Here is a 72,089-nt window from a genome sequence, read left to right on the forward strand (position 1 = left end):
TAGTTTCAGCGCCTAGAACCACCGATTACCTCCTCCTCGCCACGGCAGCCTTCCGATCACCATTTAATCGGGCGAGTGAACGGCCAGGCGGACGCGTTTTTGAACAGGGGTTTTTTTCTAGCCCTTGTTCCAAGTTGTTGCAAATTAATTTATTCATCTAGTACTAGATGAAAATCATGGTAAATCTGTACTTAAATATCATTTTTGCATGTACTGTGTAGTCTAATGCACAATTGGTTCTGACTTCTGACTATTAAATCTTACAGTATTAAATTTACACGAATGTTAGACTATTAAGCTACGTAGGCATATTGCAATGATAAGGTGACAAACGAGTTTAACACAATGAGTTTGGTTTTGAAGTAAGTCATTTTGCACTAAATAGATCGTGTATTAAATGGTCTCTGAATTTATTGGGTCGGCTCGCACATCGGCACATGTGGTGGTGAACTTACCATTCTTGTCTCTGCATTTAATAGGATTAGTAGATCTTGATCAGCGTAATTGTGCAGATATTTGTTTTCAATTTTATATACTTAAATATTTATTTTAGATCATTAGTGGTATACAGTTTTAACTAGGGTTGTTTAATCCGGATATCGGTTCGGTTTAGGTTCGGTTTTTTCGGTTTTCGGTATTTCGGTTAGTAAAATATAACTACCATTCTAAATCCATATTTACTTCGGTTCGGTTCGGTTTATATACCGTCGGTTTTCGGTTTATTCGGTTTTATACCAAAAAACATAATTATTTAGTTTAAGATCATATAAAATGAATTTTAGAGTCATATTGTCAACACATTCATTTATTAAAAATATATTACATGTTCAAATACATGAACAAAAAAGTAAAAATGCTTCTACCATCAAATAAAATAATCAAATCTATAATTTAAATCAGAGCCTGAAATTTTGAAAATAAAAATATGAAACAAAACAGAAACATGAAAGAAAAGTTTTTCCACTCTTCCATATTTAGTGTTCATTAAAGTCATGCTTTTTCGATTGAACACGAAACTCTGTTTGTTTATAGATAAGAAAAAAGTTATGAAAATTTTCCATTAATTATTTTCGATCAAATTTATAATCTTCATATTAATTTAGTGAATACTAAAATAAAGCAAAAAGATTAAAAAAAACTTAAAAATAAGATGTCTGAATTACGATGTATTGTTATTTAATTATAGTTCAATTGTTTTACAAATTGTTCTTTATTACTATAACATTATGGTAATAGTTATTAACACAAATTTAACTTATATAACAAATATATATTCATGTATCGTTATAAAATAGATACATATTTACATGTTTCTACTTTTAGTCGGTTTTGTTCGGTTTATTCGGTTTAATCGGTTATATACCAAACCATATCCAAATCCTACGGTTTTATAAAATTATATCCATTCGGTTTATATGGTATATGCCAAAACCAAACCATATTGTCTATTTCGGTTCGGTTCGGTTCGGTACGGTTCAGTTTTACCATATTCAACAGCCCTAGTTTTAACGTTAATCATATATTTAAATGTTTATATAACCATTTAAAATACAATAATTTTATATTTACATGTTGTAATTAATCAATTGTTTAAAATTGTTACATATATTTGTCGCTTTTTATTATATATTTATCTTTTTGTATTTACATTTAGTTATTGAAAAAATTAATATATGCATGAAACAACATATTTAATTTGAAAATTATTTTGTATTAAGTTTATTCTCAATTCTGACCCGTTGAATTTCCTTTTAGCGATGTTTTTTTTTTTACATTTATTAAATTTAAATGTACAATTTATAAAAAATATAAATATTTTTTAAAAAATTGTGCTCTTTATATTAATTAAAGTTTTATTAATATATTAATTTATTTTTATTAATGTATTTATTTATATAATTATTTTTAATTCAGTTGTTTATATCATTTTTTATATTAATATAAAAACGTTAAATATATTATTTTTATTAATATATTCTAAAATGTTGACTTAAAATTATGTATATATAAATATATTTTTTAATTAAATTTTTATTTTAATTCATTTTTAATGTATTTATTTGATTCATTTGATTAATCAAGGGTTAGTTTTGAGATTATAAAAAAATTATACAGTACTAAAAAGATAATAACTTAATGATGGTATTATACCAAAAAGACAACCATGTTGAATTTTTGTTCCGTTTTGGTAATCTTTCATTTCTTTTATCAGATTTATATAAAATTAGTTTAGAGGTTAATTTATTTTATCAGTTTAGTTTTTTTTTTGTTTTACAAATAACAGATATATATATAACATTTTTAATTTAACTCAGATCTTTGAGCTGAAAATACGTAGATTGTCCATCAGAAAATACAATACCTTTTCCCAAATGAGTCATAGCTTTTACAAAACCTATAAGTAATACCATTAACCCCAGTTACAAAAAAAAAAAAAAAAAAAAAAAAAAAATACCATTAACCCAAGACTCAGTTGGGGAGGTTCATTGTAACACCTTATGTGACGGCTCTTTTCACTTTTCTCTCGTTCTATTGATACAAAGTTATATGTTCTTTTCAAAACGATTATAACAAATTGGATTATATTTAATTTCGAAATTAAAAAGTGAGACTGGCACATGGTAGATTAAAAACAGAAGCTATAATAGTCGAAGCATGATTGAAAAACAACTTGTAGTTCAATAAACTTGTAGTATAATTTATCTTTTTCAAATGTATAATACAGTAGATTTTGTAGAAGATATCAAAAATCAACATTATGATCTTGACGTCAACATATAAATCCATAAAAGATTCGTGAATATTTTCATCATTTTTTCTTTGTTTTTCGTCAAATTTAAGTCATATGTTCGTTGTGTTCATCATCGTTCATTGCAAGAATTTTAACTAAATTTCATTACAAGTTTTAAACTAAAGATTTATATACAATAAATTAATAATAAAAGTAATCGATGTTAAATTTTAAGTTTCGAATCATTTATCAATTTAACAGAACCGTAAAAAATTAAGGAAAATTCTCCTAAATAACTATTTTTTTTTAATTTTTTGCCAGCAAAATTATATTTAAAAAATAAAATGATCAAAATAATTTTTTTTTATTTTGAAAATTTTATATTTATTTTTCAATTTAAAAAATTCGAAACTACGTTATCAAAACTCTACCCATAAACTAACCTTGAGTATAAATTAGTTAATCTATGATATAAATGTATATTTACTTTTCAATAAAATATTTTTTGACCATTTTTTTTGGTTATCCTAGAAAATTTCTCGTAAGGTATATTGTTTTGTGTTTTGAATTTGTGTGCATGATGTCTATAATAAAACGCAACATTTGTTAAACTTAGATAATATAGTTGAAAAATTCTAATAATTGAGTTAAGCAAAACAAAAAAAAAGTTGAAAAGAAGAGAGCTTTTCAATCGGCGGAAAAGCGATAAAAAAGGTAAAATACGAAAAAGGTGAAACTTTTTGTGGCGATTCCTTTTGCAGGGATTGCGTGTGAAAAACAGATATTTCGTTTTAAAAGGTAAAATCCATAAAAAGGAATAAAAAGAACTTTCTCCTTTTCACTCACACGTTTTCTCTTGCGCGTCAGTTACACTGCCTTTACCCGCATCAGCAAGCACGAAAGCACGTATGTGTGAGGTCGTACACGCGCTACTTTTAAACGCGTGAATAATTTGGTCTCATCTCTCTGACTAGATTCAACTTCTTATTGCGTCATCAAAACTTTATTAGTTGGTACCTTTCTTTTTAATTTTGTCCACACTCATCTGAAAGTAACAACTATTTTTTTGCTATAATGTTTAATTTTTTTTGTCAACTGCTATAATGTTTAATTAGTTACATCAAATATCAATTCTAATATTTTCCATAAAAAGTTAGTTCTTAACCGTATAGCAAATTACAAACATAAAAAAGGAACTCGCAGACACAAATATAAAAAAATATTATAAACTCTTCATTAAAATTTTGATTCCCTATCTTATTTGGTAAAAGAAGCTTTTTTCATTAAAATTTTGTAAAGATGACACTGAAAAATTTGGTACTCTACTTTTTAGCACCTAGTTTGGTTTCTTTTTCTCTGTCAAAAGACTCAAAAACAAATATTTTAGCCTTACAAATTACGAATATAGTTGGATGTTTATTCTAGTCTAAAAAAGGAAGAAACTTATATCAATATTCAAACCAAGTTAATGACTTTGAGGCCTTTTGTCCCACTATAGCTGCAGACACAAAAGGGCATCATCGTAATTCAGATGATGTTACTTACAACATTTGGCGTCCAATAAATTCAAATCGATAGACATTGAAAAGCTCTGCGAAGTTCTTGTGAAGCAGATGATCCGATCTTTCCTTTTTCTTCACCAATTTTCTTCTTTCACACAAAAGCAGACACACTGCAAATCCACAGTAACTCAAGAAGAGATAGACGTAGACAGAACTAAAAAAAGCTTCCATTTTCACCTTTCTGTTGATCGCTTTTATTTTTCTGTAAAAAGCCATCTTTTGTGTTGATACTTTCTGCATTATTTTCTTCCAGTTTTATATCTCTGTCGGTCCAAGAAACTCTATATGCAAAGGTTTCTTCTAAAATAAAAGAAAAACACAGCAAAGAAGACTTTCTTGTTCTTGTTGTGTGTTTGTTGAGATGAGAGCAGATTTGATTACAATACAGCAAACGCTGACGCCGGAAGCAGCGACTGTTCTCAACCAGTCCATCGCCGAGGCGACACGTCGCAACCATGGCCACACGACGCCTCTCCACGTGGCGGCCACGCTCTTATCATCTTCCTCTGGCTTTCTCCGACAAGCCTGCATCAAATCCCACCCGAACTCCTCTCACCCGCTCCAGTGCCGAGCTCTCGAGCTCTGTTTCAGCGTCGCCCTCGAACGCCTCCCCACTACGACCACCACCACTTCCTCTCCGTCGCAACCGCAGGAGCCGCCGCTGCTTTCAAACGCTTTGACCGCGGCTTTAAAACGCGCTCAGGCTCATCAGCGTCGTGGTTGCCCGGAGCAGCAGCAGCAACCGCTTTTGGCAGTTAAAGTCGAGCTCGAGCAGCTCGTCATCTCGATTCTTGATGACCCGAGTGTGAGCCGGGTCATGCGTGAGGCTAGCTTCTCTAGCCCCGCCGTTAAATCCGCGATCGAACAGTCGCGTTTTGGTAATTCGAGAACCGTTAATCAATCTGCAATTGGATTCGGTTATCGACCCGTACCGGTTCCGGTTAACCGGAATCCTTACCTTAATCCCCGGTTTCAACAAAACGAACACTCCGGTCAGCGGAGCATAGACGAAGAAGCTAAACGGGTCGTGGAGATAATGACCCGGACCCGGAAGAGAAACCCGGTTCTCGTCGGCGATTCGGAGCCTCGAGTTATCGTGAAAGAGATTCTCGGGAAGATCGAGAACGGCGACGGACCGCTTCGCAACTTCCAGGTGATCCGGTTAGAGGAGGAGTTAGCTTCTTCTTCGACGAGGTTTGGTGAAATCTCCGGTTTAGTGGAGACCCGGTTAGGAAACTCGGAGTTAACCGGCGGTGTTGTTCTCGATCTCGGCGATTTGAAGTGGTTAGCGGCGAATGGTGGCGGAGGAGGAGCTGTGGTGGAGATGAGGAAGCTTTTGGAGAGATACAAAGGAAGGTTGTGTTTCATTGGTACAGCCACGTGTGAGACTTATCTTCGTTGTCAAGTTTATTACCCTTCGATGGAGAATGATTGCGATCTTCAAGCGATTCCCATCGCCGCTAAATCGCCTCTTCCGACCATGTTCCAAAGGTTTTGTCTTTTTTTTTTTTCAATTGAGTTTCTCGGTTCATAATTGGACAAAAGTTTCATTTTTTTTTTGCTCAGGTTTGGGAGCAGTAACATAATCTCAACTGAATCGATATCTCCGACAAGAAGCCTTCAGATTCCGACAGGAAAAATGAACTGCTGTTATCAGTGTTTACAGAGTTACGAAAACGACGTCGTGAAATTGGAAAAATCCTTAACCGAACATAACCGGTCCGTCTTGCCACAGTGGCTGCAGAACGCTAAAGCCGATGACGTAGGTGACAAGAAACTTGTAAGTTTTATTTTATTGGTGAATTGCTTCTAACCTAAGTCAGAAACAAAAATGTGAAAATTGAATTTTTTTTTTGTCAGTGGGAAATGCTCTGCAGTATTTCTTTTGCTTAAATATTTCTAAATTCGTTAGGAAAAATCTAATTCATTCTAATAATATATATTTTTTATTCGAATAAATTTTACATTCATCCAATTTTTTTTTTTGAATTTTTCTTACATATATTATTTTTCTTGTAGACGAAAGATCAAGAGATTGTGGAGTTGAAGAAGAAATGGAACGACTTGTGTTTGCGCTTGCACCCGAAACCAAACTCAAGATCAGACAAAACTCCACCAGGGAGTCCGGTCGGTACAGATTTGGTTCTCGGACGGTCCAACAGAGTTGTATCCTCACCAGACAAGAAGACACGAGATTCGTTCGATATAGATTTATTCAAGAAGCTACTAAAGGGGTTAGCTAAAAGCGTTTGGTGGCAGCACGACGCTGCCTCTTCAGTAGCATCAGCCATTACAGAACGCAAACACGGAAACGGGAAACCAAAGGGAGATATCTGGTTGATGTTCACAGGTCCAGACAAAACCGGGAAGACCAAAATGGCATCGGCCATAGCAGATCTTGTCTCGGGAAGCCGACCGATAACTATCAGCCTCGGCTCTGGCTCCAGTACGGATGATGGTTCAAGCCTCCGTGGTAAAACGGCGTTGGATAGATTAGCGGAAACGGTTAGGAGAAACCCGTTTGCGGTTATTGTAATGGAAGATATTGATGAAGCTGATGTGTTGCTACGCAACAACGTGAAGCTAGCGATGGAACGTGGGAGGATATGTGATTCGTATGGGCGAGAGGTTAGTCTTGGTAACGTTATTATCATCCTTACCGCAAACTCATCGCTAGGTTTAGCTGAAAACGCTGCACCCATCGACGAAGCGAGACTAGAGAGTCTTGTGAGCAAGGGATGGAAGCTGAGGCTGTCTGTTTCGAAAACCCGAAAACGAAAACCAAACTGGCTTTGTAGTGACCAGGCAAAGCAGAGGAAGGAGATATGTTTCGATTTGAACGAAGAAGCGGCTGAGTTTGATTCGTCAAGTGATGTAACGGTGGAGCATGATCAAGATGATGATAGTAGCTTTGTCCACAAGCTAGTGGCTTTAGCTGACGACGCTATAGTCTTTAGACCTGTTGATTTCGGTTTGATCAAGAGCATGACCGCAGAGTCTTTGAAGAAACGTTTCTCTAATATATTAACTGTGGAGATTGAAGACGATGCTTTGGAGAGAATAGCCGGTGCGGTTTGGCTCAGCAAGATTAGCTTAGAGGAATGGCTTGATGAAGCAATGGGTTCGAGCTTGAATAGTGTTAAGTCTCGAGTGTCTTCTGTGGAAGATTCTGTGATTATGATTGAGCTTGAAGATGATGTGAATGGTCGAGTGTCCGGAGGTTATCTTCCGAGTAGTGTAAGAACGTTGGTCGTTTGAGTTTTTGTTATTGTCCCGATGAGGGTAGATTCGTAATCATGAGAATTGGTAAGGGGGAAAGATGTAAATACAATTATCTCCAAACCGTCCTTGGCGGGGAGGGAAAAAGTTCGGTAACATATTAAACAGTAAAAAAGAGGTTATGAAATGTTTATATTATCTAAAATCAACGGCTGATAATAATTCAGATGCTTTATATGATCTTCTGTAAAATCGACATATCTACACAAAAAAGCAAATAAAGATATTAGTTAAATAAGTATAGATCTTATAGGAGACATAGTGGATATTTATTTATTTATTCAAGGTTAAATTTGATTATTCTTTCGTATGTTTCTTCTTGGAGTTTAGTGGAATATATTAGTATAGTCTCTTAGCAGATCGAATTTTATAAAATTATACTGTATGTTGTATATACAGAGGACATTGATTTCAGTAGAAAGTTGTAGTTTTAAAATATTAGGTGGGTTCGGCTAGTATGTGGTTTGTCTTTATTTCACCTTTTTAGAATGAAAGCAGCAAATCCAACCACTCTCATGGACCAAATATATTTATTAAAAACTTAATAACTCATATTCTTTTATGCATTTATAATAACTATTTTACTGGAATCTTATCTATCTAAAAATAAGCTTTTGAGCTAAAACAAAGTAGTGATAAATGAGAGTTTTTTTTTGTTTGAGAACTGTTTTAGTGATAAATGATATTAATACTAGGAAGATTGATAGTGTTTCTTACTTGATACTAAACTCAAATAACATGTTCAAAAGTTTTTCCAGTGAATGCTATATTGACAACAAGATTCGTACTTTGCATGTTTCATAGTGCATAGGGTTTAAATTAACATTTCGAGTAACATCTTGACTTTGAGTTTATATTTCATTGGAATCTAACCCGTCTCTGAGTTCCACTTGTGGTCAATACGCGATTTAGAGACTTGTGAACTTCAAAACAAAGTTGAACACTACCAAACCAGCTTTGACGAAAACGTGTTCAAAAACTCAAAATGTATAGCGGTTGGTCGGACCACGCGTAGTGATCGGTCCTTTTGTGCTCTTGAGGTCAGAATTTGATTTTATCATTTATGACCATTTATTCAAAAGCTTCAACCGACAAACCGGTCAACCACCGATCATAAATTTAAACCTAACCAACGTACGATAACAATTAAACGACTAAGACACTTGGTCTAGTGATCTAAACTACATGATATTATTGCTTATTATGTTCAATTTAGACGGCTAGATTGAATTTAAAATTACGTACATCAGGCATATCCACAATCTTATTATATGCAATCAAGAACTTTTAAAAGCCTACCTAATTTTTTATAGCTATCATGAAAGGAGTAGTTACAATCTCTTTCATATAAGTTGATTCTTGTGTACAAAACTTTTTATAACTAAATCTACCGCTTAACAACAATGTGCATGCCAAGTGAGTTCACATGGTCAATATGCCTATATTTATATTTTATTGGATTTCTCCATAAAATTTTCACACCATTTTCAAATTATTAATTGTAGTAACAGTACATCTAATGAAAATGGATCTTCTGTCGAGATTGCATATATATCCGTTAATCGCAATGATACTTTAGTGGTTTAAAACTCTTATAGACCACTTACTTATAAGTTCACAAATTATAAGTTCACAAAAAGATGTTATTTTCTGAATTACTCCAAAAAACTTTTTTTGCTGTAATATTCATGAATTATTTTTGGCTTTTACAAGTCAAATAACTCCGGTTCCCTGGCAGACACTTGAAGACAAAGCTTTCAAAAGTGTTTTTTCCTTAGTCTTTTTAGACATTATAATATAGTGGTAATATTTAGGAGTGGAAGATAAGGCTGAAGTATTGTGGTACTTAGTGTATACATGATTAAAAGCATATCCGATACCTTTACAATATTAGAAAAATATGGATTTGGTTGAAATAAAGCAGGTCGTAACCTAATTATTAACAACAAATAGTTAAGCGGATATACTTTAGTATTAATTTCAAAGAAAAGGAGTTTCAGCCAAAGAGAAGCACTAGAACAAGTAGAAGACAAACCAAAACATGCCTTTATATCATCCTATTATTTAGATATAATAAAACAGACCTTATTGTTCTCTACCTTTTTGGTGGATTTGCATCATCGTTAAACATATCATCAGCTAAAAGTAAGAATAAGGCATGAGACACTCTGGTATTGAAAACTCTTAAATATTAAACTAAATTCAGTTTATCTCACACAAAAGATTCATCATGCACCATGCCAATACTTGATATTGAAGTGACAAAAAGAAACTCATTATAACAGCAATGTTATAGTGTAATTGAAAAATCTTCAAGTGGAAAATAAAATAATGAGCAAATGCTGCAACTTTACTCAAAGACCTGTTTCATGTTTGATATATTTATGTTCTTTTTCTTTATTTATTTTAATTATATCCATGTAAAGGACGTGAAGATAATGATTTACGAATATAAGTATGTATTATAAGTATTATAACAAAAAGGGATCACAAATCTCCACCTTACATGATTGAAACCTAATGTTGAATTTGAGCTTTTTGGAAAGGGGACATGAACTTAACTTTTGTAGTGAGCAACTACACGTTTAGGTACAACTGCCATGGCATTGGCATCTCTTGACATATGCATGCAATGTATATATATTGTGTATGTCATATTTAACAATTAACAACCATATTGACTTGCAGAATATATAACTATTCAGTTGCTGACTAATTAAGAGAATAGAATAACTATTCAGCTAAAATGCATTTTCTCCATTTCGCAAAGGAATGTTTAAGGCCATATATATAACCATTTTTACGTCTATTATCATTAAAGCTAATGCATATAATTAATTGTATATGCACAAGATCACTAATTTATACTGTTTTATTTGGGACTCGAAATTTCTAGAAAGATGCCTTACAAGTAATATATTTAAAAGACCCTTTTAATCGTCTGCTCAGAATCCATCATTACCTGGAGCCGGTCCTGTTGCCATAATGAAAAGAAAAGCCAATATGTATGCAATGTAATCTGTAATGTAGACTATGATTTGTGTTATACCTATAGATCGATTATGTCAATATCTAGACCGTTCTTTATATTTCTTATAAGAATTTTGCGTCAATAGCAATATGCAAAACATGTTAAGAAAACAACCGTTTTCGTACCATTCATTTTGTTTCTAAACGCTGAAAGAACCACGACATAACAATATGCTACTCTTTTAGGAAAATAAATAGAATATGCAACTCTTCTATGCGTAGAAATTCTAAGACGTCAACTTTGAAATGAAACTGTTAGTTCTGAAAACTACATGCAACATAGATATGACAATCATATATTAAAACACATCTGGCTAACATGCTCCAGAAAATAACTGTTTTTTCTTGCCAAACGGTTTCTAGACACAACAGTAACTAGTACTGGTCTTGAGATTTTAGAGGTATAGATATTTGCTATAAATTTCAATAATTTTTCTTTTAACAATTTGAAAGTCTATATTTATGTATATCACATAGGCTTAACATTTTAGAACCGGTCCTTACACTAACTACAACATAACAATATATAGCTTCACTTGCCCTTCACGAATAGGATTTAAACACCATTTTTGTTCTTTGTTGGGGAACTGAACTGCGCTACGCTATTCAATATGATCCTGTACATATCCAATCTTAACAAAAATTCCGAATAACCAAACTAGCCAATTTTTGTTCTATTTTAACCAATTTAAACTGAATCCGAAAACATCGGTTAAGTTTGGTAGAAATTTCTGAAACCAAACTAACAGAAAACGTAACAAGAACTGTCTTGTACCAAGGGAGTTTAGAAGACTTGGACTTGTTGTTGTTGTTGTCAGTGTATCTACTAATTCTGTTTCCAGACAAGAGATTATCAGGAGGTTTGAGCGAGACTTTATATGATTTGGAGATTTGATCATTCACTGGCCATATGGCTTCTTTGCTTTCTTTCCTATCTGAATAAAACCTGCAGAGATAGGGACTTTTTTTCTAAGCAGCACTAGTTTAAATCTACAATCACAACTTTTGATAGCGCTAGGAACTTATGATATGAAGCTAGTAAATCACAACTTTACTTACGTCATAATGCTCAAATCTCGAGTGTATGTATAATAAAACATCAAGATGACAGAAGCAACATGTGTTACAATGACAATGGAGTGAGAACCTCAAGTGAATTTATCAGTATTTCAATTAAGTTTCATGTGTTATCCAACTGAATCTGATCAGAGGAAAGATGGAAAACTTTGCTTGCTAGTGAGCTAAAACGATTCTCTATACAAATCAGCGAGTAAGAACATTGCTAACACTTCAATTCCCAATCTGCAACTTGACACTATTGAGTTCAACATTCAAGTATTTTGAAACTATCTTGAATGTTCCAAAAAAAAAGTCAGCTAAAAAAGATAAGATAACCAATTCATCACTCTATATTGGGTCAGGATCAAACACTGAAGGAAGGAACAAGCTTCAATTGTGAGCTCTATAATAAAAAGACTGTATATGATTTACTGATGAAGAAGAAACCAATTGAGAGCGAAGAAGAAAACAGAGAACTTATATAAATTTGACCCCTTCCATTAAAATATTTACACACAATCATAAGAAAAAGAAGAAACAGACTTTCAATCTGTCAATGTATCTTCAGTTATCTACACTGTTGTTTCCCACTAAATAAATCCGAAAAATACAATTTGGAACCGACCTTTCAACACATGGGATCAAGCTTCCAAACACCGCTCATGGCCATCATCAATCAACTAGCGTCTACTCCAGTTCATTCTAAATTTCTCATCACATCCTGCAGCAAGTGAAAAATCCCAAACTCTCAACAAACAAGTATGAAGTGCTTATTAACCTTCAAGTAAAGATAAAAAAAAACTAAAGACTTACGAGTAGGAACAATGGGAGTAAGGTCGATTTTAATCTTCAGAGCAGCGATGGTAGCAAGAACATCTTCGTTTCCAGTTGCCATAAAGACTCTCAGAACTCTCTCATTCAACTTCCCAGCTTTCAATGTCCTCTTTAACATTCCAAGAAGAATCAATTAGAAACACTAACTAATCATTAATTTATGAACAGATACAAAAGACATCAAACAAGTAATCTGAGCCTAAGCACAGTACTATCAACACGAGCGCAAAGCTATTAACTTTACACTGAATTCGAAAAACCCATAAGACACAACTGATCAAAATGGAGAACTGAGATGAAGATTTTTTTTTAACTACCTCGAAGAGTTCAAGGACGATGTGTTCAGGAAGATGCGATAGATCGTTGATGCGTGAGATGTTTAACAAGGCGGCGTTTACGGTGAGGGAGAGCAGAGACGGAGGAGGAGGGTTTCTCATTCGATCCAGTCGAGAGGGAGAGGGAAGGGTTTGTTCCACACGAAATCTGCGAGTCTCCCCGTCTTTGATATGTTCTGTCTCTTTCGTCTTTTCTTACAGAATCGTTCACTTCTGTTTTTTCGCGTTTTTAGGCAAAGTAGCGTTTTGGGTCGCGGCGTTTGTAGAAAGTGTTTGGGTATCTATGCTAGCGAGCTTTTTAGCTGACGATGGGCCGAAATTAATAGAAACCCAATAAGTTTCTTAAAGTCCTTATGAGCTGTATTCTCAAGCCCATTATGAGATGATCTGGATACGTTTCTATAGAGATGCACAAGTTTAAATTAGCAAAACTGTAGAATTGGAAGAGAAGTTTTTTTTTTCCTATAGATGTTTACAGATAGCCAGTTTTTAGTAAACTTCCATGTAAAATGTAAATATTCAAAGCGTTAACTAAAAAGCTATATGTAATGTACGCTAGAAAATTGGTTAGTAATAACCCCGGGTAATAACTAATAAGTTAAATGTTGTTTTAACTGTGTATAAAACCGGTCAAGTATTGTCCAAAAAATCAAGCGAGGTATAGAGGAAACAACTGTTTAGAGGTTTGAACTAGGTGAATGTGTATATCTAAAGTTAGTTTTCAAGTTCTTCACAAAATATGCAAGTCTTCATTTGAATGGTATGTCAAAGTTTCCGGATGGTTTTGATTAAAAGACGTTATAATATTTTACAATTTTATTCTAGTATAGTTTTTCTTTAGATGGACAGTTAAGTAAAGGGTCTGGAATTTATTAGCAGCAAAGCAATAAATGTTATCTGTATAGCACATGGGATTTTTTCCCTCTTCATCAGGTTCAATGTCTCATTAATCCATCTCCTATAGTCCTATGTATATGTGTATTGTGGCATTTTAATATTGTTTCGTGAGAAAGATGTCGAATGCAAAAAAATTCAAAAATTGACGAATCTCTTAAATTCAATTTTAGGTGGAGTTATTAAAGAATTTAAAACCATGTAATGACAAATTAGTGGTTACAAGAGTGTCGGCGATCTAACTTGAAAAATTCATTGTCCCATTGATCCCAACCCTAAGATGTTTGTCATTATCTTCATATATACAAGTATTACTTAAAAACAAAAACGAATTAGCTGGTCTGTGTTTTTTTGTATGCTCTTGTGTAAGAATTATGAAGTCTACCACTTTTATTTTGTTTGTGGCTTATATATAGGTTTATTGTCTCATCATAGTTTTTACTCAACCAAATTCTTTTTTTTTTATCAACTCTCAACCAAATTCTATAATATGTGATTTATCTCGTGCATATATATTTTATTTTCTGTAGATGTATTCGGTTAGACAACATTCATCATGTTTCGTGTAGATGAGTCTAATCGCTTTCTTTTGAGTATTATTAGTCCAAGCTTTGTTCCTCATGCTAACATCTATGATTTTGATATCTTTACCATATACAATACGGTATAAGCTATCATGTGGCCTCAGTTCATCTTTGAGCTATGACGAGTTCAAGTTCCACTTAGCCAGTTTTTTTAATAAAATGTTGGAAATCAAAATAAAGTAAAAACAAATAGTTACAATACTCCTTTTGTCAAAAAACAATTCACGTCGTTGTTATGTCAGTAACTATTGGTCAAGTGGAGCAGGTGACTCCGAAAGAAAACATGTAAAACCTAAAATCTAGAGGGAGCAAAATGTATATTTCTTCAATAAGAAACTTTTAACTCTATACCATTATATCTTTCTGGAAGATAACCTTTTACGTGTTTTCCTCCTTCAAATTTTTTTTTTTATTATTTGTCTCCTTTAAACTTCTTACTTTAAAAAAGATTTTGAAATATTTAAATAATTAGGTAGAAATTTGAAGGTTAAGAGGTCTTAAGGATATGTAATGATGTACGTTCAAAGCGAGTGGACTTTCTAACTATAAGACTATCGCCAAGACATTGAGCACCAAAACTTTTAGTGTCTAATATCTATATTTATAAAAATGCGAAAACAAATAATACTACTTAGAGTTTTATCTGGTAAATAATTTATTTTAAATTCCATTAAGTATATTTAAGAGATAACCTTAATTTTTATATTCAGAATCTTCGAAAGGCCAAATCGAAAAATAATATTGATCACATTATATTTACCACACACAAAAATCACATTATCTATATCAAATTACATAAACAGGTCATGCAATAGTACAAATGTGTTGCCTTTTACATATATACTCATGATGTCAATATGTATACGTTTTTTTTTTGTTTGGGGAAATATATATTCACTACTGGATAATAAAACTAATCAAAAGTACAGAGGACAAGATTTCACTTCTGAGTCATAACACGGAAAGGTATCGAACCTTCTTATAATGCTGATTTCTTGTTTCGTCCTGGATCTCTCCCCTTTTCAGCAAAGTTGAAAAAGTTAATCCACTGCCCAAAAAAAGTAATGCCAATATTGTAGTACAACTATAGTTCTAGACTTCTACTATCTAGAACAGCCTGTTGAGAGTTTCGTGTGAACATTTTGAAATAGGGTTTTGTGTGAAAAACCCAAACATAACAATTGAAAAAAGGAAAGTGTTCTCTTCTGGTTTGACTTTATAAGCTGGCCCCCACTAAATCTCGATAAACAGACTTGCTCTGCCTCTGGTTCCGTGTCCTCTTGTCTTGTGTTCCGTTCTCCAACTTTCCACTTTCTTAATTTTTACAAAACTATTTCACAATTCACATACACTAAAGTAACAAAAATATTGTGTGTTCACAAACAAATGTTATTGTCGCTAAGGACGAAGAAAGATATTGCGTTCAGTGCTCATGAGCAAGTAGAAGTATTGCTAGTTCGTTTGAGCTTAATGACAAAAAAAAAGGAATTATCCTTGTTCAAGTACAACGTACTTTTTCCTACTTGGAAAAGTAACACTAATTTTTTATCCATCCGGTCCGCTCGTATTTACTTGAACCATACGCTAGTTAAATAACACCACAATACGAAAGCAGGTTAAATTTATATAATATTTTCTGAAATAAAAAATGCATAAAATTTATGGAAGTTCCATCTTGAAATAATAATAGTATATTGGGATTTGGTTTGTCTAGCTCAAAATTAGGAGTCATGTTATGTTCACGATATTTTCAAATGTATTTGTTTAATTTGTATGTAAAATTTGAAGTGACGGAGGAACCCCTGTTCGATAAAGAAACTGTTAAATTAGAAAGTAACATTTTTTTTTCTTTTTTAAACAAATTTTAGAGCACAGTAGAATAATATTTGAATATATCCAAGAACTAATTTATTTTATTTGTTGTCATTCTATACTAAAATCTTGTAGAAAGTACTTGGGGTATTCTTTGTCTTGTTGATTTAAACGAGGGAGCATGGGATTTGGTGAGATCACAATATGTTATTCATGGAAAACCTATTATTCAATTCACTCATTCCCTGATTTGTTTCTTCTCTTAAACTAATCTTTGGTTTGACTTTACATGTCTTGAGGTTAAATCAGATCCAATCCTATTAACTATTTTATATATTACTACTCTAGTTTCTAAAACTTGCAGATTCAAGAGGCACACCCCTTTCTTGGTGTAACTGTTAAATCTTAAATGAAATTTTTTCTTCTTCTGTCATCATCAATGGTCCAACCTGTAACTCTCTCATTCATCACTCTCTTTTAGAAACCAAACCTCAGAAGAAACAGTGAAGCTTCTCTCTTTTTCTCTTACAGCTTCCATGTCTGAAACCAACAACAAAGCTTAACTCTTTTGTAAGTAAGTAAGCAAGCAACCCTCTTCTTGATTTGTCTTTTTTTTTTCTCACAAACCCTATGAACTTTTCTCGAGAAAATATGATCAAGACAACTCAGAATCTCCTCTCTCCTTCATCACTTCCACGATCCAACACAAACTTCGATCTAAACAGCAAGATCAGTCCAAGCATTCTCCTAATAATCATAATCCTCTCAATTATTTTCTTCATCTCCGGCCTCCTCCATCTCTTAGTCAGGTTCCTCCTCACGCCATCGAGCAGAGACAGCGAAGATTACTTCGACAACGTCACTGCTCTTCAAGGCCAGCTTCAGCAGCTTTTCCACCTCCACGATTCCGGAGTCGACCAATCCTTCATCGACACGTTACCTGTTTTCCACTACAAGTTCATCATTGGTCTCAAGAACTACCCCTTTGATTGCGCCGTGTGTCTCTGTGAGTTCGAAACAGAGGACAAGCTCAGGCTTTTGCCTAAATGCAGCCACGCCTTTCACGTTGATTGTATCGACACGTGGCTTCTCTCTCACTCGACTTGTCCCTTGTGCAGATCGAGTCTCCTCTCTGATCTCTCTCCTCAGCGAGATCCTCGTCCTTCGTTTCTCCTCGTTCTTGAATCCGCTAGTGAGCATAGCTCGAGAGAGATTGCTTGTGTGGCTGGCAATGATGCGCATACTAATGCTCATTCACGGTCCAATTCTCAACTGGGTTTTGTCGGAAACAATGATATTGGACCGACTCGGTTTGGTTCGGGTCGTGGAGACCAAAACCAAGATGGTGAGTTGGGTGGTTCGGTTGAAAAGGTTTTTCCTTTTGCAGTTAAGTTAGGTAAATTTAGGAACACTGATATTGAAGAAGGAAGTAATAGCAACAACAACATTTGTAATAATAGCAGTTTAGATGATAGGAGGTGTTTTTCAATGGGGTCATATGAGTATATAATGGATGAAGAAACTGCACTTAAGGTTCATGTTTCAACCAAGAAAGTACCAAGCAAGAACCGTCCCTTACCCGGCCACAGGGCGGCTATGTCTGAATGCGGTTTTGATCCATCAGGGAGATTGAAATTCAATGGGAGCGGATCGATGAGGATCGTTGATGAGGCCACAGAGAAGAATGTAGTTGAAAGGGAGAGTTTTTCGGTATCGAAAATTTGGCTAAGGGGTAAGAAGGAGAAACCTAGTAAGGTTCAAGGCAAAGAGGATGGTTCATTGGTTTCATCATCTTCAGGAAGAGCATTCTCTTTGGTGCTATCGAACCAGGATGCGAAAAATGAAAGCAGTTGTGAAGAAGTGAATCAAAAGGGCGAAAACTCGTCATCTTTGGAGGTGAAAACACCATCGTTTACTAGGAGGACCATGCTTTGGCTTGCAGGGAGACAAAACAAGGTTGTTCATTCTTCTTCTTCATCTAATGTCTAGTTTCTATATACATATTTCTTTTCAAGTTTTAGTTATTTTTCAATTGTTACTTTGTGTTAGTCCTCATAAGTGCAAAACCAGATGAATCATTGTAGAAACATGGTGTTGAGATATATTGTTAGACATAGAGGTTGAAAACATTTTGGTGCGTCATACTTGCCAATCCTTTTCGGTTGTTAAATATATGGACCAGACAATTAATAGTCGATCCCATCTAACCAGAAAACAACTCAACTAAATGTAATGAATGATTGAATTAGAGATGGAAAATAGATTTCCGAAGATTCAAATCTTTGGTATTATTGTTGAAGAAGCCGTAAAAAATTCGTTACTTGAATAGTAGTGTTCATCTTTTGGATGATGACTTTATTTCTAAATGTATAATGGAAAATACAAATTTTCTTTTCAACAATAAAATAAGTACTAGATTTTGATCCGCGCTTTTTAAGTGCGAGGTTACCATTTGATTAAAATATTTTTATGCAATGAAAATTATAATTTGTATACATAATAGTTTTATTTTTATAAAAAAAATATAATTTCTGTTTAATTTGTATGCTCTAATTTATCTTAGACTTACTAAAATTTTGGAAAATTCAAATTATTTGGACCCACGTTATGGTAATCTATTTATTTAAAGTATTTATTACATTGATTTTATTTTTATTAATTTAAAATGCAATAACATAATCCATATTTTTAATCATTTCACATTTGATCAAAATTTATTCAAATATATTAATATGTTTGTTCAACCCACTTCGTACAAAATCACAAAGTTATTCGGACATTTTAAATAAATATTTAAAATCATAAAATTTTATGGTATAGGAATATTTTGAATATATCCATAAATTATTGATTTTTATTTTGCGTTATAAATTTTAATTTTTTGTTTTTTCAAATCAGTTAGCATTGTCAACTAAAAACTTTATACTAATAGTGTAGGCTAGGAAATAAAGTTGGGTACACAATATGAGTAGGAATATTTGTGTAGAAAATATGGAAAGTTAGTATATTTTGTGGATCCAACACGTTTAAAATAGTGTATTTGATGATCTTAGAAATGCAAACGATATTCCTAAGTAATATTTTAGTAGAATATATGAAAATTTATATATTTTGGGAATCCTAATATTTTCAAACTTTAATTTTTAAAAAAATCGTGGCTTTAATGATGTATAGTCGTCCACAAGATATTCCTAGTAATATATGCTTTGAAGTTACGGAAGTTATATATTTCCATATATGGTAAATCTTCGAAACTTAAAAGCACAAAACCGTGCTTTTCAAATTATTCCTCAGGATATCTTCACACAATATTGATGCTAAAAATCATAAATGATAACGAAAATAAAAAATGCTTACATATTTTAGTTGAGATGCTTATAACTAAAATAGCTTCTTCATATTACACGTCATGTTACAGTGTAGGGTTTTGTTACTTAGGGCTTAAGGTTATACTATTCCACTAGGTTAAGATCCGCGCTTTGCGCGGGATCAACATTATATATATAAATTATTTTAGAGCTAATTAGGTAGATATACACAAATGTTTGAGATACCATTGTTTTTGGGGTAAAAAGGGGGTAAAAAATGGGGAGAAATAGGGTATACACCTAAATATGATATAATGTTTGGGTAGCGAGTGCATTTACTTATTATTTTATGTATTAAATATTTTTACATATTAATTCATAATAAATATATATTAAATAATTAAAAGTCAGTAACTATTAAATATATAATTAAATTGGTGCGAACATATAAATCAATTTTATTAATCCAAAAAATATTTTTTTATATATTTGATAGGATATGTTATTAAATTTAAATGATACTAACATAGATAATATATTTAGTATATTTTTAATATTAATGTCTATTAAATGATATTTCTACTCATATAGTTTTTTTGATCATTTGTATCTTTTATAGAAAAAAAAATTTAAATTACTGATAACCAAATTTTCATTGTGGAATTAATAGTTTTATTAATTTATAATTTTTAAAAAAATAAGTTGTCAATGATCGTTCAATTTTATCAAAAAAATTGTTCAAAGTAAATTTTGAAACTAAAATATTGTATTTTATAGTTTAATTTAAAACGATATATATATTAATATTAATAATTAATTAAATTAGACTTTTTACTTATATAATTTTGGTAATCATTTGTATTTTGTCATAACAAAAATTTTAAACCATGGATCATAAAATTTGAATGTGAGACTTTTAACAGTTTTAGTAATTTATAGCCTTTTGTAAAAATTCAAAATATAACATGTACATACAAATCTAATTTTTTATCATACGGTTATTGTGGTTGTTTAATTTATTTAATAGTTTAAAATTAAACAAATATGATAGAAGATACACTATTTTTTATCAAATCTTTATTATTCAAAATCATTAATTGCCATATATACTTTAGCCACATTAGGCAATTCCGTAAATTTTATTTAAGGAAATAATAAAGTACATTAATGATGAATTTATTGTTAGTTTAATAAAAAGCTTATTATATAATTAGATGGACCAACATATTTCTCTAATGATTCTAAGAATCATTCTAGTGATGACATGTGGCTACAAAAAGAATTTGTAATGTTTCTCAAATAATATATAGGGGATTATTATATAATTAGATGAACCAACATATTTCTCTAATGATTCTAAGAATCATTCTAGTGATGACATGTGGCTACAAAAAGAAGTTATAATGTTTCTCAAATAATATATAGGGGATTTTACATATATACTAGGATAAGACATGCGCCTTGCGCATGGTGAGTTTATTTGTATATATTATCGATAGTTTCTTTTATATATTTGATCATTTTATTTATATATATAAAATATTTTTTGTTGTTATTATATAATTTCTTTCCGATGGATCGGATCAATTTTTATTAAAAATAATGTAACAAAACTATAATTAATACATCATGGGTTGATCGGATTGGACATTAAACAAATTATGACATAAAAACCTTATTTTTCCATCGAACACATTCTTGAAAAAAATGAACAATATTATTTTCACAGTTGAGTTATTTTGACTTTTATCTTTCATATGGTTCTGAAAGTTTTCAAATCAACCATCGAATTGATACATGTCATTTTAATGTTTTTAGTCGTATACTTAAGGAAAACTTACATTTTTGTAATTTAAAGTCGTTTTAAAAAATTCAAAATATAACATATAAGAAAAAATCTAACATATAAGAAAAATATAACATATAAGGTGTCCTCATTTTTGTATTTTAAAGTCGTTTTAAAAAAAATATATAACATATAAGGTTTCCTCATTTTTGTAATTTAAAGTCATTTTAAAAAATTCAAAATATAACATATAAGAAAAAAAATCTAATTTTTTTATTATATGGTTAATGTGATTGTTTATTACTTTAAATAATATAAAATTAAACAAAATGAAGAAGGATGCAAAAATTGTTATCAAATCTTTATTATTCATAATCATTAATTGTCATATATATGTAAATAATATTAGGTAATTTCGTAGCTTTTATTTAGGGAAAGAATACACACTTCTTATATTTTAAGTTAATATAATGTTCTCTAGTGGACATTAAACAAATTATGACATAAAAACCTTATTTTTTCCCTCGAACACATTCTTGAAAAAGTGAACAGTATTGTTTTCACAGTTGAATTGTTTTGACTTTTATCTTACATGTGGTTTTGAAAGCTTTCAAATCAACCATCGAACTCATACATGTCATTTTAATGTTTTTAGTCGTATACTTGAGGAAAACTTACATTTTTTTAATTTAAAGTCGTTTTAAAGAATTCAAAATATAACATATAAGAAAAATCTAACATATAAGAAAAATATAACATATAAGGTGTCCTCATTTTTGTATTTTAAAGTCGTTTTTTTAAAAAAATATAACATATAAGGTTTCCTCATTTTTGTAATTTAAAATTATTTTAAAAAATTCAAAATATAACATATAAGAAAACATCTACTTTTTTTATTATATGGTTAATGTGATTTTTTATTTTTTTAATAAGATAAAATTAAACAAAATGAAGAAGGATGCAAAAATTGTTATCAAATCTTTATTATTCATAATCATTAATTGCCATATATATGTAAATAATATTAGGTAATTTTGTAGCTTTTATTTAGGGAAAAAATACACACTTATTATATTTTAGGTTAATATAATGTTCTCTAGTGGACATTAAACAAATTACGACATAAAAACCTTATTTTTCCCCTCGAACACATTCTTGAAAAAAGTGAACTTTATTGTTTCCACGGTTAAATTATTTTGACTTTTATCTTCCATATAGTTTTGAAAGCTTTCAAATCAACCATCGAATTGATACATGTCATTTTAATGTTTTTAGTCGTTTACTTAAGGAAAACTTACATTTTGTAATTTAAAGTCGTTTTAAAAAAATTCAAAATATAACATATAAGAAAATTCTAACATATAATAAAAATATAACATATAAGGTGTCCTCATTTTTGTATTTTAAAGTCGTTTTTTTTTAAAATATAACATATAAGGTTTTCTCATTTTTGTAATTTAAAGTCATTTTAAAAAATTCAAAATATAACACATAAGAAAAAATCTATTTTTTTATTATATGGTTAATGTGATTGTTTAATTTTTTTTAATAATATAAATTTAAACAAAAATGAAGAAGGATGTAAAAATTGTTATCAAATATTTATTATTATAATCATTAATTGCTATATATATGTAAATCATATTAGGTAATTCCGTAGGTTTTATTTAAGAAAAGAATACACATTTCCTATATTTTAGGTTAATATAATGTTCTCTAGTGTTATATAATTATGAAATAATGTGACACCATTAGATTAAACTATACTTTATATTAGATGCTCTAGAATTCTTTGAAATGAAATTTAGAAAGCATTTAGAGTGTCACATAGGATTTGAGGTTTTTTTAATTAACACAAAATTAAGGTTCTAATTTTTCAAATGCTTCTCACTTAATATATAGGGGATAAAACAAAGCAATACGAGACATTGTATTTTCTTACACATAAATGATCCGGTTTAGTTTTTTAAAAAAATAGTGATGGTGGTGACATTATGTTTTAAAAAGAATATACAATGTCTGATGATATAATAGCGATGGACATTATATTTTGGCATTATGTGTTTGGAGAAGCTAATTTCAGTAGGAGAACCTTAAGTTATAAAACAGAAAAGTATAAAATATATCAACCATGTCCGAATTTAAATCAAATTTAATTCGAATGTGTATATGTAAACATGCTTGGTTTAAGATTTTAAATAAGGCAATAAGTTTGTTTAATTGTTTTTGTAAATAATAATTAATGTTTTACCAATAAATATAGAAGTGGCATTCCTTTGTAAATAACATAAAAACTAAGGGCAAAATCATAATAGGAATTCTGGTTTAATAGTATAGATCTCTGTTCTAAAAATTGGCAGCCTAGCCGTCTAGGCGGCCGCATGGGCGCTACGCGTCACTCTTCCGCTCCGATTTATGCTAAATCGGTTAAAAAAATCGGATATCCGATTTTCTCCGCCTAGAACACCTAAATGACCGCCTAGCCGCTTAGGCGGCCGCCTAATCTATTTTTTTTATTTTTAATAATATTTTTATTTTTTTATTTGATCTAAAATTTTATAAATATCATTTATATTTATAATTTTGATAAAAATTACACTATATTAAGTTTATATATTCTATTTGTGTGTTTTATACAATTTTAAACATGAAAATGTATTAATGTTAGACGCAATTAAATATTAACATGTTTTATAACATAGTAAACAGTCTAAAAATTCCGCCCCGCATAATTTCCGATTAATCCCTGATTTTCTCTTTAGGCGCTAGGCCCAACCCGACCGCCCGACTAGCGCCTAGCGCGTTCCCGAACAGGGTTATAGATATAGTTTTCATTTGAGATGAGAACCATAATTCTAAGAGCATTATTATCGCGGTATACTAACGCGGTTTTTAAGGAGTGGACTCCGCCATATTGATAAAAACGGGCTCCAGAAGTCACGAATTAAGGAACGGTTTCGGCTGGTTTGTTACACTGTTTTGCGGGCTCCACGACATGTGGCGGCCTGCGATTGGTTTCGTTTTAAATTTTTTTTTTTTAAATCAGATAAAACAAAAAAAAGAAATTTGGAAACCCAAAATGGATTTCACCAGATAATCATGCTCTAAGAATCTTGGAAAAAAAATTATCTTAGTATATTTGTTTGTTTTCTTTCTACTGTAGCTGTGTAGCATAGATAAGAAGTAGGTGTGGAGGTAAGACAGTTGCATTGAATTGAAGCAATTCAACTTCATACGACAAAAGAGTGACCTTTGATTCTTGTGCGATATGTTATACTACTATATAAAATGTATGTGTGTATCCGTATATATGTTTTGATGTTGAATGGTTAAAGTTTTGCATTAATTGGTGAATTAATAACGGGCAAGGAAGCAGTTGGCTTACATGCCCACTAGTCATTTGGTCTTTATTGCGTAGTAACATACATAGTATAGTTTTATAACGTTAAAAACATAGGGTTATGTGCAAATTAATTCAACTCTGGAAAAAAAATATAGGTTAAAAAGTAACCACATGTATGTGAGATGCATATTTTGTGAAAGTAATTATTGGTTCTTAGTTTTAGTTTTCGGGTGGGTTTATGTGACATATCATATTGTCTTAAAATCAGATATTATAAGTTCGAGTCGTAATATATTTTTAGCTAGGAGCCTAGGACATATGCCAGAATCATCGTAATCAAAACCGTTTATGTATATGTAAATGTTGCGCTTGCGCATGTATGAGAGTTTGGGTCTTAAAATTCTTTAAAGGTTTCCAAATAGTTTGAATTACCTTTTGTCCTACTGTTTGACTAACCTTAAAAGTTCAAATTGTTAATTATCTACTTCATAATTTCGTCGAAGACTAGATCTGGTTTTGAGTACGATAAAACGTCTCTGCGCAGGGGAAAAGCGAGATGCTGCGTTGGTGTCTGTCTATCTTTTCGTGTGTGTAATGGACATGTTCAGTTAAGTGGTTAACAAGGGTCCAACACATAGGTCCAATTAATGGATAACTCGGCTGCTGGGCCTAACAAGTTATAAACATGTTTCATTTAATTTGTTTCTAATTCTCTCTAGTGAGGATGTTAGCAAGCTAGCTGTTATAGAACTCTTACATTTAGATTACTCTTATAAATATGTGTTCATTGTCTATAGGGAGACATAACGGAAAAAAATCCAAATGTTTTTTTGTAGAAGAAGCTGACGTATAAAAGTTGTACAAAAAGAATAATAATAAGAAATTTGAACCAAGCAAAATTGAATATTTAACTGAGACTCATATGCAATGGATACATGAATATCTATAGAAAAACGTATTGATTTGGCTGGCCGAAAAAACAAAAGCGAACGTGAAGAATCAGAGAATCATTAAGCGTCTTCGTCCTTGTCAATGTTGGAGCAAGTTGAGAAACCCTAGATATTCGTGGGTTGGGATTGTGAAATCTCATGTCCAACTCTATATTATCTGATTAGTACGATATTGTCCACTTTGGGCCTAAAAGGCTGGCCCGCATGGATTTACTTTTGACCCCATTCCCAAAAGGTCTCGTACTAATTAGAGTTAAACATCTCTTTATATATTAGACATTCCTTCGTCTAATATCCAATGTGGGACTTTGTCTGATATTTCATATTCTCCCCCTCAAACTAAGGACCACACTCATTTCGTGTGTTTCTTTCCTTTGAGAATGCGCCTCCCACAACATCTCGGTCCTTTGAGAATGTCATCAGAGATTCCATGATCATCTTGACTGTTTCTGCCGAACCTCCATTATTCTTACTTGAAGGGTTCACTTCTTACTTGAAGGGTATTTTGATCTTCTTACAGATCTTCGTCAACCTGGCTCTGATACCAATTGTTGGGATTGTGAAATTCCATGTCCAACTCTATATTATACGATTAGTACGATATTGTCCACTTTGGACCTAAAAAGCTGGTCCGCATAGATTTACTTTTGGACTCATTCCTAAAAGGTCTCGTACTAATCAGAGTTAGACATCTTATTTCACATCGTGATACTGAAGTGATACACCGGGCCTGATAGTTTTTTACATCTGAGCTAGTAACGATACCCGAAATAATCGGCCCTTAAATTATTTATCGTTTCTCAGGCCCTAAGCTAGTGCTTCATTATCTTGTATCAAGGCCAGGCACATGCACCCATAATAATTTTTTTTTGTGTATTTCTTAACATATTTAAAATATATGTCTTACAATTTATAAGTTTATTCTCATCATAGCATTTTTGTAGCCAGTGAGAAAAAATTCGATTCGCCCCTGACCATACTGCGAATCGATTTGTAATCATGCAGCTCATGTGTACATTTTATCGTAACTTCGTTTTGAGGTTCGTATATTTTTTTTTACAATCGGTAACTATTACAATGATCTCACATTGTAAACATATGTACGTATGAATGCTCTTCTTTTCAATTTTGTTTTAATGCAATGCATATATGTTCACATCCAGGGACGGATGTAGGTTGTTAATTATGGGGCACGTGCACCCATAATAGTTTTGATATCCAAAATTTAGCATAAGGAATCCAATTATACTTTTTAAATCTGGTGAGTAAAGTTGCTTTGTGTACCCATATCAATTCACAATCAACTCCAGATTTTCTTCATTTTTATGCTCACATCTTTGATTTAATATATGATTACTATCTGACAAGCAGTTGACAAAAGAGTACTATATGACAAGCTTATTAATCAACCAGCGCAGTCACATTGGCATTAGGCCATCTTTATCCCTAGTTTCTAAAGGAGATTTTACAAAAAAAAAAAATAGTGATGGACTCCATAAATTAGCAAAAAATCGGTAACAAAAATGATTAAATAAGGATCGATTTTTGTTGGTTTCGTGTACTGTTCGCGGGCTCCACTGACACGTGACGATTCGTAATTGATTCCTTTTTATTTTTTTTGGAGAAGAAAAAAACAAAAAACAAAAATTAAAAAACCGTTAAACCTACTTTAACGATAATCTTGCTCTTATCTCTTAAAACATCCACGCAAATGCATGCATTCAGAAAAGAGAGGAAGAAAAAGGCCTATATAAGCAATCAAATGATTTCAATTTTGTTTTTAATGTTTCTTTACTTAATAAAAACATAATACCTAAAAAGGAAATTTACCTCACTTTTTGAGATTTCTATATTATTAAAAGAGAAGTACCCATTTGAAAATGTTCTTACTTCATTAATTAAACTCCCTATTTTTTTGCTTGTGTTTTTCAGTTGCATTTATGAAATATCCTAAAACGAATAAAAATGCCTAATTTATTACTTGTCTTTTCAGTTACATTAATGAAATATGCTTAAATGAATTTAAACTTCCTATTTTATTGTTTGTTTTTTTCAGTTACCTTAATGAAATATCATTAAATAAATTTGAACATAATGTCATTTAATCAACAAAAAAAACTCATGAGTTATCCTTACGTGCATAATTTTAATAATGGAGATTTTAAAAAATGTGCATCATTAAAATGTTACCTAAAACATACAACACTAATATATAACATGCATCAATAAAACTAGAATTTGACTCACACAATTGTACGGATATTATTTTCAGTTGATTAAATTAAAAAATATTTATTTATTCAAAAAATATTTAAGAATGGCTATGTTTTTAAAAATTATATGATATTATTTGCTCATAACTCATTTGTCATTTGATAAATTGTTAGAAATAAAATTTTAGCATAATATAACTCAGTTGTCATTTGCAAAATTTATGGTTTTTATTTATATTTTTTATTATTTAATTATAATATTTTCATTTTATATTTGAAAGAGAAATGAATTTTCTTTCAAACAATATTTTTGTAAATGTATTTTTTAAAAAATAATCAATTTAAATTGTTATTATCATTGAATATAATTATTTTTGACATAATTTGAGTTTTCGTTTACATCAAAACTTATCATATTTTAGGATAATTTTAATTTTAATTGTAATTTTCATATTTTTCAAACAAATTCTAAAAATATTTTTTAAATATTTTGTTATAATTTTTTAAAAAATATTGAGTTGCATTTCAAATAAAAAGGTAAAGACATTAAAAATATTCTAATTAAAATATGTAAAATTTAATATAGTTTTAAAGAAATTGTCAAGATAAAAAAAAATACACATAAAAAAAATCATGATTTATATGATATCGCAAACGAAAGAAAAAATTATTTTTTTACAATTATCTAATTAACTATGTATACTCATTTTTTTATATTTTTTAATATGATATCACACATTCGTAAAAAAAAAGATAGTTTAAGATGCAAAAAAAATATTTACTTAATGAATATAATATAAATGAATTTTACAAATACATCATTTAATAAAATAAATAATTAAAAACTGAAAATTCATATCTGCGCGGATCAGATGTAGTAAATGTTAAAGAATGTAAAATATTCTAAGTTTTGGTTCTCCATAATTTATGTAGATTAAGTCAAGTCCTCCATCCATTTTATATATACTTACGCCAGCTAATCCGTCCATCATAACCAATAGATTATGTATCATATACAGCGGATTTTTAATACAATTTACTAGTTAACGAGCTTGAATAGAATTCAAAGCTGACAACTGTAACCGATTCTGAATTTTCAAAAATCATATAAATAAATAATTTATTTTAGTGATTAATGATATCGATCAATATTACATAAATATTTGTTGGGACTAATTATGGATCTAATTAAAAATATAAATTTTCAAAATCTATGCTGCACATATTTGTTGAACATGTATATCAAACATGGATGACAATGAAATTGATAGATGTACAGTCAGTACAGAATATGAATTTGCCGTTCTATAAAAATATATAATTTATTCTCCAAAAAGTCATGGATCGTCTGGTAACGCGAGAATTCTTATTTAAATAATGGATACCCATGGTTCACGGGAATCTCTCCAGAATCATTCTCCTAACTCTCAGCGTCCACAAACCCATGTCGTCACCATCTATATCTGATTCTCATTCTGATTCTGATTCATTTGATTAATATTGACGCTACCCAAATATTTATGAAAAACATTTGTATCCTTAATATTCCGTTGCATAGAAATATCAATATTCAAAATATTGAAGGACGGTTTTAGTTTAACATTCATAAACCGGGTTATTATCTTATATATTAAAACAGAATTCACAACCTTGATTCATGTGTGATTTTTTTTAAAAAATGGACCTAATAGACATATTCCTAGAAAGTCATGTTATATTTAATATATAATCTAATCATTTAAATTTTGGGCATACCAGAAATTTTTATTGGGCTATCAATAATTAAATTTAAACAATAGATGATCCATTGGATTTATAGATAGTATAAATTAAATAGATATAATTTAATGTTGTAATACTATATTTCCATATGTTAATTATTTAAATATTTGTCGATGTTAACTTTTAAAATTATATAAAAAAATTTAAATAACAAAAATCATATTATTTAACAATGATTAATCTTTACTACCTTAAACCAATGAAAACAAATTTTAAACTATATAATTTATTTTAAACATTAAACAAAAACTAAATGTTTAATTATTTACTCGATAATATAAATCTATAAAGAGAAAAGTTTAATTTTTTAAAAACTTTCTAAATTTGTGAAATGTTATAATATTTTTGAATATGACAATAAAACAATATTTTTGAATATGACAATAAAACAATATTTTACTATTCTTTATATATATATTTACGAGTTTAATAATGAAATAATAATCCGAAAATATATATATAGAAGAAGATACAAATACATGTGAAAGTTTGAAACAATCTATTCAATGAAAAAAATATACCGTAAACTTATTATGTTTTAAAAATTGATAGACACATATATATTATAATATATACCAATTTAGAATTGAAAACAAAATATTTATATAAAAATAAATGAAAACATAAATCCGCGCGGTTGCGCGGATCAAGATCTAGGTAGATGTTAAAGTACATAAACCTGGTTAACTTTTTGTTGTTTTAATACATAAGGCAGGTTATTGGAGGTTATTCACTACAAGAAAACACAAGTTTAGCGAGAAAACTTAACGAGGAAAATTAATCCTCGTAAATTTACGTCGACTTTACGAGGAACTTACGAGGAAATATAAAATCAATGTCATTTCCTCGTAAAATAACGACAAAATCATTTCGTCGTAAAGTCGATGTAATGTCACGTGGCTTTTACGAGGAAATACGCGTGTACTTTACGAGGAAATATTTTACGTCTACTTAGCGAGGAAATTTTGAATCCACCATACATGAGCAAAATAAATTAATTTCTACGTTTTCCTTATTTTTGCAGGTACAACAAATTCGAGCATTTCATCTTAGCTTCACAAGCAGACCAAGTTAGCTTCCTTCCATACCTTCGGATGAGAGAATCGGGAATAAATTGGTTAGCCGTGATCAAAGTTACACCTAATTTCCTCTCTAATTTGTTTCGTCTAGGGTAGATTAGGTGGTTAGTATAGGAAATTTAGATATGTTTACTGATTAGTATTGATTAGGTGGTTAATGTAGAGAATTTAGCTAGATTTATAGAACTTGTTAATCCGGAATGGGAGTCCTTGTTGTGGAACTTGCGATGACAAAATCCCATTCCATGCGAGTTATCATCCCACACACATGCCGATGCGGATGTAGAGAGGACGAGTGATGAATTATACCGGGCGATGAACGACTCTTAGTTCTTTTTTTTCGGTTCTTGTATTATAAATTCAAAACTTATTTATATATAAAATATTTTGGTATTGATTTTTTTTTAGAATTTTAATTTTCTTAATTAATTAAATAATTTTAATTATTTTTAAATTATATTTTTATATTCTGTCAAATAAAACGAAACAAATTCGTAGCTAATTTATGATTTCTTTACGTGGAAACTTAACGAGTATTTTACGAGAAAATGACGAGGAATAATAAACGAGTATTTTACGAGGAATTGCTTTCAAGTTATTTACGTATTCTTTACGAGGAAATACTTTCGAGATATTTACGTGTAATTTACGAGGGACACCTTTCGAGGTATTTACGAGAAAATGAAGCGACGTCCTTACGTGGAATATTTACGTGGTCTTTACGACGAAATATTGTTCTTCGTCTTTACGACGAAATCATTTCCTCGCTAAGTTACGACGAATTGGCGAGGAAATATGCGTTACGACGAACGTTTAACGACGAAACGTGTTTCCTCGCTAATTCCTCGTAAACCCAATTTTACGAGGAATTAGCGAGGAAACCGCCGTTGTTAAATTTGTGTTTTTTTGTAGTGATTACCTATAATGCGTTGGTTAAAGTCTGTTTGGGCTAAAAATCATTTTCGTTGCCTTGCCAGAAGTTTCAGAAATTCCTAGATAACAGGCCGGTCTGGAGCATTGGCAAAAGAATTGATCACCTAGGGCATCACGATTATAAGACCAGCACTGCCAGAGAAAAGAAAGTTTGCAACGGCTTGAAAATAGTGAATACACGCGAGTCTTGCTTTTGCTAGTGTTGTTCGGGAGCGGCTTGAGCTGTTAGCTTCGATCTAAGGACATATATGTGCAGCTGTGCTTCCTCACTTAAGATTTTACCCGTTTGATAGCTAAAACGCGTAAAATTTGATATAATACACGAGTAAGGAGTACCATTATTTGGCGAGGATCCGAGTATTTTAAATTTGTATATAAATCTACTGTTCAACTTTTCTTTTCATTAATTCTGTATGATTTGATGTGCTATTTCGATCTCCATTCTTATCATATTCATATATACATAAGTTGGCCATGTGTTGTATAGTGAGTTCATTCGATAAAGGATTTGTGTGTGGTTGGGATTGAGTTTGAGAGGTTTTTTTTAAGATTATTGCGTGAGAAATTGGTATCAATCGCTATCAGCCATGTGAAATCATTTGAAGTCAAAAGAATCGACGGAATGGTGAGTGGATTAGCTTCAGTTTCGTGAATCTACGACACCGAGACAGCCCAAAAGTTATATAGAGTGACGCGTAATAAATAAGTATATCTATAATATTATTTGATAAGTCAGGTTCTTATGTATCATGGTCAGTTTAATTCTCACGATGATTAATTACACTGATATTTTTAATAAATTAAAAATATTACATTTAAATACTATTATTGAATTTTTTATATATTTTTCTTTTTCAAATTTTCTAAATAACATATATAATTAAAAAAAACATTTATAAAGGTTTAAAACAAATTTAAAAACGAAAATATATGTATATAAAATATGATTTCATTAAAAAAGAAAGTTCACAAAATAGAAATATTCCATTTAAAAAATATTTTTCAATAACATAAAATATACTTTTGAAGTAATAAAATATTTCTTTATATCTATATTTTCTTAGATGAAAATATATATTTGCATATAATGTGATTTCATAAAACAACATTCACACACATAATCTTGATTGTAGAAAAAGAAATATTATTTATTTTAAAGCATAATTTTAAACAATACAAAAGTATATATTTTCAAAGTAATAGAAATAATTTTTATATATCTATCTATTTTCTTAGATTATTACATAAAATAATTAAGTAACATAAACTGATATATGTTTAATTGACAAAAAAATAGTTTATAATTAGTATTATTGAAATATTTTATTTATTTTTCATATATTTAGTTGACTATAATATCTTTCAATTACAGCAAAAATCTATAAATTATATTTTACTTATATAATATGATTTTTAAAATACGATCACACTTTTTTTTAAATACTTATTTTTAGGAGATATTAAAAAAAAATAACAATAAACATCTTTTGATGAAATAATTACAAAATATTTTAAAATAACACAGCACTATATACTTTAACAAGGTAGATATATTATATTTTATCATTATTAAAATTATTTGTTTTCATAATATTAAATTTGCTTTTAAATTTTATGCTTTTATTTTTTATAGAACTTAATATGACTATAATTAAAATATCAAAGCAAATCTGAATTCTCATTTTTCGATTATTTAAAATTAATTTCAGTTTACCATTTAATAAATTTAAGGCATAAAATTATTTAGAATTTATAAAATATTTTAAATATTAATATGTGTTCATGAGCTTCTAAATGTATTAGTTACTTATGTATGTAACTCCATATTGGTCATCGCTTTATTTTCTGATATTTTTAAAAAAAAAATCAACATATAACTTGATAAATATTATGAAACTACATGGACATTTAAATGATACATAAAATTAATTTGATTTTACTTAATTATAATAAAAAATAATTATACTTCAATTTGAATTTGAAAGAATATATGTAATTCACTATATTCACAATATGAGTGACTCGATTAATCGAACTTACAAAATCATAGATTTAACTAAAATAAGAATATATATATATATATATATAATTTTACAATAATAATATATTTTATAAATGTAAATTATAGGATGACTCAAAACATATTATCAAATGAAAATAGAAATTTAACCAACTGTTATAATTTAGTTCTTTTGTAAAATTTATATATATGCATGAGACTGTAGAATATTATCGTTATATTTATTTACGTAATTTGGAATCAAACACTTTAGTTTATTTTACATTTCATTCTAAGCACTATATATCTTAAGTTATACGTAATCTTCTTTAAATATATTTACATATCTAAGACAACAACCAACGTAAATGCAAATATGAAAAATCACAAATTTAATATATTTAAAATAAAAAATAATTATAGTGGAATTTGGAGAAATTTATGCAATCTAAATTGACTGTAAAAAAATAACAAAACCGAATAGATATAACATATCTAAAATCATATGTCAAATTAAAGTAATATAATATTATCAATATAAATTATGCATACAAATTATAAATTAATTTAAAATTAAAAATAAATAGAAATCAATTATTATAGTATATTTATTTTATAAATATTTATATCCGTGCATGAGCACGGGAAAATCACCTAGTATAATAGTATAATCTAAATCAACAAACATAATCTCATTTCAATGATATGTTTGTCCCCTTAAATCAAGGTGAGACTAATACGCGGCTTCTTCTCTTTCAAGGACAAAAGTAAAAACATTAATTCTCCTTCCCTAATTACTTAATTTGTTGTTTATCGGATAATTTAGTAAAAGCTTGATTTAAACTTTACTAAGAAGCGATAAAATTTGAGAAAAGTGTCACTGTAATTTGTATACGGTATGTAATCATCCGTACATATATGATATGAATTGGTGTACATGTTTCCATGGGTCGTAGCAGAACAAACAAAGCAACATAGAACATGTTTGAAACAAGTTTCCAGAGCAGAAACGTTATAACACAGTGAAAAAAATCAACTATGATTCTTGTTTTCATTATATTTTGAGAACAATGTCACTGTAATACGTATATATATATACATATGATATATATGAACTGGTCTTTTGAAATATATGAATATTTTGGCCATCAGCATTAATGGTTTTTAGTGTGTTTCTCAAAAAAAAAAAAAAAATGAAAATAGCTATAAGTATGAGAAAAAACACATAATGTCTCTCATAAGAGACCAAAAACAATTTATAAAAAACTGATTCTACACTTGTCAGCTGATGAATTTTTTAAACCATTTGTCATTTGTACATTGACCTACTATCTTTTGGTTATTAAAATAATAGCTTGAGAGATCTACTTGAGTTACGTGTGGATGCTCTTCTTACAATGTTCGAGCAGAACAAACAGGTGAAACATGTTTAATATAAGCGCAGGACATTATAATACAATGTGAAAACAACTTTTTTTTTTAATTCTAATTTGGTAATCGCTGTTGATCAACATTGAAGAAGCGGGGTGTCTCATATGCAATGCGAAGCGTCTCACGTTAATGGAAGCCAACAAATGGTTGAGTTTGGGTCGTCGTTTGCCCGCTTCGTAGTTGGTAAATTGTGTTAGAACTTGCGTTAAAAATAGGGACGATTCGACACTTGTAAAATCGTTTTTTTCTTTTAATTGTCAAATTTATTTTGGATCATGATTAGTCATAAGTTAAATTTTTTTTTTTTTTTAACCAGGTGTTGACCTTACGGTCCACCACCTAGGTCCGGCGCCAGCCTTTGTCTGTACTTTTTTACGGGCCTTGGATACGCCTCCCCTTCCCCGCGAATCAATCAGCCGACCTCCCCTCCCAAAGAGGTAGTACCACTAGACTACAAGGTCCTGGGTGTCATAAGTTAAATTGGTTGAAATATTATCAGCTTCCATCCTTTATATGGTAATTTTGATCTTAGTTTGTTGATCGGCTATAATTTTTTTTTGCTGCAATATTACATAGTTTTATCATCTGAGAGAAACGATCTAAGCATGTAATCAAATGTATTTAGAAGAGAAGTCAACTACATTACACATTGGCATGACGCAGAATAAATATAAATAAAGGGTGTCATGGTACAATCGATCATGCCAAGCAATTAACCTACAGATTATATATGGGCCTAGTTGAGTTATTGCTTCCATGTGCACACTTTTGTTAGTGATCAAGGCTTCAGAGCTTACAACTACTTTTCTTGAATTTACGTATTGTGAATTTCAATACGATTGCATGTGAGTCAAATCTCTAGAGACAAAAGAATTATAAAAATAATTTTTTTATTAACTTTAGAAATTACTCAAAACTAAAGCTTTTAATGTTTCTCTCTTAAATCTTATGGAACAACTCTGTTTGATCTATTTATATGAAAGATAATTTTTTAACATGTGAGATATGAAAAACACAAACCTAACTTAAATAGAAAATTTTATTTTTCTATTTCTAAATTTTCTTATTATGTTTATCTTAACATATTAAACATATAATAATATGGTGAGTTTCCACAAGCTTGGAATTATCCAATAGTGAGAAGGTTGGATCTTAAATGAGTCTATATATTAGAGAAGTCGTAGCTAATACAATTGGTTAGTTAAGATCCACGCCTTGCGCGGAATGAATATTATATATTAATTTAATTTTATGTATTATGTATTTTTATATGTTATGAAATAACAAATAGATATTAAATAATTAAAAGTTAGTAACTATTACATACATAATTAAATTGATGAAAACATATATATTAATTTTATTAATCCAAACAATATTTTTTTTCTATTTGATAGGTTATATAAATAAATTTAAATGATACTAACATAGTATATTTTTAATATTAATGTGTATTAAATGATGTTTTCTACTCATATATTTTTTTTATCATTTGTATCTTTTATAGCAAAAACTTTAAATTATTGATAACAAAATTTTCATTGTGGGATTAATAGTTTTAGTTATTTATATTTTTTTTTTAAATTAAGTTGTCAATGTTTGTTCAAAGATTTTATCAAAACAAAAAATAGTTCAAAGTAAATTTCAAAATTAAAATATTTCTGTATTTTATATGTTATGTATTTTAATTAAAAAAATATATATATATATATATATCTTCTAATCTTAATGATTAATTTAAATTAGACTTTTTACTTATATGATTTTGTAATCATTTGTACTTTGTCATGACAAAAATTTTAAACTATGGATCACAAAATTTGAATGTGAGACTTTTAATAGTTTTAGTAATTTATAATCGTTTAAAAAAATTCAAAATATAAAATATACAAAAGATACACTATTTTAATATTTTAATAGTTTAATAGTTTTAATATTTTAATAGTTTTAAAATAAGCAAATATGATAGAAGATACATTATTTTTTTATCAAATCGCTATTATTCAAAATCATTAATTGACATATATACTTTAGTCATATTAAGAAATTCCGTAACTTTTATTTAAATAAATAAGAAAGAACATTATTAATAAATTTATGGTTAGTTTAATAAAAAATTATTATATAATTAAATAGACCAAGATATTTTTCTAATGATTTTTAAAATCATTTTAGTGATGATACGTGGGTACAAAAAAAAAGTTGTAATGCTTATCAATTAATATATAAGGGATTATTTAGTTTTAAATTTTATTTCATAAAAATAGTCTATGTACGAGTTTACGATCGGGTTGTAATTCTAAATCCTCTATACCCGATTAACTTTACAACTCTACATATATTTTTGCTTCAATTTCATTAGGAGAAACATAAATGTCTAGTTATATTATATGAGGTCGTAGGTCAAATTGAATTGATGTTAATGTCGTGTTTCAGGAAATTCACCAAGGTTGAGAATTTTATCTTCGAAATAATTGAACGGCCAGTTGGGCGGCATATATATATTTGCGACGATAAAGATTGTATTTACACGTTATCGCAGTTGACATTCTATATCTGCGAGAAGCAGACATTATTACTAGACATTTTAAATAAGTGCCTCCATTTGACACGAAATCAAACAAAAATATAGTTACTATTTAAAAAGTGACTCATTCGTCTACGTACAATAATGAATATATAAAATATAGTCCTCGTTTTTAGCGAGAGAATAAAGAATTAAACTAATAAAAGTTTTTTTTTGTTACCATATATGTCCATATAAATATGAGAAATGTTTGCAAATGTTACATAATTGTTAGCTAGCTGGGGTTCTTTGACAAAAATAATATTACTATACACTACTACTATTAATAATAACGTATAAATATAAAGGGGGAGAGCGAGATAGAGAAATAGGGCGCAAGATAGAAAGAGAGAAAGATAGAAGATGGGGAATGTAGAGGAGTACAAGCCGGTGATTGCCATGTTGGGGCTGCAACTGTGTTATGCAGGAGTGATTCTTACCTCTGAAGCTACTTTGGTTAATGGAACAAGCCCTCGGGTTTTTATCTTATATAGGCAAGCCTTTGCAACCATTTTCATCTTCCCATTTATCCTCTTCACAAGGTATTTAGAATCATATCCCTCTCTCTCTAAATATTCATGAATTTGTGACTAGTTCTTGCTAATTCCTTTTTGTGTGTGTGTGTTTTGGATTGTAGGGGAAGATCGAAGTTATCAAATTTGGATCTAAGAAGCTTTTCTTTAATATTCATGGCCTCGCTTGTAGGGTAAGTGTATACGTACACATAAGAGATTTGCTTGTGCTTTATTTCTTTAGGCCTCTAAGTTGATGAATCTTGGACAATTTTTCCTTGTTGTTGCAGCATTACCCTGTATCAAAATCTGTATTTTGAAGGTATCTACTTAGCTTCATCGTCGATGGGAAGTGCCATGGGTAACATCATCCCTGCATTCACCTTCCTAATCTCATTTCTCGCCGGGTATATAACTTATATATTCATATATTACATTCATAACATCATCTCTCTTTATATGGAAAATTTGGAAATTTTATGTAACTAATTACTGCTGATCTTTAGATACGAGAAGGTGAATTTTCGGAATATCAGAGGCTTAGCGAAGATATTAGGGACGGTCATATGTGTAGTAGGAGCCGTATCCATGACTCTGATTCGTGGGCCAAAGATTCTCAACTCGGAATTTTCTTTACCGATAGCGAAATCGTTACTAGGAAATATTAAGGACCAGAACTTATGGCTGTTTGGTTGTTTGTTGGTGTTCGTTAGCACTCTTTGCTGGTCTTTTTCGCTCATAATTCAGGTAAATTTCACTAAACAAGAACGATCATTACTTTCTTTTTTTTTGGTAACGTTTCTTGCTTCACAAAAAAATTAAACATTGTTTACAACAATACCCTAGGTTCCAATATCTGCCTATTACCCAGACCACCTCTCTTTATCAGCGTGGATGTGTTTATTCAGCACGATACAATGTGCAATCGTCACTTTCTTCCTCGAGAAAGACCCAAACGCATGGATTCTCCATTCCTACTCCGAGTTAGCGACGTGTCTCTACGCTGTAAGCACATAAATAACCCAGTTGATTTTTTTTTATATATTCTTTAGCAGACATAAACCCTAATTTTTAAAATATGATTGTTAGGGAGTTGTAACGTCAGCGATTTCTACTACGGTCCAAGCTTGGGTTATATCTAAAAGAGGCCCTTTGTTCTCAGCAATGTTTAATCCTCTCTGTACAGTCATTGTCACAATCTTGGCTTCTATGTTCCTTCAAGAAGAGATGTTCACCGGAGGGTAAGATTTAATATTTCCTTAATATAATATTACTACAATTCATAAACATTATATTTATATTTGTTTGATTATTTTTTCTTAGTTTAATCGGAGGATTATTTGTGATCATGGGACTTTACATGGTGCTCTGGGGTAAAGCAAAAGATGTTGATGTCATGATAATTCAAGAACAGATAGACAATAATAAGAACTCAGAAGTGAAGATTCAAATCGAAGATTTTTCAGACACTGAAAAGTGTAACAATGATCTGAAGAAACCCCTTCTGTCCTAACACAAATTATCAGAAGAAATCCAAACACAGCAACAGTTAAAGAATTCAAGATCTCTTTCTTCTTGTGTTTCTTAAATTTTGAAATATATTTGTTGTAATAAATGTAAATTGTGTTATGAATAAATAATCTAAGTCTAGCTTCAAGAATAACAAACTTTAATGTCATGTACTTAAAAAAATGTGATCCATCTCGTCCTAACGATAAGCATTGGACTAACTCGTGAGCATTATCCCAAGACCACTTGTAGAAAGAGCTGTCATGTTAAAAAAAAATGTGATATCATCGTCGCAGACCTACTTAACTGAGACGACGCAACGTGGATAATAGATCGAGAGTGGAGGATACGTTTTGCTGGCAGAAAACAAAAGATGGCATCTATAGTGTCAAAACGGGATATTACTCTCTTCTGGAGGATAGGGGCCGTAACAATGCTGTGAGAACACACCCGGAAGAATTCAAATGGAAACAACATGAAAGTTCTGATGGATACCGATAAACAGTTGAACAAGAGCAGTACCAAGAAAAATCAAACTTGTATATTAAGAATCACTTAAACAATCTTCCTAGATCTGTTTAATCCGATTTACTCAACGTCACACTTGACTAGAGACGACCAATTCTTAATCTACCCAAGGTACGTGATCGAGACACTCTCACCACTAGCCTACTCAAGATCGCAGTTAAGAACACTCTCTTAAACTCGATGTATAACCCTTAAAAAGCACACCTTAGTCGAAATGCCTAACCACACATATATACTCTAGCTAACTGACATATTGACTCAAATCTACTCCAATCTTCTTGTTCGCCAACTGGCCAAATCTCCTAGAATATTGGATAGATATCTTCGACTAACAATTCTCAATTGTTTCCTTCACAATGTATGACACAGCCCACGGCCTGTGTAACTCATCTGAACTCCGCTTGTGTAACACAGCCCACGGCCTGTGTAGATCACGTGATATCGCTCAAACCTTGAGCTAACACAACATGTCTGGTCGCTCAACACTTCTGAAAAATTCAAATTGTTTGTATGGAAGCTTTTTAGAGGGGCATTGCCAATAGGAATTTGTGGGTATTTGTGGGTTACTATGAACAAGTAACCTACAAAATCAGTGGAACCCAAATATCAGTATGGCATGTGTTCTATGTCCATCCACTATGGAGACTAGAAATCACTTGTTCTTCTCCTGTCAGTTCTCGGCTCAGGTATGGAGTTCGCTAATGCGAGGCTTGCTTAGAGATGATTACAGCTCATATTGGAATGTCATTACGACACTCATCAAAGATCCCACTTACAACCAGGTCAAACTCTTCATTATCCGTTATGCTTTCCAAGCAACTGTCCACAACATTTGGGGTGAAAGGAACTGTCGTCGTCATGGGGCTCTGTGCCATCACCTCCGATTAGAATTGTGAACCACCTTGACAAAACAATTCGCAACAGATTATCTACAATCAGGTTGCATGGGAACAGAGCTTACGAACAGGGGCTTCTGCCTTCTGGTTTTGTTTGGCTCTAGGACGAATAGTTAGGTTATTCTTTCATTAAGTTCCTTTGTTCTTTTTAAGTTTCAAACACATCTACAATAAAGATGCACCCAGGACCGGTCCAAAGATTGGGAATTTTTTCTATTACCCTAAGCCAAAATAAATAAAATTATATCTTTACATAGGGAAAATTATAAACAAAAAATACATAAGGGAAAAAAAAATATATAGCTCATGGGCCCCAATCCGTCGCTTATCGCTTGATGCACCTGATGTACACAGTCTTTTGTTTGAATATAATTTCACATTCATTCAAAAAAAAAAGTTTCTTGTATCAACAAAACGTTGTTGCTCATAAACTCTCCACCGGGGACAACGTTTCTTTATCCTTGAGTCTTTATCTTGATGAGTATCTTGGATTTTGCTGTGACCTCTTCGCGCGCTGATCTCGGTTTCCTCCTCGTCAAGATCTTCTTGCTTCTTCTCACGATCTCCACCTTAGGCAGCTTCTTTAGTATGATGTTTAAAGTTTTGTACTATGAATGTATGTTATAATAGATATTATACCATTTTGACAGAACCATCTCCATTCGAATGGTATAATAGGAGTATAATAGACATTATACCATTTTCAGAGAACCATCTCCATTCGGATAGTTCAATTTGGATCAGCCAACCGATTTTCAAAATTAAACCTAAAATTCCAAAAGTCATCCAAATGATCTATCTGAATGAGTTGCATTTTTATTGACTAAACGAACAAAATTCACATTTCCATCCAGATTTCCATCCAGATGGTTCATCTAGATCGAGAAACAAACAGGTTTTAATGGACTAAACTGATGTATTTGGAAGGCCACTGAATTATGCTTTCTTTCCTGAACCGGAGACCCCTTACAAACCACTCGTGACAAGCACATGCTTGTACACGGAAGCATGGCCTTGCCATCAGAAACAAAGAAAGGTGCTGCACGAGAAAGATTAAGAAACATATTTTAAAGTAGTATAATAATATCAAATTTACAAAAAGAAAAAGTAGTATAATATTTTTTGCAAAAAAAGAAAAAAAAGAAAGAAAACTAGGTATAAGATAGAGCATAGGCTAGGAAACGTTTTCTAACATTAGGAACAACTGACTGCTAACACTATGCATTATAAGCTTTGTAGAATAACTAGGTGTTTTCATGCATCATCTAAATGATGAATTTTTAAAATTAAATTATATTTAAAAATGAAAAATTAATAATATTATATTTTATTATTTTTATCAATATTTAATATAAATATTGATTTAATTAAGCATAAGATTAAGAGAAAAATATTTTTTTTATTTTAAATTATATTTATGAATATATATGTTTACATGTATATATTTAAAATTATAATCTTAGATTAAAAAATTGTCTATTTCTTTTGGTTAAATATATTAAATCAACTTGTATAAAATTACTCAAAATATTCATATAAAAATGCATAGTTATCAAAACTAAAACTAAACAATATTTATAAAATTTGTAGATATCTAAAATGAATTAATGATATTACGATTAAAATTATATAATTATAAAATTATTATGATATTACGATTAAAATTATATAATTATAAAATTAAATTAAATGTATTTCGAAATTATAATATCATATTTGAATATATTTATTTTATTGATGATTTATGAGTTATTACCATATTTTAAAAAAATTACCAAAATAAGTCAACCTTAAATGTAATGTATAAGTTATTACCATAATCTATTAAGTTTACCAAAAATATATATAAAAATTAATTATAATTGTCCATGTCATATTTAACTATAAGTCATGTCACCTTTGTAATATGTCATGTCACATTTATTTAGTGAAAATGATCGTAGGGAAGACATGTGTCAAAATCACTTTGCAAATAATATCTAGGGGATTGGAAACAAACTATTTTCTCAGCAACTATTTTCTTTGAGAAAGATATACTTTTATGGGTGTTTCTTTATGTATTTATCTTTATTTTGTAAGATTCTTAAGTTTTATTTTGGATATTTTATAACTTTTTCAAAAGTAATTAAATCAAAAATCAAGAAAGGTATTTTCTGGATGCGTCATATTTTCCAAAATTTCCTGTATTTTTCCATCAAAATCATAAAATTGTAATTTCCCATTAAAATTACATTTTCCGTCAAACCTGAAAAATCGTATTTTTCATCAAATCCGCAAAATCGTGTTTTTTTTGCCAAAACGGTAAAATCATGTTTTCCCGTTAAAACCATAAAGTCGTTTTTTCCCACTAAAATTTTAGAATCTCATTTTTCTGTCAAAACTGAAAAATCACAATTTTTGCCAAACGGTAAAATCATGTTTTCCCGCCAAAATCGTTAAATCAAGTTTTCCCATCAGAATCACAAATTGTTTTTTTCTGCCACAACCGTAAAATTGTGTTTTTCATCAATCGCAAAATTGTTTTTTTTTCTCCGTCAGAACCATAATATCGTGTTTTCCGGTCAAAACAGTTATATATTTTCCCGCCAAAATCACAAAATTAATTTTTCCGCCAAAACCGCAAAATCATGTTTTTCTGAAACCGAAAGTCCTATTTTTCATCAAAATCACAAAAATCACAAATCAAGTTTTCTCGTCAAAAATTTAAATTGCAAAATAATTAAGTTTTAAGTCTATAATATATTATTTTATATATTTGTTGCATTGAAATTTTAATTAAAGCTTTTGAGAAGAGGATTTGTGGGACATATTAGTAGTTTATCAGTAAAGTTATGACGATGACTCATTTGTTTTAAGGGAGAATTTACTAAATATACAAAACACTAATGGAAATGAAGAATAAATCAGTGATTTTGACATAATTAATTCGTTAACATTTAGGAAAAGAAAGGTCCGGTTTTGTCCTTTCAACGTACAGGTTGCCGGTTACTGGTAGAGATGACGTGGTGGTTTAGCATCACATAAGAGACCGAAGGCAACGTCATCACTTTATTTACCATATGCAGAAAAATACAACACACTGTCAAACAGAATGGAAAACAAATATACAGTATAGTAAGTAACTTCAAATAGAACATAACCCAATAGATAATGCAAATATAATATAGATGTAACACAATATACGTAAATAATGAACCACCGAATCCTCCTATACTCAAACCCCTATTTTGTAGATCTAAACCCTAGGTAGGATCCTATAAACCCAAATACAATCTATAAATTACATTTGAAATCACATTTACTTGTTCAATAAATAATACATAGTATGGATCTTATATAAAATAGTATATAAATGTATGTTCTATTTATATTAGTTGAGTATCATATGTAAAATAGTATAAAAAGAAATAAGAGCATTTGTTGATGAAAATAACATCTTTGAATTAGACATGATCCTAATATTTGTGAAACTTTCGGATGAAACTAAATTTATATTACAAACAATCATACATAAAGAAAATAATATAGAGAAACGTAAAGAATAGAACACTATATCTAATAGTATAGTAACCTTACATAAATAACCGCAATAAAGAATACATACTATACTATAATTCTGCCGAATATAGTATAGTCTGCAACTTCATCTTCTTCACCTCATCTCCTTTTTTCAGACATAATGATACACATTTACTGGTCCACCATTGTTATTCTTCACCACCATATAAATTCGAAAAGCATGACACATCCATATATTCACCGGTCAACCGTCAAGCATTAATTGAGGTTCCATTCCATCGTTTTCACACGACCATCGTTCTTTGAATCCGAGGAGCATCTTTTTTCCGTCACCGATCAAGCTTCCGTAACGGTCTTCTTCTTAACACAACGTCGCCAATGAAGCTATCGATGACATCTCATTCTTCTTCAATGAAACTATCCACCTTCCCCAACTTTAGTAAATAAAAACTTATGAGAGAGTGATGTGTGAAAAATATAAGACCACGATTTATTGTTTTACATTAACCATTCATTAATTAATATAATTCTTGTTGCAGGTTGCACCGGTTATGAAGAAGGGCATAATCGCATTATTATATAAAATACACTGTATATATGTGGAACTTAGGTCAATTTGTTAGATATTGAGTTATAATCGACTATAAACTGCTGTATTTGGAAACTGCTGTATTTGGAAACCCACTGAAATATGCTTTCTTTCCTGAACCGGAGACCCCTACACACTACTCATGAGAAGCACACGCTTGTAGACGGAAGCATGGCCTTGCCATCAGAAACAAAGAAGGCTGCTGCACGAGAAAGAATAAGAAATAAAGTAGTACTAGGTGTTTTGCCAGCACATGCGGGCATAATCATCTTACGAATACTTATTATTTTATGTCTTATTAATCCAAAAATCGGCATTATAAAACTCTAATTGGTGAACACGTTGAAAGAAAAAAATTATGGTGAATTCTTTGTTCCTCAAAATTTATACCAGTTATGTTGAAATTTTAGTCAAATTATTGAAAGGTATATCTCATTTTTTTCTTCTAATTTCCCTATTTTCCCTTTGCAATTTTGATAAGGAACAAATTGAACAAAAATTCATATATATATATATATTTTTTTTCAATTCCTCAAATGAAATTTTATTTTTATTTTTTTTCATTTTTTTCATTCTTCTAGTGGTCACCAACTGAAGCTATAGTGTTTCACGGATTAAACTTAAACTCGTTTAAAGTAAAAGCAAGAAAATTTGTTTTGAACTCAGTCACAAGTTAAGTTATTATTTATGATTTTAAATAGTTAAATCAAACATCAAATTATTTATATATATCAAAAAACGTTCATCAAACTATGTACTTATTATTGTGTTAAAATTTTTAAAACACTCATATATTAGAAATACTTTAGAAAATATCTTTATATAAATATTTTTGTTTAACTAATATTTAATTATAAACTGTTTTATATCTTAGTTTTTTAACTTTATAATAAAAAATATTATTTTGAGATAGCAACACAATATATATTAGTTTATAATTAATTACTTAATATAACATATAAATTTAATATTATTAAAATAAAATGTGTGTTTTATTATATATTTCACAATTTTATTATATTAGTTTATAATTAATTACTTAATATAACATATAAATTTAATATTATTAAAATAAAATGTGTGTTTTATTATATATAAAATTCATTACGGGTTTTGTGAAAATTAATAAATACTCAGTTAAAAACTAACAATAAATCAATGACCTATATAAAAGCTTAAAATATAATAAAATATGACAAATAAAAAAATCAGAATTTTAATATAACATATAAATTTAAATATTATTAAATCAAAATTCGTTTTTAATTATATATAAAATTCATTAAGTATATTTTTTAAATTATAAATTAGTGATTCAGCTAAAAATTATTAATAAATCAATGAAAAAGCTAAAACCTAATAAAAACAAATAAGCAAAATTGACTAAAATCATGGAAAACATGACAAATAAGCAAAATCAAAATAATTATATATCTAATTACATATTTTATTCAACTAAAAACTATTAATAAATTAATGACTCAGCTTAAACCTAATTAAAACATAACAAATAAGTAAAATTAACTAAAATCATGGAAATCATGACAAATAAGATAAATCACTTTATAAATAATACTATAGATAATTAGTTTTTAGCAGAAAAAGAAAAAAAAGGTCATACAATTCTATCACCTTTTAATGAATTAGGACTGTTTGATTTAGTTTCTTGCTTATTGGTTGCTTGTCTTGCTTTACATAACATCATCTGGAAACCTAGACCATGGATTAGGATCTAGTTATCTCAGTTGTAGTCTGATGATGTATCAACAATGTGTCCATTGGTGTTCCGCTGGTACTTAGTGCGTACGTAGAATCTTTCAAGCTTCTTGTGTCTGATTTGTTATTTGTTCTGTAGATGTAGTCTCTGCCTATTTTATGTCGCAGATGATGTAAATAACTGAAATATAACGCCAAACACACTCAGAGTACCCTCCTCTGAACAAGTCTCATCGTAAAATCATGAAAATTCAATTGTATCCTTTAGGTGAAGAATCAAGAGATAAGTAACAAGTATTGTTCATCTATAACTCGATGGGAGTCTCCCAATACAACAATGCCTGTGAAACACAATCAAAACCAAAAGGTTCCTTGACAAAATGTCTAGGGATCATTGTGCGAACTAGCTTATTCATTTAGCCATCTCTTTTAAATAAGTTCAAGAAGCTAGAAGGGTATACATTACTTTAGAGACCGAAATTTAGCTCACGCTATGGTATGAGTTGATGATGGCATCAGCAAGATACTCGCATTTTGCCGTAGACAATCCAGCCAACGATATCCTCCCATCTTTGGTTATGTACACATGCCACTTGTTCGTCATGTTATCACTCTGCTCATTTCACACAAAAAAAAAAAAGAAAACAATACAAACTCAAAACCCGTTGTCTCAACAAAGCCAATGAGTGAACCATTTCGAGCAATAAGCAAACCTGAGCTTTATTGGGCCAGCGAATGAGAACATGCCAATTTGCTTCAGAATGAAAGACCAGTCCTTACCACTCTTGTCTTTTGAAACCAAGCTATCATACAACTTATGTCTCAGTCTTTATCCTCCCCGCCATCATTTCCATCTCTGCTTTCCATTCACCAAACATAATTGAATCTCCCACTACATTTGCCACAATCCTCGCCCCATGAACCGGTGGATTCGAGTACATAGGCCGAGCAAATCCTTTTCAACTGGCTCCTGACTCTGAAAGAAAGTTAGTGTTACACTTGAAATTTCTGTACAAGATAAGAAACTTGATCAAGTGTTTTTTTACCTTGTAGCAGCATCGGCTGATGAGCAGACAACATTGATTGCACCTATTCTTTCAGCATAGAGACCCAAATTTTTACTATATGACTGAGCAACAAAAAACTCCATTCCACGCTCAGCAAATAATCTCACGGACGTTGCATCTTCATCAAGGCTTCCACTAGCAAAGCCCTGGTTATATATATATGTGTGTATGTAGTAGCATCAAAAACAAGTTAACTCTACTCATAAGTGTAGGAATTTCATACCACCAACCTGGTATGCAACATCAAAAAACGGTATATGGTTCTTTTCCTGAATGACATCAGCTATTTTCGCCCATTGTTCTGGTGTTGGGTCTGTTCCAGTTGGGTTGTGAGTGAGCACATCCGAAGCAAAATGAAAGATCCTTCTGGTGCTTCCTGTAAAAATAATAGCAATTAGAGAAACACCCCTCAGTTCTCATCTAAAAATAAATAAAAAAGATAAACAAAATTCCATAACCCACCTGGAATTATCGTTTCTAACTGTTTCCGCATTACGAAATGCTTCCAAGAGAGGATTTGACTGCAGAAAAGGAACACTTAGATTATATCAGTCGCAACAAAGAAAGTCAGATATGATCGCCTAGAATTTATTTGCAAATAGATACCAGAGGGTAAGTAAAAAAACATCTTTGAGCAAAGATAAAAGCTACAAATTGTGTGAGCAAAATCTTACTTCAACCAGTTGCTGCTCAACACTTGTATGCAACTTCAGAAACTGCAGAAACATGAGGACTGAGGTCACCGAATGGTGCTCCCTTGTACTGCTCCATCATGTACCCGTTGTAGCGATGTGGAAGCTTTTTAAACGGGATTAACAGCGATCAGAATGCTCCCAGTCAGGAACAAGAATGATACTGAAGTTACTATACCACAAATAGTTCCAAATGAGCGAAAAACCACCAAGCTGCGACCAAAATATTCAAATGGGCAAGCCAGCATTCACATCAAAGGGATCTAGCAGAGTGAAAAAAAAACATGTGTAACATAATTGCTTTCGCTAACTACATAAGGAAACGAAGCTCCCCTTCAGACGGAAAATTCAGCCTTTATAATTCACAGGGCAGGTTGACAAGACCTGCTTCATCCATGTTACAAGAGTAACAAAAACAAAGGATATCAAAGTGTGTTTCGTGACTGATAACATATGAACAAGTAGTGGAGCTATAGATATCCATCTTCAACATACACAAAGCCATAAAAGGAGCCTAGTATAGAGCAAAAACGTACCTGAAGAAAGAGACTAGCCAAGCTTCAGTACTTCCAGAGAGCAACAGTTGCTATGGAATAAAACCAATCATTGATGTCAAATAACAAATAGTAAATCATTTCATACCTTAGATTAGGCAAGACCAGGCAAGATCAACCTCCTTCAAATTGACCGATAGCTAAAGGATAAAAATTAATCGAAAACACCCATCAGAATTTGGGGGAGAAAGTTACTAAATTTGGAAGGCCCAGAAGGAATTCAGACGAATTGGATCTCTGATTTGGGGACTCCGTCTCAGGGGAGAGCCGCAGCTGGGAATGAGAGACGGATCTAGGGGTTTAAGGACAAAACGACCAAGTTGCAAATCTTTCGGGTTAGATTAGAATGATAGAAACTGTCTATGGTTCGTGTGGTAAATACTACTAGTATTTAACTGATGCTCTTACCGTACCGTCACGTTACGGTGACATGTATTCTCTCCTTCCTAAAGCTTCATGAAATAGCTAAAACACACACACAAGCTCTATATCTTCCTTTCTTATTGGCTGTGACAATGTTTCTTGCTTTAGTGTATCATAAAGCTTAAATGTATGATTTCTCACAACTTTCCAATTAATTGTTATAATTTGATTGGTTGATAGTTTTAAATTTTTTTTATTTATTTAATTAAAGTTTTTAAAAGAAAATTAACCCTAGAATTAACTAATATAATATATATTTTCAAACATACAATTAAACATCTTAAATATAGATGAATTAATACAATTTACTTACAGAAACAATTAAATATCATAGATTACATTATATAAATTGATAATCCTCCTATATATTAAATGAGAAGTCATTTAAGTGACTTTTGCTTAGGTGTCAATCATAGAGAGAAAGAGTTTAAGAAAATTGTTATAATTTGATTGGTTGAAAAATATTTAATATTTAATTATTTTAACTAGAGCTAAAATAAAAGGTAAGTCTAAAACGAATATCACTTACCAAATAGTGTAAATGATATTACAAATAATAATTTATAGTAACTAACTGTCAAAATTGTAGAAAGTGTATTAATATTTGATTTATTCTTTTTATACTTATATACTACATAAAATAATTAGTAGAACACAATTTCTAGAAATCGATATAATGATTTCATATTCTTATATAAAACATTATATTCATATATAAAGAATTATAATAAGTATTAATGTCTTATAATGTCATGACTTATAAGTCATTTATAAAAAATAAAGCATTTATAAAATTATCTATCATGGCTTACAAAATTATTTTATCTTATTTTAAATTATTTATATGATTTTATAAAACATTTATAAAAAATAAAATTCTCCCATATATTAAACTAGAAGTCAGTTAAGTGAATTTTGCTTACATATCGATCATTTGTGAAGTCTTAAGATTTTTTTTTTATAATTTCTTGGTCAATAATTTAGATTTAAAATATAAAAAAATCTAGATCCAATTAATATCACTTGCCCAAAAATCTAAATAATATTACAAATACTGATTTATGGTAATCAATTGTTGAAATTATATAAAGAATATTAACGCTTGATCAATTCTTTTTTATATTCATAAACTACATAATATAATAAATGGAACTTTAAAAAAATTAATTTAATTATATCTAAAATAAAAGGCAAATATAAAACTAATTACTATCACTTGCCAAATAACCTAAATGATATTACAAATCATAATTAATGGTAGCTAATTTTCAAAAATATAGAAAGTATAATAATGTTTGATCATTTATTTTTGTATTAATATACTACATAAAATAATGAATATAAAACAATTCATAGAAATAATGATTTCATATACTATAAAAATATAGTCGTATCTATAACAATTACTAATCTCTTATAATGTCCATATATGTTTGATAAATAATTAGGCTTTAAAGACTGGAAAGATTTTATTTAACGAATCATGTGAGAACTTTGATTTAAAAAATGATTTGCATTTAAGTCAAATAATATAGTGAATAAGGTAATGTTATTATTGAAAAGAATTCTAAGATGAAATTTTGGTTTGTTGACTGTATGTTTTGTATTACTATTTAGAGAAAGAAATAAATATTTGACAAAAATATGTAAAACAATTAGGAAAAAATTAGCAAAAAATTAGTAAAAAGAACGAAATGATAACGAGAAAAATAAGAAGAGACCCAAGAAGATGCATAATATATGTTGGAGAAGTTAATGTGATAATTACATATATAATTTCAGAAGCATATGTTATTACTAAATATTCATCAGTTATTTTTACATCAAATTTATAGAAACTTTACGATTGATTTTCAAACTAATTGAAGTTAAAAATTATATTTTTAATGTTTCTAATTATTATTCAAAATTTATGACAGTATATACATAATATATATATTTTTATAATATTTACATCGATGAGTAAAGACTAACAATCATCGATGTTGATCATATTAACACCTTTTGTTTTCAAATGTAACTATGCTTTCCTTTGTGTAACGGTCTTCGATCTTTCTACCGTCTTGGAGTAAAGTTCACGTGCATACATATACCAAACCACATCAACATCAACATGGTTCTCTCACATGAACCTATCAAACTTTTTGATACCTCTCTCTTTAATTTCTATTACTACGTATACTACCTCGAAATCTGCTCATACACCTTCCTCGTAGCTTCCTCGCGACCCAACATGCTATGTGCCTTTGTTCCCTTCCTTGCCACCTCCTCATTCCACGTCACTCTTATTCTTCTAGAAGAGCTTCCCCACCAAGTTACCCACAACACCACACTCAAGTCTCTTCAGCCTTTAATCACTGTTCATGGGCCAAGGCTTTGATAAACCCACGGACAATATACATTCAACACAAATAAACGCCGAAGAATAAGAGTTTTAGACATTAACTCACCTCACTTGAGACACTTTGAGTTCCATATTTATCATCCTTGTGCAGTGCACTTATTCGAGCCACAGACGTGAGTATTCATACGCTCAGGCCCAAACTACACAAAGGTAAACAATAAGCTAAACTCTTTGGACAGGTTTGATCATATGAAGAGTTAAGAGGTATATCTTACATCAAAACCCAAAACTCTCTGTTTTGAATACATCAAAGCTGTCTTTAGCATTGTCATATATATATATATAGATTACGCATAGAAGGTAACACTATTTAACTTCATTAAAACGTCTTCTTCAAGGTTCTTGTAGTAAAAGTTTCTTCTCGATCACTTGTGCAGTGGATTCATCTTCCTTTGCTGTCTTGGCTCTCATTTCTTGAAGGAGGCAAGTCTCAGCTTCGTCTTGCATATGTAAATGGAAGCCATGAGTATTCTGTGTTCGACCCCGGTGGTGATGAGACACAGGAGCGTAGTGCCATTTAGTTTCCCATCCAGACAGACTTTATATATATGGACCGTAATGAAGGTATGTCAAAGAAGAGTTTTTAAATATTAAAGGGGAGATGAATGAAACTATGCCTACATTTGCAGGCTGAGGGAGGATCAATCTCATTTCCTGAAGGATGTTGTGGTGTTAAGAAAACTCAAGAGAAGGTGATGATGGTGAAACCAAGTAGCAAGTCCAGTTCTGACCATCTCCACTCTGGTTGTTGTGGTGATAAGCAGCAAGACAATGTAAAAGTGCTCGTGAAAGACGGCTGTTGCGATGAGAAGACTAAGAAACCAGATGGAGATATATATGGCTTCATCAAGCTCATGCAAAAAGAAGATTCATGTGCTAAGGATAAAGAAAAGTTGAAAGGAAATAGTGGCAAAGAGCTGTTGTGAGGACAAGGAGAAAGCAGAGAAAAAATGTAGAGATGCAGATTCTTAGGGAGGAGTTTTCCACCTCTTTAGAAGTTGTGTGATGAGTTTTTTGAGTCCACTAATGGAGATAAATCACTTAGCCACACGATGAAAAGGTTTTGTCAGGTTTAGAATACAAACCGACATCATTATTTTTTTTTGTGTTTGCATAGAGAGCAGTCTTTGTATTTTTCGGTTTTCGTTGTGCAATTAACACACTAGTACACACGGTAAACTTTTGGGTTTTGTTTCGTAAAATAATATTTAACTTTTACCATCACGTGACATGTGTATCATGCAAAATGTGTGTGCATATGAGATATTGACATGTGTATAGCTTGGTTACCAAGTTATAGGAGGTACACTGAATCGCTTGCTCCTCAGTGTAGAGGATACCACCGCATGCTTTATAAATCGAGATTATTCATTCGTTCGTCACTCTCTGTATTGTGACAAAGGAAAAAAAAAACCACAATCTGTCTTTTAGAATCAAACAAGATAAACAAAATACACTAAAATGGCACAATGAAAAACTAGATTTTCCTATCGTTATGTTTTTTGCTTCTTCTTTTTGTTTTTAGCTGGAGAAGGCCGTTGAATCGACAAAGAAGCTTGATGAGAATGTTGAAGAGATTGAGATTGTGTTGGAAATAGAAGAGATGGTAATCTCTATCTGTCTCTTTCTTATGGATATTCATGTTTGTTATGGTTTTTAAGGTTTTAGTTATTCTCTGTTTCTAATATTTGAATTGGTACCTCTAATCAGAACCAACAACTTCATAGGACGTTGAATAAAAGAAAATACTAGTTGAATACATGTTCTTATACACATGCTAATTAGAAATATAATTTATACGTTTGAATACTTTCTTAGGCAGCTATAGTCAGAGCCGGCCTTGGAGGTAAGCGGGAGAAGCGGCTGATTCCGGCCGTCATTAAATTATCAAGTTTAGCGGCCACATTTTCACAATATTTATCCATAGCTCCAGTGGTAATGGTGAAATTTGAGCTATGTGAGGGTGAGGGTTCGAGACTCTACGCAGTGACATTTTTCTAAAGTTGTTTCTTTTTTAAATAATTAAACATAAATATGCCACTTTTTCTTCGTTCTGCTTCCAGCCCGGTAAATACACGGACCGGCTCTGGCTATAGTCGCACTCAAATTATCTACGGATGTTTTAGGAGTAAATTCAAAAATATTTTAGCTTTAACCGTAAGGGTAATTAGGAAGCAATGGTTTATTTGTAATTGGAAAGGCCCATGGAGAAAATTAGGTATTGGGCCCTTTACGTAAATAACGTTTGCATATAACATGGTCTAAATTCTATAATTGGAAGTTTGAGCCGAAATCAAGTCGTTGTTTCAATCAACCAAAACATGAGTACCCTTGTGCAATTATGAAGAAGGTCTAGTCTGAACAATTAAAATGCTTGGGGCTAAATCTACGAGGACCAGTCTGCACCGTTTATGAGTTCGGGCTAAATCTCGAACCTCTCCAATGGTAGGTTTCTTCGATATTTTCATAACAGGTCTTCCTAGTTTCAGATTGTTTCACTTCCGCTCCAAAGTCTTAAAACGTACAAAATGGTCCATTTCTAAGATACAATCCGTCTCGTATATGAACTTTCCCTATAAGGTTTTATTCCTAGCTAACTTTATCTATTCATTCGAGCATACGAGGCCATAAACTGAAGAAAAAAAAAACACAATGAAAAAAGCAAGAGGGTATTTCTCCATGTTGAACAAGAAGGTGTAAGATTTATGGAAAGCTATCACATCATACCTTGAAGAACTCGTTAAGGGCCGAGACAAAGTTTCCATGAACTGCGTACACAAAAAGACCATAAGATAAAGCAAAGCCTAGAACACAGTGGCTTGGAAATCACATTAAAGATTCCAATCAGCCATCAAACGAAGATAAAACTTAATCGAGCTGATAAACAGAGTCGCCACTATGGCACTCTTCAACACAATCACATGAAAATATTCAAAGATATCTATTTAAGATATAGTTACTCGTATAATCAATGGTATGGTTATGCAGATTCGAATCACATGCAGCTGGATTATTCAAAGTGCCAAAAGATCTTATTAAAACAAGCAGTCGTGCTGGGAAGCTGACTCCTGATCCATCCTGAAGAGAGATTGGTAAACTGTATTTACCATGCACAGCTGAGATTCCCTCTTTTAGAACAGTTGTGATGGAATCTGTTGTTATTAGTGGCGCAGAGATGTATATATGTACTTCAGACAAGATCACGCGACTCATGGACAATGTCCTAAATTTCTCGCTCTTTAAAAAAAAATTATTTAGGGATTTCTTTCTCAGCTCGTCTCGGACAAAACCTCCTTGCAGGGCCGGATCTGGGGACAGCCGAATGAAACATTGGCTTCGGCCCCCAAAATTTTAAAGGTTTTTTGCATAGGTTTAAGCCCCCAAACATTGACTCTGGCCTCCAAATTTTTTAGAGTTCTTAAGAAATGTTTCAAGCCCCCAAATTCTCAGATCCGGCTCTGCCTCCTTGTCCGCGACTTCCTTCACCAGCATACTAGGATCCTTAGGAAAGATTCTCTACAGAATCACCTATAACTTATGTGCATGGTTCTATGTCAAGCTATTATTTTTTATTCTATTTTCGTGTCCCATCGTCCAATATTCACACTGCTTTCTCTTATAACTTTTTGAGAGTATGTCATCAAAGCCTTTTCTTTGGAGAAGAAAGTAAAGTTATAGGAAGATGTTGCACTGAGTTTCTTAAACATTTGAGAAGATAATTTTGAAACAAAATAATAGTTCATGATTAGAAGTAACGGCTTTGGGAAGAAGCTAAAGTTAAGCTCAGTAGCTATTTGAATAAAGTTTGCGGTGGTCTCCTAAAAGGTGGCGAGTTCCAATTGATTCAGCTTCTGATTTAACTTTTTCCTTAAATGTGATAATATTGTTTGTTATATTGTCACGTTTGGTGGCTAGTTTAACGATTTTCATTTTCTCAGTTCGCTTCGGTCTTATGCGGAGACTGAGTGGGCAGTGTGTGTTCATGCAACATTCTGATTTTTGTGATTTGATTTTTCCTTTTAAAGTCTGTGTGTTCTTTTATGTGTCCATGCAACAAATATATTTATCTGATTTTTGTGATTTGAAATATCAACTAAGATTCTTAACCTCGTGTGAACAAAAATTAGATATGTGGCTTAGTACAACATTCTCAAAGATTTTTTTTGAAGTGTATCGATTTCTTAGTTTTTTGTAACTCATCTGGAAATCTTATGCATCATGTATCGCATTGCTTTCTCTTATATATAGCTTGTTGACAGTATGTCATCAAAGCCTTTTTCTTTGAAGTAAAAAGTAAAGTTAATGGAAGATGTTGCATTGAGATTTTAATTAAAGCTTTTGGGAAGAGGATTTGTGAGACATATTAGTAGTTTATCAGTAAAGTTATGAGGATGACTCATTTGTTTTAGGGGCTGTTCGTTTCACCATCTCTCATCTCCATCCAGATGATCTATTTGTATGATCTATTTAGATGATCCATTCAAATTTTTAAGATTGTTTGTTTGTCCATCCAAATAGTTCATCTAGATGAATCATCTAAATAAATTTTATGTTTTTTTTTCATTTTCATCCAAATGAGTTTAGTAAACAAATTACTAATATACCATTGTTTTGATTTAATCATATGTTTGATATTAATTTTAACTATATTACCTTTAATTATTTAGTCTAATATATTTTACATTAGAATTATTTTAAAATTAGCATTTTGACATTTGTTTATTTAGATTTGTATTAAAAATTTACTATAGTAATAACTTCTAATAAAAAAAGGTAGAAAAACATGTAACTTCGGTTTTAGCAAAAAAATGAGATGTTTCGGTTTTGGCGAAAAAAACAAAAAAAAATCGTTTTAGCAGGAAAATACAATTTTCAGTTTTGGCAAGAAAACAAATTTTTCGGGTTTGGCGGGAAAACGCGTTTTTGTGGTTTTGGCGGAAAAACATGTTTTGCGGTTTTGGCGGGAAAACGTGCTTTTGCAGTTTTGGCGGAAAAACGTGTTTTTGCAGTTTTGGCGAGAAAACGTGTTTTTGTGGTTTTGGCAGGAAAACACATTTTTGTGGTTTTGGCGAGAAAATGCTTTTTGAGGTTTTAGCGGGAAAATGCGTTTTCGGGTTTAGCGGGAAAACGCGTTTTCGGGTTTAGCGGGAAAACTCGTTTTCGGGTTTGGAGGAAAAATGTGTTTTTGTGGTTTTGGCGGGAAAACACGTTTTTGTGGTTTTGGCGGGAAAACACGTTTTTGCGGTTTGGCGGGTTGCAGTTTTGGCGGGAAAACGTGTTTTTGCGGTTTTGGCGGAAAAACGTGTTTTTGTGGTTTTGGCGAGAAAACGTGTTTTGTTGTTTTAGCGGAAAAACGCGTCTTTTTGGTATTGGCGGGAAACCACGTTTTGCGGTTTTGGTGGAAAAACGTATTTTCCGATTTTGGCGGGAAACCACGTTTTTTGTGATTTTGGTGGAAAAGTTTGTTCTTGCGATTTTGACGGAAATGCGTTTTTGTGATTTTGACGGAAACATGTATTTTAGGTTTTGAGCAAAAATTACTTTTTTTAGTTTTGTTATTTTTTCGTGTGTGACAAAATGATATTATATTTAGGTTTGTAATTACATCAGAGATATAATAGACATTATACCATTTTGACAGAACTATCTCTATCCAGATGGTTCAATTTGGATCAATCAGCTGATTTTAAAAATTAAGCCTAAAATTTCAAAAGTCATCCAGATGATCTATCTGGATGAGTTGTATTTTTATTGCCTAAACGAATAAAATTCTCATCTCCATCCTAGATGGTTCATCCAGGTCGAGAAAGGTCGAGAAACGAACAGAACCCATGTGCAATTTTATGCGTTTCTAAGTTATTTTTATTTTTATTTTTTTGCAATCGGTGACTATTCCAATGATCTCACGCTGTAAGTCTATGTAAGCATGAATGCAACGCACATATGTTTACATCCGGGGACGAATGAATGTAGGTTGTTAGATATGGAGACACGTTCACCCATGATAGTTTTGATATTCCAAAATTTAGCATAAAAAATTTAATTTTCTAATCTATTAAAACATGAGTACATTTTGTACTTGACCATGAGTTTTCCTTGATAATTACCATCTTATGTCACTGTTTTATTAATAACTATATATTTGAAATTATTATTAATTATCATACACTATTTGCCTTATTTTCAATATTCATATTCAGATATAATAAATAACTCCCGTAAAACATAATTTTCAATATTCATATTCGGATATAATACATGTTTCTTACTAAACCAAACGTTTGGTTTCAAACATCTTAATTGACTAAACCAAAAAAGAATATATCTACCAAGCTCATATAAAAAAAGACTTAAAAAAATAAACTTAGTATTTTAAATTTTATGGTATTTTAAAGTGTAATATGCTATTTCAAACCATACTTATAAATATGTTGAAGATCAAACCAGAAAATCAACCATGGTACAACAACACATAAATGACACAGTTGTTTCTTCCTCTCGGGTCAATCTTTATTTCATTCTTCACTCTATATGCTGAAGATCAAACAATACCAAAACAAACCATATACATTAATACGCTTTCCTAACATATAGTTTTCATATGTACTAATGTGTAGATTATAATTAATATACAAAAATTTAGGATATGTATCTTTTATTATTATCCGTAATCTTGCCACAAATATATGTTATGTTCAAGCATATTCTTTTTTGAATCCCTAAATCTTCTCAAGCAAGTATTCATAAAGATCATTGCAAATATTCTCCACGCCAATTTTGTAAATACTATTGCTTTCATCCAAATTAATTATTAACTCTGCAATATCAAAAAGTGTGTATTTCGCAAAAGAGCACTATAGTTCCACTAGAAACTAACTAATCATAATTTTCATCATTAGTTAACTTAACAAAATCTTCCTTAAAAATATACAATCAATTACTTTTATATATGAAAAATATTAATTATTGTTTCAAATGATAATATATCTTAACAAAATCTTTCTTAAAGCTAACAATTAATTAATTTTACCTGTAATTAGTTGTATAAATATAAATTAATACAAATGATATGATATAAAATCAATATAAAATAATTTTTACCATTCCATAAATATTAAAACATATCAATTTTTTTCCTTTCCAAAACTAAGTAGTCCATTTATATTATATATAATAACTATTTTTAAATTTTTAAATATTAATGTACATGAATAACATAAAATTGACATAAAAATAAATAAACTTCAAATAATTAATTACTTATAGTATTATTACTAATAATTATATATGCGCTAAAAATACATTCAATACAAAATAACATACTAAGTTAAAACGAATACCCACGGGTGTGCCGATAAAAAAATCTAGTACTTTTTTTAAATCTGGTGACTAAAACCGTTCTGTGCACCCACCATATCATTTCACAATCAACTCCAGATTTTCTTCATTTTAAGCTCATACCATTAATGCACCCCGTTTAAATATTATTTTGATTCGCCTTTCCTCACATCTTTGATTTAACATATGAATACTATCTGACAAGCAGTTGACAAAAAAAAGCACTATATATCTGACAAGCTTATTAATCGGCTTAGCCACCACATTGGCATAAGCATCCACGCAAATAAAGGCTTTAAGAAAAAAAGAAGAAGAAGAAGAAGATGATGAAAAAGGCCTGTATAACAATCTAATGATTAACTTTAAACTTTGATTTTTAAAGTTTCATTAAAAACATAATACCTAAAAAAGTTTACCTCACGTTTGAGATTTAAATGTTAAAGAACGTGAAATATTATTAGTTGTGGTTCTGCATAATTGTTGTAGATTGAGCCCTCCATCCATTTTATATACTTCCTCCGTTCCACAAAAATAGACTTTTTATTATTTTCACACATATTAAGAAAACAGATTAAAATATGAGAAATTCTTAGGTTCACCCCCTTAGTGAACCTATAATATATTGCCAACTCATATTCAGTTTTTAGAAAACAAAAAATTAAAAAACTAGAAATATATTTATCTACAAAAAAAAAGGAAAAAGATAAACTTAACGCCGTCGACTTTTTCTCCATCGACTACAGAAAAGATACGAGAAAAATTGAGTTTTAGCTTTTAGGATTTCTTAAGCACGACATGTCTAACCTTGAGAAGAAGAAAGACGAGGAAATGGTGAGATTTCGGTTTGATGTTCTGGCTTGTTTCCTCCCTCGTTGCTCATGCTAAGTTTTTGTTTTTGTTTTCGCTTCTCTTTTATTTAAGCAAAAATTGTTATCTACACTAGAGAGCCACTACTTTAGAGAAAGGCTCTAGTGAATTCAACAAGATGGGATATAGTCAAATTTATTTTGTAACGTTGACTGCTATGATAAAGCAAAGATTATGCTGTGAACATGCGATGTTAGGATGCTGGACAATGACAGCTATGATGAATTAACTTCTTTCTTTTGTCACGTTGTTTATATGAACACATAATATAATTATATACGTGACTTCAACAAGATGAGGAGTAGATGAGGAGTTGAGGACATAATACTAATTGTTTTTTAGTTTAGCTTCGTTGGCATGCAAAGGAATAATTTGTTATTATTGAGAGTCTGACTTTTTTTTTAAACTAAAACAGGCATTTAGAAGCGAAGAAGAAGACGACGTATCACTCGGTGAAAGCGATGTTTCACTAAGTGAATTTGAGGAAGAATACGAAATAGCCACTAAGGAGGTTCAGCTTGAAACAGAAGATGCTGATGCTTTAGAAGCAAACAATGAGAATGAAAAGAAAGGTGAACTTTGTATTGGAATGGAGTTTAGTTCAGATGAGACTGCCTATATAGCTTATAGTAAGTATGCAAGCAATCATGGTTTCAATGTAAGGAAACAAAGGAGGGCGAAAAAAAGAAAAGAAGATGGAAAGGTGGCAAGGTTTCTTTATGTATGCTCAAAAGAGGGGGTTAGGAAGGAACCTAAGGTCAAGAGATCTTACACCCGACCAATCACAAGGTGTGGTTGTAAAGCTCATATGGATTGCTACCTTCAGACTAGTGGAAGATATAAGATTGTGTCTTTCGAGCCGAATCATAACCATGATTTAGTGAGGACACCTATGAAGCATTTGCTGAAGGGAAATCGAGCAGTCACTGTCTCTCAAAAACAGCATGCTGATGATGCCGAGTTGTCAGGAATTTCAGCAAAATCAACCGTTGAAATGATGAGCTTGGAAGTTGGGGGGAGAGAAAATCTGGGTTTTTTGGAGAAAGACTATCGCAATTACATATACCGTAAGCGTATGGCAGAAATGGCAAAAGGAGATGCTGGAGCAGTTTTTGGAGTACTTTCAGAAAAAGAAAGAAGATAATTCATCATTTTTTTATTCAATCCAACTTGATAAGGACGATATGATCACTAATATCTTCTGGGCGGATGATCGGTCTATTAGCGATTACAATCTCTTTGGTGATGTTGTTTGCTTTGACACAACTTATAAAACTAATGATTATGATAGACCGTTTGCTCCATTTGTCGGGGTGAATCATCATAAGCAAACTGTTGTGTTCGAAGCTGTTCTCTTATATGATGAAACCACTGAGTCTTTTAAGTGGCTTTTTGAGACTTTTCTTGGAGCAATGTCTGGAAGACAACCAAAAACAATTCTTACAGACCAGTGTGCAGCAATGGCAAATGCAATAGTGAAGGTGTTTCCAGAAACAAAACATAGGTTATGTATCTGGCATATTTACCTAAATGCTGCAAAGAGTTATGGTGATGGTTCATCGAAGGGCATCGACAAGAATTATGGTGATGGTTCATGGAAGGACATCGACAAGAATTGTAGCGATGACTCATAGAGTTGCCTGTTTTTTATTGATTTTTTTTTGTATTTTCGCATATGGTGTTTTGGACAACCATGTTTAGAGTATTTCTATTTTTTTTTTTTAATGAAGATTGTTTACCCCAATGATCGATGCAACATATTTTTAGTCTTCAGTTTATGGCAAACCGTTTATTTAGACCTTGAGATGAAGAAACATGACAGTCTAAACTGAATCCTGCGTCTGAGATGGAGAAACAGTGAGCCACTTGCACTCACATTTTTTGTTCCAGATTTATGATCAATCACTACGGAGCAGCATTAAGACATAAGGTATAAACCATGGTGGCAATGAACTCTAGAGTTTTTTGGAAGCCAGCAAACGAGAAGTCAAGACCTGAAAGAATAATGAATATAATGCAAATATAAGAGGTTTACACACAGACATGGAGGCATACTGCTTGTTGAGACACCAAGCTCCCTGGAAGATCTCGTAACTTCTTTTGGAACACTGTTAGCAGATTAGATACAGACAAAATAAGTTCTCAAGGGCAAGAATCTAGTTTAGCAGTTGCAAGTGTTTAAACTGTTAAGCCTTATTTTTGTTAGACAGCATAGTTTTACCTCCACTTCTTGATTTCGTGAGGCACAAGAGAAGGAAGATAAAGTTGATCCAAGACGTATATCTCTGCCAAACGTATATTTCTGCCTCCTCTTGTGGCTCTTCCTCACTGCCAAACTCAGACGGTCACCAACGTAGCAGTGTACTCATCTTCTCCCGAGGAAGAGGATTGTCTTGTGGCTGTCAAATTTTTTGTTTTTGTTGGATGGTCCAAGGTGAATTAGAAAGCAAAGAATTTGAGACTTGAAAGTATTTCTTTTATGTACCGATGAAGAAGAAGGCGGATTGATTCCGACGGCGTTATTAACTTTAACGTTTATCTTTTTCCTTTTTTTTTCTGTAGATAAATATATTTCTAATTTTTTTAACTTTTTGTTTTCTAAAACCTGAATATAAGTTGGCAAGATAATATTGGGTAGGTGAACCTATAGGTTCACTAAGGGGGTGAACCTAAGAATTTCTCTTAAAATATCATAATAAATGTATCGTTTTCTGTAATTTTTAATTTTTAATAACTTTTAACCAATAGTAATTCAATAAAGTCAATTAATTTTTTTGAAGTTTACAATTTTTTCATAGAAAACACAAAAAATACATATTTTTGGAACAAACTTTTTTTTAAAAAAATCTATCATTAAAGAACGGAGTAGTATATACTTACGCCGGCTAATCCTTCCATCATAACCATTAATGGATTATATATCAAAGACAGCGTGTAAAGAAAGATCCATACTTAAGCGGATATTTTCTTTATAATTTACTAGTTATCGAGCTTTATAGAACTTATAGCTGCCAACTGTAATAGATTCTGAATTGAGACAATCACATAAAGCAATAATTTATTTTGGCGATTAATGATATTGATCAATACTCTATTATATATTTTTGGACTTATTCTTGAGTTCATCCTAGAGGTTCACCCTAGAGTTTCGCCCTCTAGATTCACCAACCAATAGGATTGTGTTATTTTATATTCGACATCTTTTAAAAAATATATATATATTGTCAAATTATATTATCTTTTTTAAATTAAAAGGTAAAAAAAATAAATAAAAAATAGTAGTAATTACAAAAAAAATATTTTTAACGTCGTCAGCAAAACATTAAACCCTAAATCCTAATCCTTAAACCCTAAACCCTTGGGTAAACCCCAAACCCTTGGGTAAACCCTAAATCCTTGGGTAAACCCTAAACCCTTGGGTAAACCCTAAACCCTTGGAAAAATCCTAAACTCTAAATAAAAACACTAAACACTAAAACTCTAAACCCTAAATCATAACCCTAAACCCTTGAGTGTTTAGTGATTTTGATTTAGAGATTAAGATTTATCCTAGAGTTTAGGGTTTACCCAAGGGTTTAGGGTTTACCCAAGGGTTTAGGGTTTAGGATTTAGGGTTTAGGGATTAGGATTTAGGGTTTAATGTTTTGCTGACGACGTTAAAAATATTTTATTTTAATTTTTTTTCTGTAACTACTATTTTTTTTTATTTTTTTATATTAAAAACATAATATAACTTGACAATATTTTGTTTCTTTTTTTAAAAGATATCGAATTTGAAATAATAAAATTCTATTGGTTGGTGAACCTAGAGGTTCATTCTAGGGGGTGAACCCAAGAATAACTCATATTTTTGGGACCAATTATGAATCTAATAACATTTACGTACATCGAAGAAATTTTTTCAGAAAGTCTATGCTAGCTGCAATATTGCACAACGGCAGCCCTGGTTCTTGCTAACACTGATACATTTTACTACAAATTACTATTCGTATCAAACCTAAAACGCATATATAAATCACCACATCAGTTGACGCTGAGAGATTTATTCGTCTACTTATGATTGGCCCATTATTATGGCAGCGAGACCACTCTTAAAATTAGGCTTAGGGAAGATTAGCGGAACAGACTTTAATATTAGTGTATGAAACGAACCATGGATCCCAGACACAGAGGTACGACCACCTAGAGCTTATGACTGAATGACTTACATACATCCATACTCCTGAGTCATTCCTTTATTAGACGTGATATCAAGGATTGAGATACTTCTTTCTTACAAGATTTTTCTATCTTGAGGACATTCATTTTATCCTTGATTTGAGACATAGTCATACATGGTCCATGGGCGACTACCCATGAAATCATACAAAATCCAAAGTTTACTCGGTTAAATTCATATATGATTTGCTTGGCTGAGAGGAAACTATACCCATCTACATCGGACTATTTGTTTTTTTCCGGGTTTCTTCTTGAGTACCTTTGTTTGGCAAAACATAGATTTTCTGTTTTGGAAGAAAAAAGATGTGACCTATACATAACCACTAATTGACACTATCCCTTAGATCTTGTGGTACATTTCAAAGGTAAAAAATGATAAAAAAAAAATTAAAGGAAAGGATGTCTCACAAGTAGACACCCTCAAAGTAGCCTCTCATGAAATGGAAGACTGGAGAAAATCTAACCTCAGGGAAGAAAACGAGGAAGATGACGCATCACTAGCTCATGCCATTGTTTCCCGTGGAACCCCAAATCTGACCTGTTAAAATTGACGCTTCATGGTCAATCATGGTTTGATCAGTGGACTAAGGTGAACCAATATTGATCAGATGGGAATTGAACGTTTTGAAATTTGGACTACAAGGTTGCCGTAAAAGTTTCTAGGTTTTTCATGCTGAGATGGAGGGACTATTATGAGCGATATTCTACTTACGATATTTACATATCACTACGGTCCAAATATAGACGAATTGCTCAGATTTAGTGGATATGATTATTAACACAATCTGTTGGACGGTCTTTTCTTTTGAGCTAGTCTCATTCCACGGGGACTAGTTTTCCATGTAGACAAGGCGATAAGCAATGATGTCATGTTTTCCATGTAGACCAGACCGAGTTGAAATAAGTATTTTTTGGAACGAATTAATCTAGATTACCACTTTATCTAAACAATTAGACACTGACAAAAAAAACTGTTCCCGGCTGTGGATTTTTTTATACCCATACAACAACATTAAACATCAACACGGTTTAGTGGTGAAATGTGGCGATAGCAAACTTTGGAAAAGCCTGGTTTCGAAAAGAAAAGAGAAACATCAATAATATAATTTAAAGAAGATATGTATATATAAATTATTATCCGGAAATTTTTTTTTTTTTCCATCAAGAGTTATATTATTTATTGAAGGGCCAAGTCCAGATTACAAAGCCCATCCAAAAGGCAACAGAAACATCAAACAAAGGCCTCAAGCCCACGTCGGAAACACTAGAATACACTAACGAAAGGGTCACCGTCGTTCCCGTGAGCCACCGGCTCGAACCACAACGAGACCCCTGCAACCAGCTAAACCCCCCGGTGAAACATCCATCGATCGATCCACCGAGACAACCCGAGCTCGACAGCTCCATATCAACTTCACAACAGTCGCCTTCAACACAGAGATTCTATCATCGGAGAGATCGATCGCAAATACGAGATCATCTCCGCTACCATTGATCACCACCACCAAGAAGAAGGCTTCACACAAACATCTCCAAATACCACCGGAGAGCATCAATCGTCTTCAGACGAGAGCTCCTCCATCAGAACAACACCGACATCACAAACCCAAAAAAACTCAAACGGATATTATTAGAGATAAAGATCGATCTGATACAAACTGAACAACCCCAGTTACCTAAGCCGGCAGAAACATGGATATCTCGGGAAACTAAAGCCCAACATACAGGCAGCAAATCCCAACCATGGGAACCAAAAGAAACCATACCAACAGCAAAGGAGAACTGCAAAATCGACCAATCTACCAGGAACTAGTTTGGAAAAACAAAGACAAAAGCTTTATTGACAAAGCCACACCGTTAATCTGCAGATCAGGAATTTTTATCTTCAAAACCCATTCTAGATCTGACTTTGAAATCGATTTGGGAAAAGCAACTCTCCTCACAGAATAAGACACAGCCACAACCCGAAGAACCAAACATGGAAAAGAGACGAAATGAAACTGATTAGGACCGACGCCGGCGCTAAGAGAGCCGCCACGCGCCGGTCAACAGTAGAAAAGCAGAGGAAGGAAGGTTGAAGACGATGGGAACTAAAGAGAGAGAAAGGTTGATCGTATCTAACTTATTATCCGGAAATTTAAATCGAGAAAACGAAAAAACTGATATTTGTTAAACATAAATATTCACACATGGATGACAATGAAATTGATAGATGTACAGTCAGTACAGAGAATTTGCCGTTCTATAAAATATATATAATTTGTTCTCCAACATGGATAGTCTGGTACGCGAGAATTCATATCTAAATAGTGGATATCCGTAATTCACGTTCCACAATCATTCTCCTTAACTCTCAACGCCCACCACCCCACGTCCACCATCTATATCTGATTCTGATTCAGTTGATTGATATTGTCAATACCCAAATATTTATGAAATTTTTTCGTGCCCTTAATATATACACGTTGCATAGAAATATCAATATTCAATATTTTTTTGGTGTGAAAATGAATACTAACCAATATTCAATATATTGAAGGAGCGCTTGAGTTTTACATTCATAAAAATTGAGTTACCGGTTTGATAGCTAAAACGCGTAAAATTTGATGTAATAAACTAGTAAAGGGTACTCATTTGGCGAGGATCCGAGTATTTTGGAGTTGTATATAATTCTACTATATAAGTCTACCAATCAACTTTTCTTTTCATTAATTTTGTATGATTTGATGTGCTATTTACGATCTCCATTTTTTCATATTGTTATGTACATATAGGTTGGCCATGTGTCATTGAACAGAGGATTTTTGTGTTCTGGGATTGAGTTTGAAAGTTAATGCATGAGAAATCAATATCAAACTAAGAGCAACTCTATCAATGGCAGGAGTATGGGGTTTTCAAAAAGTGATGAGTTGCTAATTAAAACAAAAGTGATTGATGGGATAAATCATCAAAATTTATTGGGTGGGTGTTAGAACCATATCAATCACTTTTGTTTTAATTAGCAACTAATCACTTTTTGAGAACTCCATACTATGAAATTTATCAGGTGGGTATTAGAATTCTATCAATCACTTTTGGTTTAATTAACAACTAATCACTTTTTAAGAATTCCATGCTCATACCATTGATAAGGGTGTTCTAATCTATCAGCCATGTGAAATCACTTGAAGTCAAAACGGTAGAATCGACGGAATGATGAGTGGATTAGCTTCAATTTCGTGAGTCATGACTCATGAGATATTATTACGAATCTACGACCGAGACGGCCCAAGAGTTATATAAAGTAACGGGTAATAAATAAGTATATAATAGGATAATGTATAATGATATGTTTGTCCCATTAAATTAACGGGAAGACTAATACGTGGCTTCTACTCTTTCAAGGAGTCAAGGACCAAATTAAAAACATTCCCCCTCCTTAATTACTTAAATTAGTTATATCGGAGAAGTTTGTAAAAAAGCTTAATTTCGACTTTACTATGAAACGATAAGCTTTGAGAAAATATGTCATTGTAACACTAATTTGTATACGATATGTACTCATTCGTACATATGATTATATGAATTGGTGTACTGAAACATGAATGTTTACAATGGTCGTAGCCGGACAAACAAAGCCACGTGAAACATGTTGAAAACAAGTTTCTAGAACAGAACGTTATAATAAAATGAAAGAAAAATCAACTATCATTCTTGCTTTCATTATATTTTAAGAAAAATATCACTGTAATTAATATGTATATATATAATCGTACATATGATATATATGAATTGGTGTACTGAAATATGTGAATATTTAGGCCATCAGCATTATTATTTTTTTTTTTGGCCATCAGCATTATTCTCAAATAAATAAAAAATAACTATAACAATATGAGAGAAATACAAAATCGTTTCTCATTTGAGAAATCGAAAATTGATGCACATGTCATTTAATAAGCAGTAGATGATATTTTTAAAAAATTGTCATTTTTACAATGACTACCATTTTTAATTATTAAAATAATGATTTGGGAGATCCATTTAAGTTTTATCTAATGTGGATAGTTCTTACAATGGTCGTAGCCGAACAAACAAATAGTGTAAAACATGTTTAAAACAAGGTTTAGCACAGGAAATTAATAGTACAACGGAAAAACAAGCTTCTTCCTAAAGGATAGGGATGCGAGTTTCAGCAACTGCAAGGGAGTAAACAACCGGCTTTTGTCCTTACTTAGTCCAAGGAGACTATAAACTTAATTAGGCCAAGAACTTCTTGTATTTCAAAATTAAAAAATAGAGGAAAATTTGGAAAAATACCTTAGAAAAAGAATTTATTTTGAAAACTACACTATTTTTTAATTCCTTTGAAAACTAATAAATAGTGTATTTTTCAATTTATCATTAATTAATAAATATTGTCTTTTTCAAATTATCCCAAACAATAATCCCTTTTTATATTCTATTTTCGCAATCATTGTTAAGGGACACTGGAGAAGTGGGATGTCTCATATGAGGTGCGAAGCTTCTCACGTTAATGGAAGCGAACAAAAGGTTGACTTTGGGTCGTTTGCTCGCTTCTTAGTTGGTAAATTGTGTTAAAATATCCTGCGTTGAAAAATAGGGACGATTTCAATTCATGTAAAAAACGTTTTTCATATAATTGTCAGTTCATTTTTGGACTCATGATTACTCCCAAGTTAAATTACGTGAAATATTATCAGCCTCGGTCATTTTTGGACTCATGTTTTACTCACAATTTGATCTTAGTTTGTTTATCTGCAGCATCTGCTATAGTTTTGTTTTGCAATATTACATAGTATCATATGAGAGAAACGACTAAGCATGTACTCAAACGTATGCTTAAAAGTCAACGACATTACACATTTCAATGACGTAGACTGAGTATTAATAAAGGCTCTCATGGTACAATCAATCATGCAATGCATATGACCTATAAATTATATATTGTCTAGTTGAGTTATTGCTTCCATGTGCAAACTTTTGTTAGTGATCAAAGGCTTCAGACCTTATAACTCCTTTTCTACAGTTTTCATATTGTGAATTTTAATATGATTGCATGATAGCAGGGCCGTGCTAGTCCTTCTAGGAGCCTGAGGCAATTTTTCAAAACATGATTTTATATTTTTTAAATAATAATAGTAATATAATTTCAGTGATAAAATATCAAAGATAAAAAACTAATAGTGAAATAACATTTAGAACAACAAGGATATAACATTTAAAACTTCTAATTTATTTGCTCATTTTTTCTTATAAATTATATTAATATTTATTTATGAAAGCATTTTTAATTTTCTTGGATTCAAAAGATTTTGTATATATATAATAAGAAAACACAATCAAAATCTAGAATGTTAATCATCAAAATTCACACCACTATATATGAAAAACAAATAATTATAAAATGGAAGTAAAATAATATTTTGTGGAAATAAATTTGAAAAATGAAAATAATTTGGATCTTTATAATTTCAATAAGTAAAATAAGTAAATAAATATTTTCTTTTTATAATATCGACAAAAATCTAAACAATAAGTTTGGTTTTGAGCTAAGTAGAAAAAAACACAAATATAAATATCTTTCAACCATTAGGCAAAGAATTGTTTATGAAGATTTGGGATCCCAAATTTTATAAATTATGTGGTTGCCTAAGGCTCATGCCTCTTTATATTGGAGAATTCGTTGCATGTGGGAAGGTTGGATCTTAGTTTAGTCTGTATATTAGAGAAGTCGTTGGTAATACATCTAATCAATATTTAGTTTTAATTTTAATTCCTAAACATTTTTTTTGAATGAATGTTAAATTTATTCACCGAAAAAAGCCTTATTACAACTAGTGCATACTTTTTTGCAAAGTAAATTGCATACTAGAACTCAAAAAATAAGACTATAAACTAATTACATTCTTGTTTGAAACTAAAATTGCAATAGCATCTCCATTCCTCTCCCTCCTTTTTTCTGCACCAACTTAATTCTATTTCTGATTCCCTTCTCAATCACCTTTTTTAAAGCTGGTAAAGACATCATCTTCTCCCCATGCTTCAGCTTATTCCTTTCTGTCCTAAACATTTATAGCAATCAAGCAATGTATTCGAATTTAAGATCAGGTTGAAATTCATCCTCCGTACCGGTTAAACTTTACATATCTTTGTTTACCAAAAAAAACTTTACATTTTTTTTGCGTCAATTTATTTAGGAGAAACATAAATACATGAGGTCGTAGGTCAAATTGAACAGATATTAATGTCGTGTTTCAGTAAATTCACGAAGGTTGAGCAGAATAATTATTTATTTATCTTCTAAATAATTGAACGGCCAGTTGGAAGCAGGTATTTGCGACTATAAAGATTGTATTTACATACAATACACCCAAAAAAAGATTGTATTCATACGTTATCTTAGTTCACATTCTATATCCGTGCGAAGCAGAAATAAGTGGCTGCATTTGACACGAAATTAGCAAAGATATACTTTTAAAAAGTGACTCATTCGTCTACAGTAATGAATATATAAAAATAAAACCTTGTTTTTAGCAGGAGAATCAAAAAATCAAACTAGCAAAAAGTTTCTTTTTTACCAAACATGTCCATATAAATATGAGAAAGGTTTGTAAATGTTACACAATTGTTAGCTAGCTGGGGTTGCCTTTGGCAAAAATAATATTACTATACACTACTAGCTACTATTAATAACGTAAACATATAAAGAGGGGAGAGCGAGAGAAAGAAATAGAGCGCAAGATAGAAAGAGAGAAGGATAGAAGATGGGGAATGTAGAGGAGTACAAGCCGGTGATAGCCATGTTGGGGCTGCAACTGTGTTATGCAGGAGTGACTCTTACCTCAGAAACTACTTTGGTTAATGGACTAAGCCCTCGGGTTTTTATCCTATATAGGCAAGCCTTTGCAACCATTTTCATCTTCCCATTTATCCTCTTCTCAAGGTACTTAAAGTCATATATCCCTCTCTGTGAATATATGTATATAAATTTGTGACTAGTTCTTGCTAATTCCTATATATATGTGTGTGTTATTGTAGGGGAAGATCGAAGATATCTAATTTGGATCGAAGAAGCTTTTCTTTAATATTCATGGCCTCGCTTATAGGGTAAGTGTATACGTACACATAACAGATTTGTTTGTGCTTTATTTCTTTAGACCTCTAAGTTGATGAATCTTGGACTATTTTTCCTTGTTGTTGTTGCAGCATTACCCTGTATCAAAATCTGTATTTTGAAGGTATTTACTTAGCTTCATCGTCAATGGGAAGTGCCATGTGTAACATGATCCCTGCATTCACCTTCGTAGTCTCATTTCTCGCCGGGTATATACATAATATTACATTTATGCATCTCTCTTTATATGCAAATATTGGGAAAATTCAGGTGTAACCAATTACTGCTGATCCTCAGATATGAAAAGGTGAATTTCCGGAATATCAGAGGCTTAGCGAAGATATTAGGGACGGTCATATGTGTAGTAGGAGCCGTCTCCATGGCTCTGATTCGTGGACCAAAGATTCTCAACTCGGAATTTTCTTTACCGATAGCGAAATCGTTACTGGGAGATATTAAGGACCAGAACTTATGGCTGCTTGGTTGTTTATTGGTGTTCGTTAGCACTCTTTGCTGGTCTTTTTCGCTCATTGTTCAGGTAAACTTCATTAAACATGAACGATAATTACTTCTTTTTTTTGTAACGTTTCTTGCTTTACAAGAAAGCTAAACTTTGTTACAACAATACCC

The 72,089-nt window shown here is 31.2% G+C and overlaps 5 protein-coding genes and 1 pseudogene across 6 annotated transcripts in view; 4 read left to right on the forward strand and 2 right to left on the reverse strand.

Moving 5' to 3' along the window:
* The first annotated feature begins 4,132 nt into the window (after positions 1 to 4,132).
* On the forward strand, positions 4,133 to 7,747 carry LOC106410607 (protein SMAX1-LIKE 2). Of its 2 annotated transcripts, none has more exons than XM_013851149.3 (3): positions 4,133 to 5,784; positions 5,860 to 6,073; positions 6,313 to 7,747. In XM_013851149.3, the coding sequence occupies exons 1-3, from the start codon at positions 4,655 to 4,657 to the stop codon at positions 7,549 to 7,551; spliced, it is 2,583 nt and encodes an 860-aa protein (XP_013706603.1). In that variant the 5' UTR covers positions 4,133 to 4,654; the 3' UTR covers positions 7,552 to 7,747. The 2 variants fall into 2 exon arrangements, with proteins under 2 accessions (XP_013706603.1, XP_013706604.1); XM_013851150.3 differs by having other exon boundaries at positions 5,860 to 6,055.
* Positions 7,748 to 12,123: 4,376 nt separating this feature from the next.
* Positions 12,124 to 13,076, reverse strand: BNAC07G42570D. The gene is made up of 3 exons (XM_013849727.3): positions 12,813 to 13,076; positions 12,475 to 12,604; positions 12,124 to 12,382 (listed from the first exon to the last, which is right to left on the reverse strand). The coding sequence occupies exons 1-3, from the start codon at positions 12,930 to 12,932 to the stop codon at positions 12,342 to 12,344; spliced, it is 291 nt and encodes a 96-aa protein (XP_013705181.1). The 5' UTR covers positions 12,933 to 13,076; the 3' UTR covers positions 12,124 to 12,341.
* Positions 13,077 to 16,350: 3,274 nt separating this feature from the next.
* On the forward strand, positions 16,351 to 18,249 carry LOC106407438 (RING-H2 finger protein ATL13-like). Its single transcript, XM_013848296.3, has one exon. The coding sequence runs from the start codon at positions 16,751 to 16,753 to the stop codon at positions 18,107 to 18,109; it is 1,359 nt and encodes a 452-aa protein (XP_013703750.1). The 5' UTR covers positions 16,351 to 16,750; the 3' UTR covers positions 18,110 to 18,249.
* Positions 18,250 to 37,739: 19,490 nt separating this feature from the next.
* Positions 37,740 to 42,301, forward strand: LOC106409795 (WAT1-related protein At4g30420-like). Its single transcript, XM_013850355.3, has 7 exons — positions 37,740 to 38,052; positions 38,148 to 38,216; positions 38,313 to 38,429; positions 38,529 to 38,769; positions 38,869 to 39,027; positions 39,112 to 39,263; positions 39,346 to 42,301. The coding sequence occupies exons 1-7, from the start codon at positions 37,874 to 37,876 to the stop codon at positions 39,533 to 39,535; spliced, it is 1,107 nt and encodes a 368-aa protein (XP_013705809.2). The 5' UTR covers positions 37,740 to 37,873; the 3' UTR covers positions 39,536 to 42,301.
* Positions 42,302 to 47,020: 4,719 nt separating this feature from the next.
* Positions 47,021 to 49,472, reverse strand: LOC106408545 (annotated as a pseudogene).
* A 21,416-nt stretch (positions 49,473 to 70,888) lies between these two features.
* Positions 70,889 to 72,089, forward strand: part of LOC106408543 (WAT1-related protein At4g30420) — a 3,297-nt gene continuing 2,096 nt past the window's right edge. The window contains exons 1-4 of the mRNA XM_048763247.1: positions 70,889 to 71,288; positions 71,384 to 71,452; positions 71,552 to 71,668; positions 71,757 to 71,997. Of these exons, the coding sequence (XP_048619204.1) occupies positions 71,110 to 71,288; positions 71,384 to 71,452; positions 71,552 to 71,668; positions 71,757 to 71,997 (606 nt within the window). The 5' untranslated portion in view covers positions 70,889 to 71,109. The remainder of the gene's footprint in view (positions 71,289 to 71,383; positions 71,453 to 71,551; positions 71,669 to 71,756; positions 71,998 to 72,089) is intronic.

This window comes from Brassica napus, chromosome C7 (assembly GCF_020379485.1).
Source record: "Brassica napus cultivar Da-Ae chromosome C7, Da-Ae, whole genome shotgun sequence".
Classification (NCBI taxonomy): Eukaryota; Viridiplantae; Streptophyta; class Magnoliopsida; order Brassicales; family Brassicaceae; genus Brassica; species Brassica napus.

Bases quoted from the DNA above. Each gene is read 5' to 3' on its own strand.
- BNAC07G42570D (XM_013849727.3), bottom strand. From the start codon at position 12,932: ATGAGAAACCCTCCTCCTCCGTCTCTGCTCTCCCTCACCGTAAACGCC. The intron at 12,605-12,812 runs GTAGTTAAAAAA...GGAATGTTAAAG, and splicing joins TCGTCCTTGAACTCTTCGAG to AGGACATTGAAAGCTGGGAA. The intron at 12,383-12,474 runs GTAAGTCTTTAG...CACTTGCTGCAG, and splicing joins TACTCCCATTGTTCCTACTC to GATGTGATGAGAAATTTAGA.
- LOC106409795 (XM_013850355.3), top strand. From the start codon at position 37,874: ATGGGGAATGTAGAGGAGTACAAGCCGGTGATTGCCATGTTGGGGCTG. The intron at 38,217-38,312 runs GTAAGTGTATAC...TTGTTGTTGCAG, and splicing joins TTCATGGCCTCGCTTGTAGG to CATTACCCTGTATCAAAATC. The intron at 38,430-38,528 runs GTATATAACTTA...GCTGATCTTTAG, and splicing joins CTAATCTCATTTCTCGCCGG to ATACGAGAAGGTGAATTTTC.
- LOC106407438 (XM_013848296.3), top strand. From the start codon at position 16,751: ATGAACTTTTCTCGAGAAAATATGATCAAGACAACTCAGAATCTCCTC.
- LOC106410607 (XM_013851149.3), top strand. From the start codon at position 4,655: ATGAGAGCAGATTTGATTACAATACAGCAAACGCTGACGCCGGAAGCA. The intron at 5,785-5,859 runs GTTTTGTCTTTT...TTTTTTGCTCAG, and splicing joins CTTCCGACCATGTTCCAAAG to GTTTGGGAGCAGTAACATAA. The intron at 6,074-6,312 runs GTAAGTTTTATT...TTTTTCTTGTAG, and splicing joins ACGTAGGTGACAAGAAACTT to ACGAAAGATCAAGAGATTGT.